Here is a 72,089-nt window from a genome sequence, read left to right on the forward strand (position 1 = left end):
TTTTAGTTATTTTGGATTAATTTGGTATTAGCCCAGGTAGCTCGATTCAAAATTTTAAATGATTCGAGAGCTTGAAATCTTAGCCCGGATAGATAACAAATCCTGGCTCCGCCATTGTCGGCAAGAGATCTGAGGCCAAACATGACTCGTCTCGTTGATAATACTCTCTCCACAAAAACGACGGGACATGAAAAGGTGGCTGTCCCATAACCCATTCGGATCATGGAAATGAGCCAAATGGAAATTTTGCAAGAACATATAATATATGCATGCACTTTACATTCTTCTTGGTCCTTGAACAAGGATAAATTATTACAGATGATTTCAGATAAGTTAAATTTCAATCATCACCTGAAATTGATAAGCAATTAATTTCTAGCCAGAAAATATTGGCTACTTAATTTTTTTTTACTTATTTGTATTTTTTTAAGGGGAGTTATATTTACAATCCAATTTTTGTTAAATATACTCCATCTTTAATTTTTATAGTATATATTGACAAAGATACCTTTTTATTGATTATTCTATTTTGAGTAAATTTATTAATGATCTTAATTCCCAAAATAAGTTACTTAAAACATGAAAAATGTATAAAAAAATATGTAAAAGTTTAAAAAGCAAAATTACATAATTCATTAAATTATCGTTACTTTTTTTTTTTTTGATTTTTTAAACCCGATTTGTTACTTTTTTTAATTTTAATATTTTTTCTTATTTTTAATTTTTCCAATAAAGTGATATTTCATTAGCATATTTTGATATCTTATTCCATAATAATATTTTTATTCTGAACTTTAAAAAATAAGATTTTCAAGTAATCACATTATCTTATAAAAATACATTTATATTTTAAAACTAAATAAAAATAGTTAATATATTTTTGTGCAAATATTTTTAACAATTAAAAATATCACGTCTAATGAATGAGTAAGTTTCTTGTGAGACGGTCTCACGAATCTTTATCCGTGAGACGAGACAACCCTGCCCATATTTACAATAGAAAGTAATATTTTTTCTTGGGTAACCCAAATAAGAGATCCGTCTCACAAAATTAATCCGTGAGACCGTCTCACAAGAGTTTTTGCCCAAATAAATAGTGTTCACAATATATTTTATTAAAAGTTATACATTTTATCGTTAGAAACTTCGCAAAAAGAAATTAAAATAATATAACATAAAAAATTAATGTCATATTTTACTCCAAAAATTTTTACCCCCAATACTTTGTGAAATCAATTAACTAATAATTAAAGTCTTATTTTACTCCAAATTTTTTTTTTTACTTATTTGTATTTTTTTTAATTTTTATCCTCTCAAAATTTTTTGCAATTTTAGACTTAATAACTTCCTTGTTTGTCCTACTTTTGGTGCGGCTAACGTTGGATTTGCACTTTACTCCGTCGCTAGAATTTTTCTTCGTTTTTTGTACGTAACTTGCATATTTTTCTTTTCTATTTTTGATTAAAAAAAATTTTGTTACCAAACACTAGAAAAAAAAAACGCATGTTTTGCTACGGTTTTTTTTTTAAAACCGTAACATAATTAACACATAATTAACTTACAAAATTTAGAAGCCAACCACTTGCATTTGGAGTCTAATGCCCTGGCCTGGCCACCCGGTGGTGGATTCGGCAGATTTAATCTAGAAGGGTTTTTTTTTTTTTTTGGCATGAGATGGTCTATCGTAATCTGGACGGCCGGCCTCTAGATCGATCGTTAACCGCCACCGGCAAGAGATCTGAGGCCAAACTTGACCAGTCTCGTTGATAATACTCTATCCACAAAAACGACGGGACATGAAAAGGTGGATGTCCCATTCGCATCAAGGAAATGAGCCAAATCTTTGATAGGAAATTTTGCAAAAACATATATATATATGCATGCACTTTACATTCTTCTTGGTCCTTGCACAAGGATAAATTATTACAGATGAATTCAGATAAGTTAAATTTCAATCATCACCTGAAATTGACTAAGCATGTAATTTCTAGCCAGAAAATATTGGCTAATTAATTTTTTTTTTTTACTTGTATTTTTTTTTTAATCCTCTAAAAAATTTTTGCAATTTTAGACTTAGTAACTTCCTTGTTTTTCCTACTTTTGGTGCCACTAACGTTGAATTTGCACTTTTACTCCGTCGCTTGCGGATTTGGATCCCCTGCTGTGGGATGCGGATTTGGATCCCCTGCTGTGAGGATCCCATAGCAGAGGATGTTGTGCATCGTTTCCTCCACAACCACATGCTTTTCCTTTTTTTTTTTTTTTTTTGTTTTCTCTTTTCTTTTTTTTTTCAACTTAATTTTTTAGCATTCTTTTAACGATTTTGTTTTTCTTCTTTCTTTAAAAAAACAAAATTGGTTTTATTTTTTATTTTCTAGTTCATCCAAATTTTCAATCTAATTTTATTTTTTAAAAAAAACAATTTTTTGCCTCCAATTTCTACATGTTCAATTCGTCTATTTTTTTTCTTCTCAATTCAAGTTTTTTTAAAATTTACAATAAATAAGAGAAAATTTCTGAAATTTTGGGACCTGAATATTCGGGAACGCGAACCCGACATATTTTGAAACTTGAATATTCTGAACCGCGAATATTCGGAATCTCTCTGGTAGGGAGAATAAATTCTGATTTTTTTTTCGTTTTCAGGATTTCGTTCGAAAAACACAAAAAAATGCTTATTTATTTAAAAAATGCTATTTCAAAATTTATATTAAATATAAAATAAATATTCGACTTAAAGCATATAATATTAAAATATTTATGATAATGTTTCAAGTTTTTTCGCAAAAAGAACATCATACGATATCATATAATTATTAATAAAATATTATGATAAAAATTAATGGATAAATTTTAGTAAATAGATTGCCAGCATCTTTTATTCTAAATATTTGATCTAATTAGATAATTATAAATATGAATTAATTAAAATTTTAATTTAATTTTTAAAAAAATCACCAAAATAAAATATCATTTCGCGATTCTATTGTACGATCGTTCCAACAATAAAAAATTACGTAAATTAAGTCGACGGTTAATTGTTATATGTGTTGAAACACAATAATATGTTGCTCAATCTATTATTAAAATTATTAATAAAATATATTACAATATTATTTCAGAAGGGATCGAGAATCCCCTCGGCATAAAGTTTTATTCCCGATCTTCTCTCGATATTAATCTAGACGAGAAAAATTGCAAAAACTCGATTCGAGAAACCCGAATATTTAGGTCCCAAAATTTCAAAATTTTCTTTTATTTATTGTAAATTTAAAAAAACTTGAATTGAAAAGAAAAAAGAATAGACGAGTTGAACATGTAGAAATTGGAGGCAAAAAATTGTTTTTTTTTAAAATAAAATAAAATTTAAAAATTGAAAAGGAAAATTGTTTTATTCACGACCAATTTTGTTTTTTAGTTTTTTTTTTAAATAAAGAAGAAAAACAAAATTTTTGAGTTAAAGAATTAAAAAAAATTACAAAATTTGAAAAAGAAAAAAAAAAGAAAAGAAAACCAACCGAAAAAAAAAAGTAAAAAGCATGTGGGCTGATGCCGTTTCCTCCACAGCATCCCTTTCTATGGGATTCCCCCACAACAGGGGATCCAAATCCGCGCTTGCATGTTTCTTCGTTTTTTAGTACGTAACTTTGCATATTTTTCTTTTCTATTTTTGGTTTAAAAAAATTGTTACCAAAAAATCATCGTGTTTTCTTCCAAATGATTCCAGTTTCTTTTCAAAAATCCATGTCAACATTCATGTCCAATGATGCCCCGGCAAGACAGGGGAGCAGGGCCACATATGCCCCGGGGAACAGGGACATAAAGAGTCAGGGATTACAGGGTTGTATTAAAGCAAGGGTGGCGGAACTGTAAGTCGGGACAGCGATTAAGACTCTAGCCCGACTATTTTTGGGATGAGTAGTGATGTCCCGGTAAGCCAGGAGGCCCGGGCCACGAATGACCCGGAGTGGTAGGGCTGTATTAAGGTAGCCAGTAGCCTCAGGAGCCCGGAAAACCAGGTCTGCAGGACTTATATAATGCCCGTGCTTTAGGGGCATGATCCCCACGATTATCACCAACCCAAGCTTTTCGGGTTCATCGTACGTGACAGGCAAACATGGGCAACTACCACACCCACGATCCAGATCGTGGCCACTACCCTGGAATTGCGGAGTGACACTCTCACTCCAAGGCCTTTAAATATCTGGTCACAGATATTTATGTTCACCTAAATTTCAAAAGCACTATACTCATTTTCTCTAAAAAGCCCACTCTATTTCTAAGTCTAACTAAGCATCGGAGTGGCCCCGCCGGAACTTCCTCCGGCGTCCCACTAACGCGCTTTTTATCCCCTTCTTTGGTGTGCAGTTCATCTTGATTAAGGAATGACAGCTCATATATTACTTCCATTAGCCCGGTCACCACGTCAGGCCCACAACACTATCCTGATAGCCCGGGCCCTGTTTTACAACCATCATCATTGGTGCCGTCTGTGGGAAGCTTGTTCTATAGACGTAGATATGGCTTCTCATGATCAAACATTACCTGGAGACCATCAGCCAGGACGGAATATTACCATTCCCTTGGAGCAGTTAGAATCATTTGTCCAAGATGTGGTACGGAAGTCGTTGATAGCTGCAAAGCAGCCACAATCAAAGGACATAACAGTGGAGGAAGAAGGAAATCAGGGTAATCCAAACCCTATTGCCCAGGTTCAAGAAGGAGAAGAAGAAGAAAGCTCTTGGATGAACTCAATACAGCCGTCCATGGCAGATGAGTTGCATGAGCTCAGGAGGAAGGTACAGAAGTTGGAGGAGGGGGGTTCCCAAATGGCTTGCCCTATCAAAATTCCGGGTTGCCCTTTTTCACAGGAGGTGATAGAGGAACCCTTGCCACTAAATTACAAGTCGGCTAAAATCCGGGAATACGATGGGAGCACAGACCCAGAGGAGCACCTGGCTCGGTTTGAAAATGTAGCCATGTTACATTGCTATGGAGATAAGATCAAATGCAAAGTCTTCCTAACCACTTTGGTGGATTCTGCCCAAAGATGGTTTGAGAAGTTGGAGCCCCAGAGTGTTCAATCATTTGCAAAATTCAAGCAAGTGTTTTTGCAGCACTTCGGCAGTAGCAAGAGGTATAGGAAAACTGCTTATAGCCTTTTTGAAGCAAAGCAGTCAGGAGAGGAGTCTTTACGAACCTATATCAAAAGGTTTAACAAAATTACTTTGGAGGTCCCGACTTGTGCCCAGGAGACCAAGATCACGGCTTTCACCCAAGGTCTTCGGGAAGGGGAATTTTTCAAATCACTGGTGAAAAAAGCACCCCGGACCTTCGAAGATTTGCTGGCTCGGGCTGAAAAATACATTAACAAGGAGGAAGCTCAGAGGCAGAAAAAGGAGGTGGCCTGGCGGGAGGGAGGCCGGGAACAAGGAAGAAGCAGAGAGAACCATGATCCCATGGGGCGATTGTCCCGGTATGCTTCGTACCAAGGGACCCGAGATAAGGCTGTTCATATGTGTGAAGAAAGGGTGGACACGCAGACCCCTGTTTCTAAGGAGAAGCTCTGGAAGTACTGTGCACTTCATCAAGAGTGCACTCATGACACCAGTGAGTGTCGAACTCTGCAGCAAAGACACCAACTGCCTTATGTTAGAGATGGTAGGCCGGTCCCAAAAAAGCCCCGAAGCGTGCCTTGGTTTCGGGGGTCACAGACGTCGATTCCTCCCCGGGATGCCACCAGCTCTCGGGAAAAAGGAAAACAAGAAATGGATCATGAAAAAAAAGACAAAACATCTGGGGATGGGCCGGCCAAAGGTATCATTAACATGATATCGGGAGGATCTACGGATGGAGATTCCAACCGGGCTAGGAAGGCCTGGATTCGGAGGGAAAGCTTAGGGGTGGAGGAAGGAAGGCAGGGGGCGGGGCCAATCATCACATTTGGACCCCAAGACCTGGAGGGAGTAAACTTACCCCATAATGACGCTTTGCTTATACAAGCTCGGATCGCCAATTATGATGTTCGAAGGGTGTTCGTTGACTCGGGAAGCTCAGTGAATGTCCTTTTTCAAGAAGCATTCGAGCAGATGGATTTGCAGGGATATGAGTTGAGCCCGGTAAAAACCGCCTTGTATGGCTTTGCCGGGCACACTGTCCAACCCCAAGGGGAAATGTTGCTGCCTATCACCTTGGGATCAGGAGATGAGAAGAGGACGGTCATGACAAGATTCACATTAGTGGAAACACCTTCTTCCTATAATGTCATCTTGGGTAGGCCGGCTATGAACTCTTTCAAAGCCGTAGCTTCAGCTTACCATCAAAATATCAAGTTCCCAGTGGGAGATAAGGTCGGAGAAGTTCAAGGAGATCAGCCTTCCTCTCGAAAATGCTATGCCGAGACAGTGAAGATAGACTACAAGAGGGCAAAACAGAATGGAAAGGTAGGAGCCTTGGGGGGAAGAGAGTATGAAGAGGTAGAGATGGAGCCCGGGCAAACAGGGAAGTCTGTTAAAATAGCTCGGGATTTAGACGCATGGTTGATTGAAGCATTGAGAGGCTGCCTCATTCAGAATAAGGATGTGTTCGCCTGGGCTCAGGGTGATTTGGTGGGAGTTTCATCTCGGGTGGCAGAACACAAACTAAACATCAGCCCAGGTTCCCGACCTGTCATACAAAAGAAGAGGCATTTTGGGGCCGAGAAGGATAAGGTGATAGCGGAGCAGGTTCACGAGCTACTGCGGGCCGGGCACATCAAGGAAATACAATTTCCTACTTGGTTGTCCAACGTAGTGCTAGTACCAAAGGCCACGGGGAAGTGGAGAATGTGTGTGGATCTCCGGGATTTAAATAAATCCTGTCCCAAAGATTGTTACCCTCTGCCCCGAATTGACCAGTTGGTGGACTCCACATCCGGTTGTGAGTTGCTGAGCTTCATGGATGCATACCAGGGCTATCATCAAATTCCTTTAGCCCTGGAAGATCAAGACAAAGTCAGCTTCGTCACCTCGGGAGGTACTTTCTGCTACGTAGTGATGCCATTTGGTTTGAAAAATGCGGGAGCTACGTATCAGCAGATGATGGACAGAGTGTTCCGGGAACAGGTGGGCCGAAATGTGGAGGTATATGTGGATGATATATTGGTGAAGTCCAGGACCCGGGATAGTTTCTTACCCGACTTGGAGGAAACTTTTGCGACATTTCGGCGATATGGGATCAAATTGAACCCGGCTAAGTGTATGTTTGGGGTGAAAAGTGGCAAGTTTCTGGGGTTCATGGTCACTGAACGGGGGATAGAAGTCAACCCTGAAAAAGTGAAGCTGTTACGGGAAATGCCTTCACCAACATCTATTAAGGAGGTACAGCGATTAACCGGCCGGATTATAGCCCTGGCCCGGTTTATAGCTCGATCAGCTCATCGCAGCTATCATTTTTTCCAAGTGTTGCGTAAAGCCCAGAGGTTCGGCTGGACTGAGCAATGCGAGCAGGCCTTTCAGGAGTTGAAGGAGCATCTGGCTAGCTTGCCTATCTTGGTTAAGCCGGAACCAGGGGAACGATTGTGGATATATCTATCCACTACAGAAAAGGCGGTCAGCACTGTCTTGATAAAAGAGGAAAAGGGAGATTAGAGGCCTGTGTACTACGTCAGCCATGCTTTGAAGGGGGCGGAAGTTAGATATACGGAAATTGAGAAGATGGCCTTGGCTCTAGTAATAACGGCCCAGAAATTGAGACCTTATTTCTTGTCTCACCCGGTAACTGTTCTTACTAATAGCCTCCTGGGGCGTATTATGACTCATCCAGATGCCTCGGGAAGACTCGTGAAATGGTCGGTGGACTTAGGAGAATATGATATTGAGTACCAGCCACGTAAGGCCATCAAAACCCAGGCTTTATCGGATTTTTTGACAGAGGTGGCCGTTTTTGTCCGAGAGGAAGTATGGAGGGTTTTTGTAGATGGAGCAAGTGGTGCTGGAGGCAGTGGTGTGGGGATCATCCTGATCTCACCTGCCCAAGAGAAGATTGAGATAGCCGTGAAGCTAGACTTCCAGGCCTCCAATAACGAAGCTGAATACAAGGCTGTGATAGCGGGGATGCAACGAGCCCGGGATGTCGGGGTAAGTCATATCATAATTTATTCGGACTCTCAGTTGGTTGTTCAACAAGTAAACAAAACCTTCTGTACTCGAGAGGAGAAATTGATAAAATATTGTAAGATGATTGAAGAGCTCGGGGCCAGTTTCAACACTTGGAGTATAGAGAAGATACCCCGGGAAGAAAATATGGAAGCAGACGCCTTGGCTAAAAGAGCGGCCGCGGGAGAAGGTGATAGTAGAGAATCCCTTCTGCAAAGGGAAACGGTGGCTGCCATAGAAGCCTGGGAGCCGGTCCTCCAAGTAAACACATGGAAAGCCCCGATTGTCAAGTACCTAACTCAGGGGAACCTCCCGGAGGACAAAGGACAAGCCCGGATCATACGAAGACAGGCAGACAGGTTTGCTATCTTGGGAGGAAGCCTGTATAGGCGTTCCTACCAGGGCCCTTTGCTCAAATGTTTGGGGGAAGGAGAAACCGAATATGTCTTGCGGGAAGTGCAAGAGGGATGTTGTGGAAACCATGGAGGGTCTATGAGTCTGGTCCGAAGGGTGTTGCTGTCAGGATATTGGTGGCCAACTATGCAGGCAGACGCATCCAAGATTTCCCGGTCTTGTGAAGGATGTCAGAGGTTCGGAAATATACAACATAGCCCGGCAAGCAACTTGAATCCGATATGGGCATCCTGCCCCTTTGATCAATGGGGTCTGGACATAGTGGGACCTTTTCCACTAGCCCGGGCGCAGAAGAAATTCTTGTTGGTAGCTGTTGATTATTTTTCCAAGTGGGTGGAGGCAGAGCCTTTGGCGAAAATAACAGAGGCCGAGGTGATGAAGTTTTTATGGAAAAGCATAGTATGTCGATTTGGGCTACCAAGAAAGCTGGTCTCGGATAATGGCAGGCAATTTTAGGGCCAAAAATTGGCAGACTGGTGTGCCGAGATGGGCATTAAGCAGGTTTTCACCTCGGTCGCCTATCCTCAAGCTAATGGCCAAACAGAGGTAACCAATCGTACTATTGTTCGATCTTTACAGGCGCGATTGCATGGAATGGGGAAAGATTGGGTTGAAGAGATCCCGAGTGTGTTATGGGCCTATCGCACCACTCCACACACTGCAACACAAGAATCACCTTTTAGCCTGGTATATGGGTCGGAGGCTATTTTGCCTGTAGAGATCGGACAGCCTTCAGCTCGGATTTAAGCATATGAGAACACAGACGAAGGAGCCCGGGCACAAGAATTGGATCTCATTGAAGAACGAAGAGAGAAGGCGGCTCGTAGAATGGAGGCCTACAGAGCTCGGGTGATGAGAGCCTATAATCAAAAGGTCAGGCCTCGGGAATTCCAAGAGGGAGAATTTGTGTTGAAAAGAGTTAATCCAGCAGGGGAAGTAGGGAAGCTAGATGCCCGATGGGAGGGACCATATAAGCTTATCAGAAAAGTCGGTGCTAATACTTGGTACCTACAAGATGGCCAGGGACGCCCCCTCAAGCGACCATGGAATGCTTTACATTTGAAGAAGTATTTTGTGTAATGATTTGTATTTCATGTTTTATTAATGAAGGAGTTTTATCATAAAAGAAGGATTGACATTATATAAGCCCGGGAGGTTCCAGGCCCCGGCATCCATCATAAGCCCAAGGCATATATAAGCCCTTGGCATTATATAAACCCGGGAGGTTCCAGGCCCCGGAACCCATCATAAGCCCAAGGCATATATAAGCCCTTGGCATTATATAAGCCCGAGAGGTTCCAGGCCCCGGCACCCATCATAAGCCCAAGGCATATATAAGCCCTTGGCATTATATAAGCTCGGGAGGTTCCAGGCCCCGACACCCATCATAAGCCCAAGGCATATATAAGCCCTTGGCATTATATAAGCCCGGGAGGTTCCAGGCCCCGGCACCCATCATAAGCCCAAGGCATATATAAGCCCTTGGCATTATATAAACCCGGGAGGTTCCAGGCCCCGGCACCCATCATAAGCCCAAGACATATATAAGCCCTTTGCATTATATAAGCCCGGGAGGTTTCAGGCCCCGGCACCCATCATAAGCCCAAGGCATATATAAGCCCGGGAGGTTCCAGGCCCCGGCACCCATCATAAGCCCAAGGCATATATAAGCCCTTGGCATTATATAAGCCCGGGAGGTTCCAGGCCCCGGCACCCATCATAAGTCCAAGGCATATATAATCCCTTGGCATTACCTACTCTTTTATTTATATATATCAGGCATTCAATAATGAATAACAAAAATGGAGGAGTTACATTGACAACAGATTATGAGAGGAGGGGCTCCTACGGCCCAATTACAAATAATAATTCAAAGTGCGGGGTTATTAGAGGGACCGGCTTCTGCAGTTGTCTGACTCGGGGCAGCCTTCGCATTTTCAGCTCCTTGGGTGGCGGGGAGGGAGTCGATGGCCTTATCCAAGTCGGGAAAATCTATCTTGTCAAAAGACCATAGGCCAGCTTCCTCGAATTGATCTCGGCATTTGTAAAATCCGACCTGGAAAAAGGTGTACGATCTATCCACCACTGCCTCTTGAAACTCAGCAGAAGATAGGAACGTTGCTTTGAGCTCTTCCTCTGACTTCAGGCGAGTTTCCAGAGCTGACACTGCTTTCTCCGCTTTATCCCTCGCACTGGCCGCTTCAGCTTGAGCCTCTGCAGCTCGGTTTTCAGTCGCCCTCAACTCACCCGTAGTGGTGGCTAGAGCATCTCGAGCCTGCCCTAGATCAGCCTCAGAGCGGGCACGGTCTAGCTGAGCAGAGTGAAGACTTTGCTCGGCTGCCTCCAGGGCTGAACGGAGACTAGACGCCACTTGATCATGACTTTGTTGTGCCATCATCAAGTCTTGTTCCAGTTTTTTGATCAACTCCGCGGCAGCCCGAGATTTCTCAGCCTCTACGTGTGCCCGATCAGTCTCAATCCGGCCAAATTTGGTCGCATCTTCATAGCTGTCCACCAGCATATGCAGTCCCTGAAAGCAGAGGTGTTAGAAATAGGAAACAGAACACGTTCGAGACTAGGAGAAGTAAACTTACGGATATAACCCGGTTGGTGCCCTCGAAATACTTCACGGTCGGGTTTTGGTTATACAGGTGGAGCTGCTCCGCAGAAGTCAAGAGGTCCTTCAGCATCCGCACTCCCCGGCCAGAGGCCCCGGCTTGGAATATATTTTCCCTCGCACCGAAGGGACTAGATCCCTGGGCAGCCTGGTAAAAGGGGGTCAATGGGGGGAAAGAGGGAGAGAAAGGAGCCGCCTCTTCTGGGTCACTAAGAATGACCATTTCTGGCTCCTCTATGGCTTTCCTCTTCCGCGTCAAAGGGGAGGAGGGACCGGCAGCAGAAGGAGCCGGCTCATTCGTCCACCCTGCCTCCACAAATGGAACTGGCAAGGGTACGGCAGAAGGTGAAGGAGCGGCGACCTCGGGGGTGACAACTGCAGTGGCAGCCTCCTCACCTAGGGCTTGTTGAGCCCTGCGTTCCTCCGCTAGTTGAAGGACTCGGGCCTTTCTCGCTGCCTCTGCAGCCCTGGCTTCTTCCTTTTCCCGGGCAGCTGCCTTCTCGGCTGCCCGTTTCTGAGCAAAGGCCTGCTTCATCCGTCGAGATTTTTTCTTCTTAGGCGGGGCTGGGGATGCTGCGCAAAAATGATAAGAATCGGTACATTAGAAACAGCATGTAAGAGAAGCAAATACATGGTAACAGTAAAGCATACCAGGGACTGGGGCCGACTCATCATATTCATCAATAATTCGGTCAACCGGATCAGTTACCCGGGCACCCAGCCCGTAATCATTCAAACTTTTTTCCTCCAGGAGAGGGGCTGAAGGAAACTTCTGGTTTTCCACTAGCTCTTGGGTTCGGAGGTAGGGTTCCTCCAACTTATAATTTTTAGGGAGCTCGGGTTGAAGAGGAAGGGCCGTCAAGAATTGGGTAGGCCTGGTTCGGGCACCAAGAAGTTGAATATAAAAGAATCTTTCTTTCCATCCCTTCCACGAGGACGGGGTATCATCTAGAAATCGGGCATTCTGCCGGGCATTCAAAGAGAAAGCCATCTCCGTGAAACGACAGACATAATAGTAGTGAAAGATGAGAGGGGTGATGGCTAAGTTGTTCGCTTTGAAAAGAACATAAGTGGCAGCCATCATGCGGAAGGCATTGGGATGAAATTGGTTCAAAGGAACCTTGTAAAAAGAAGCAATTTTGTAATAAAAAGGGATGAATAGGGAAACGAAGCCCATTCCGGAGCTGTTCCCTGAAGAAGGTATAGAACCCCTCGGGTGGTTGGTCAGCCCGGCCTAGGGGCCCCGGAATGAGAATCGAGTACGCCAGATGAATGTTACCCATAAGCTTAAGTTCCTCTATGGATTCTGGGCGGAGGGTACTGGTAAAGTGGGAGAACCAGGGACCTTCGGGGTTTGGTTTGGGCAAAGGAAGGAGAGGCCCAGAGTCGGATATTTTAGCCTTACCCTTGTCCTTAGAAGGCCCGATTTTAGCCTTCTTCGGACGAGAGGAGGAGGGAGCTACTATGGATTGGACATGGGAGGTGACAGGCGGGGGAGAATCGTGGCGTAAGGCCTCGGATTCTATATCAGAAGAGCCACGAACGTGGCCACCGGAAGTTGAAGATGTGGAATTCGACATGTTCAAAGGACAAGGAAACTTTAAGGTAAGATAGACAGAAAACTTACATAAGAAAGCAAGCTTGCTACGCGGAGTCGCCGGAGCCGGAGAAGTTTAGTAGCAGGGTGGGAATACGTGAATAGGGAAGGTAAAGAAAAAGTGAAGGAAGGGGGTTTTGTTTTTATAGGCGAAGAGCTTTAATGCTGGCCGTAGATGAAAAGATGATCGAAGGATAAGGATGATCTTGGGAAGTTGAACCGGGCAGCGTAATGATGACGCGGGCAGTCGAAAGGACAGATAACGTCTTCTGACACCTGCCCGTCTTTTCAAAATTCTAGGGTTAACGTCAGCCCTAGAATTTTTGGACATTACTGGACGATACACCCACAAGGCCGGGGTAGCAAGTCTTTGAACAGCCAGGGGCAAGACTGTAAGTCAGGACAACGAGTAAGACTCTAGCCCGACTATTTTTGGGTTGAGTAGTGATGCCCCGGCAAGACAGGGGAGCAGAGCCACATATGCCCCGGGGAACAGGGACATAAAGAGTCAGGGATTACAGGGTTGTATTAAAGCAAGGGTGGCGGAACTGTAAGTCGGGACAGCGATTAAGACTCTAGCCCGACTATTTTTGGGATGAGTAGTGATGTCCCGGTAAGCCAGGAGGCCCGGGCCACGAATGACCCGGAGTGGTAGGGCTGTATTAAGGTAGCCCAGTAGCCTCAGGAGCCCGGAAAACCAGGTCTGCAGGACTTATATAATGCCCGTGTTTTAGGGGCATGATCCCCACGATTATCACCAACCCAAGCTTTCCGGGTTCATCGTACGTGACAGGCAAACATGAGCAACTACCACACCCACGATCCAGATCGTGGCCACTACCCTGGAATTGCGGAGTGACACTCTCACTCCAAGACCTTTAAATATCTGGTCACAGATATTTGTAGAGGTATGTTCACCTAAGTTTCAAAAGCACTATACTCATTTTCTCTAAAAAGCCCACTCTATTTCTAAGTCTAACTTAAGCATCGGAGTGGCCCCGCCGGAACTTCCTCCGGCGTCCCACTAACGCGCTTTTTATCCCCTTCTTTGGTGTGCAGTTCATCTTGATTAAGGAAGGACAGCTCATATATTACTTCCATTAGCCCGGTCACCACGTCAGGCCCACAACACTATCCTGATAGCCCGGGCCCTGGTTTTACAACCATCATCATCCAACATAATCAATTTTTGGCAAACACCATAGACCCCGGTAAGAAAAAGGACCACTACTTGTGAAAACACATTCAAGTTGCAAAATTAAAGTACAAATTCGCCTCTAATAGACCAAAGATAAAAATAAAAAAAAGTGCAAGTTACGAGATAAAAATTGCAACTTCATCGTGAAGATCATAAAAAATGAAAAAAAAAAAAAATTAAGTCATATGACTAAAAATGCAAATTCACTTAACAAAACAAAAAAATAAAAAATGTGTAAATTACATGACAAGAAATATAATTTTCCCAAAAAATATTGACACTCAATATCAGAGTTTTCAAAATCAGACCGTACCGATCGATTCGACCGAAAACCGATCACTAGCTAGTCTGGTCCGAAATATTTCCAAAAACCGTTTTAACGGTTGAACCTCTCAAAACCGATCACAACCGGTCGAACCGACCCCAAGAACCGGCCAAAAACCCGGTTCAACCGGTTTTCGAATTTTTTTTATTTTTTTTAAAATTAGTTTTTTTAATTTAAAACTTTAATTTAATATTTTATTATATATAATAAATGATTACCTATTTGTGTAATTTGTACATCATTAAAAATATTATTTTAATATTATTAAAAATTTTTTAATTAATTTATTTACTTTTAAAAATATATATAACTATAATTAATATTTTGAATATATTTATATCGTTAGTTATTTTTCAAATTAGGATAAATATATTTTTTTGTCTATTTATATACATCTTTTACGTTTTAAAATTTAAAATATATTATTAATTATATTATATTATATAAATGGTTTTCTGGCCTGACCGTCTGGTTAAAACGATCCAACCAATTGAACCGTTTTCTCAAGATAGACCGATTCGATCATTGGTCCGGTTATGAAAATATTGCTCAATATTACTGTAATACGGATACAGGATGCTTCTTTTTCTGCCAGTGTGTAGTGGCAGTGTAACTTTTGTATGCTAATCAATGGAACCAGATCTCGTGCCAAAAATCATATATTCCCCGATAAGTATTAAATGAAATGGAACTAGTACATGATCTTTATATCCCTCAGTCGGCATTTACCTTCAAGATTAATCACCAGCAATCCGTTATCCAGGTTGTAAGTGAATTCTTCTTGCTTGCTGTCAACAGTGCATTGACTCGGTTTCTCGTTAGAATAAACACCGAAGCGCCCACAACCCCGTGCTTCAATACTCACAATAGGCTTCGAAGGTTCTGGGATGAAACTCATACTTTCGTTTGCACCTCCGGAGTTGTACATGTCAATCAATCCAAGTGGAGCGAAGTGAAGAGTTTCACTGAAAACCTGCTCCGACATCACTAATAAGGGCGACAGGCAACAATCAAACGCGACATAATTCTGTTTGTATGATAGCGTTTTACTTACCCTTATCGGGGAGATCGTAAATACTTCACACTCGAGTGTGCCTAGTGACACTTCAACTCTATCTTCTTTAGGCAATCTAGTAAGAGATCCTACAATGCAATAAAGTTTGTAATTTGAAGTATGGGCTTGCCATTGGATTAGATGCATGCAATAATAAGATTATCTGAGAACAATTACCAAGCTATCTCCAGTGTGACAGCCTATGGGCTATGTGGCCTATCACCCTTCACATTTAAGTTTCATAAGATTTTAAAAAATTTGAGTTGCACCATCATTTCTGATTATAAATTTAGGTACAGCGACGGACACTATCATGCAACAAGTAATAGTTACCTGTACGAAAATCAAACACAGCACAGTCTCCACAGCAATTTTCATCAGTATCTTCATAAAGATAATCAATATCCAGAGGGGACACATGGCCTGAAAGATTTAGAGATTTAGCTGATGTGATGGGGTTGTATTCCGGTCCACCTTTTAGCGACCAATTTCCAGCTCCTTGGCAATTAAAAACACCAACTACACCAGATAACTTATTCAAGTTCCATATCTTCATTAGACTGCCCATGTCAGTGTAATTACGTCAGTCTACATATTCAAACACAAAACTGAAATTTTCTATTTTTTACCTTTTACCGTCCATGACTGTGTCTACAAACAAGCAATCTCGTGTCGGTCGTCCAGTATACCTTGCCCTTAATATCGAGCCGTCTGGCAATACCAGCTTCTTAAGTATTTTAAAGTTGTGCCTTCCTGGTTTGTCACTACAATGGTGAAAAAAATTCTTATTATATGAATTTCTTATACATAATAAGAAACGAAATTTTCATACCAGAGAAAAAGGATTACAATACTGGCACACCAAGCTCTATGTTTGAAAGTATAACTCACCTTACATAGACTGGACATCCACCTAACGCTCTAGCCGCACCATGAAACTCAGCTGCGTAATGTTCGCTCTAAAACGACGCAATAGAAAAAATGATAATAGATTACAAATCATACACATAGCCACTCCCAGAATATCAAATGCAGGGGGAGGGGCGGAGTAATAGTGTAATACCAAGCTGCTAAGTCCGATCCTGGTTATATTAGCTTAAAAGTTTGTGGAAAAATAGTTCTCTGTTGGTTCCTGAATGAATTTACACCTTTTACAAGATCTTGGCTTTGTTGCAACCTTCTGGCCAAAAAACATATCCATGCAATCAAAATTGTTTTGCAGTAAAATCATATGTACCTGGAACATGTCCCAATCTGGAACCATGATCTCTCCGAGAAGAAGGCTGTTGAACGCTACAGAAGCCACATGTACTGTTTGAAAAGTCGGTTCTCGGGGCATGAAATCTTCTGATGCTCTTGCCGTTGCGCTTCTCCATGAACTTAAAGTTCGCTATGAATAAAAAGACTAAGCTCCAAAAGTTATACAAATTGCCTACAAAATTATGGAAGAGAGGTAAAACCTGTAAATAGAGTCAGTGTTCAGACTCATGCAGCAAATTAAGTTATTTTCTTTAAAATTTCTAGCAACTGACTCCTCCAAGGCTTGTTGGTATTGTCTGGTGAGGGAGACTCGTCCACCGAATCCTGTGCCTAGTGTCTCAACGAGATTCTGCACATCTACTTTTACTCCATCGATGCCACAACTTGACAAGTAACAATGGAAATCATTAAAAAAGTCATAAATTTTGTAAGGATCTATGAGCCCAACACCATATTTTTCCAAACTGTCCATGGCAATATCTCGAAAGTTTCCAACATTTCCAGGAGATTGGATCGGATACATCAATTTGGGATTGTACTTCTTCATTTTTTCTGAAGAAGGAAGGACGCCTCCCCAGTAACCAACGAGAGCATGCCAAACGTATACAAATCTAGACCAGATATTGGCTTGTTATTAGCATTTGTGCCATAATTACTGATACTTCGAGCTCAAAATAAGAAATTTTAGCACAGCCGCTTACTTCAAACCATATTTTTCTTTGAAGCATTTGACCATGTCATACAGATTATTGCATGAAATATCCACCGCCATGCTCATAAACTTGGAGCTTTCCCTGAAATCAACTAGTCTGCTGGCAAATCTGCAAATCACCAAATTATATCACATAATCAGGGTTAATGGCATCCGATCACCTGTGAAAATCCTAATTGTCATAAAACCCCTATAAAATTTTAATAGGCTAATATGTCCTTGAGCTTTTAAAAATTTTGCTCACAGCACCCCAGCGACCCATGTTGTAGATGCACGCCCTAAAGTGAAGATATTTATGGTATTTTGGTGTTTTTTGCACGTGATTTGACTCTATTGCCTTTTTTTTTAGAATAAATCAAATAAATGTAATGTATTTAGGGAAACAACTTACAAAATATGGACCAAATCCAATACAAAGTAAACAAAATCATTTTTAAAAAAATAAATTAATTAATTAAATGGGGGAAGATTTATGTAGTACATGTGCATGAATATTTAATTCTTAAACAGAGTTTATGACAAATATTCCTGTTAATTATAGACCAACCAAAAAAATCAAATATGAGGAATAATTTAAAATATTTTGAGACACAAATTTTAGATTTTTGAAAATTTATATATATAACATTAAAATATTTTTTTGCCCTTATAATATTTTGTATGCATTAGTACTATTAATAATACTCCACTGTGCCTAATTAATTTATTATGGACAATATGTTCTTTATAATATCACTTCTTATATAATAAATTTTAGCTTACCTAAAAAACTCAAATACAAACTTTTATTTGTTAGCAACTGAAGTTTAAAAAATTATAACAATCTCTTATATTATTATATATAAATAAATAAAAAATATTTTATTTTGACATCAAAATTTAGTATTATTTATATTGTATCGTAAGTTTTAGTATAGGAATACAAAGTATTCGTCAATTTTTTTTCACAAAAATATAAAAAAATATTGGGATGTAAAATTTTTTGATTTACCAATACGACTAAAGTTTGGGGAAAAAATAAAATATTTTTAATATTAAAAGTAACATTATTATGTTATTTTTTTATATTTTTTAAAAAAGTTAGAATATATCCTCTAGCAATTAATGACAATTTTTATAATATAAAATTTTTATGTAAACTCTACATATAATATATATAGGATTACACTGCTAAAAACTAAATATTAAAGCTAATTTTCATTTATTTTCTTTTTTTTATTTTGAAGAATGTTAATATACAACTATATTTATAACTATGATAAATAATATTTCACTTTTAAAAAACAATTTAGTGAGTAGGTATATCTCTTTTTTAAGATGATATGATTAATTAGAAAATTAGTTTTTTAACTTAAAAAAAAGATATGCAATAAAAAAAATTTAGAAGTTAAAAGAAAGCATAACTTGTTTTTTTTTTTTGAAGGAAAAGCATAACTTGTTTTGAAAAGTTGAAAATAAAATATAAATTAAGATGAAAATAGAACTAACGATAAATATTTGTTTCGATAATTTTTTTAATATTAACGATATTTATATATTATATTATAATTTTTTGCGTAAATAATATTTAGGATAATTAATTTAGAAATTGAAACTATTATTTACTAAATATAAATTAATCAATGAAAGGGTAACATATCAATTTTTAAGACAAAGTTAAATATTGATACAATATACGTATTAGAGCTGGGAAAGTTTTAACAGGTCTTTATTTTATATATGCTGTATTTAGTATTTGCATTTTATTTTTAATAATGTAATGGAAATTTGGACAACTAAGGTTCCATTTAGACTTGTACTCATATAACGTTTTTATGAAAATATTTTTAAAATTTTTTATAAAATGTTTTTAAAGTTGTTTTAAGAATAAATATGTGTTTAGACAACTATTTTATAAAAACATTATAACATCACAAAATTAATGTTGTTCATCTTTGTCTTCCATAGTTACATTATAAGAATATTTAAAAACACATTTCAAGTATTTTTTAAAAACTATACTTAGATAACACTTTTTAAAAAATATTTTCAAAAATATTTTACAAAAGTTTTATCCAAACATATACTTTAAGTTTTTTACTTATAAAACACCAAAAACGTTTTAAAAGTATATGTCCAAACGGAACATAAGTGATGATAAATCATTAAACATTGATAAAGGTGATACACTCAAAGTTGTCATCAATATTGATCCGTGGAATGGCGAGTCTGAACTCTCAAGTGTTGTAATTTTTTGAATAATGAAGATCAAATAAAGAATTAAGGATATATTTTTCGAAAAAATGCATCCAAACATATTCTAAAAAAGAAAAAGAATAATTTATTCTCAAAAAAGGGTTGTAACTGTAATTGAGTCAAATCATGTGCAAAAAAATCAAAATACGATAAATACTTGCATCACAGCGCATGCAATTACAATACTGGCAAGAGGGGTGCTCCGAGCAAAAATTTTAAAAGGTCAAGGACAAATTAGTCTATTAATTTTTATTGGGGGTTTTATGACAATCAGCATTTTCGCAGTGGGTACGGATGCTATTAGCCCCACATAATCATAAGGGTACAATCATATGCGCTACCTACATAGCATCAAGATCCAAAAAAGAAGCTTGTCTACTGTTTAAATAGGCTGATCATGCTACGGTTTAGGCGGTTTTTTCGCAAAATTCAAATTGAGCCGCCATGTACAGTTCTGTTTGAAATAATTATCTTTTATGTAAAATCAGTTTTTCAATAAAGCAAGAACCACCACCATTGAGTTATCAGTAAAATATAACCAAAAATATATATATATATTCAAATAAAAATAGTAAATAAAATGCCATTTAAATAGAAAAAACAGTCAAATTATATAAAAAAGTTCTATAATTAATTTTTAAATCTTCAAAATTTTTTACTAAATAAATATGTATTTTTAGGCGTTATTATTATCATTTTTATTAGATATACTAGTGTCTAATGAAAACCAAACTTTTGATTTTAAAATAAAATTATGTAGGGACCATATATGATTGTATAGTTTTTTATGGATGTTTTTTTCTATTTGACTAGAGTAAATATTTACATGTATCATTGAATAATTTTTTTACATTGTAGAAGAAAAGTGAAAATTAGGACTAGTGATAGGTACATAATTGAAATTTTACAGATTCAAATTAGAAAACAATCTCTCAACCCTAAAGTTGGAGCCTATTGCACCATAAAAAAAGTGAAAATCTTCTACTTAAAAAATTGTGTAAAATTATGTCAAAATTAAATTAAGTTTTTTTTATTACTTGCTTTAGGTTAAATAAAAATCAAGTGATATACAACTATATCACTAATAATAAAAAATAATTACTTTATTATGCAGCACGGTTAGTGCAGCTTTCTATTCAAATTACCACCGCATGGCTCTAGCTGTCAGATGGACCAACTTATGGTTGGGCGGGCCGACCCATCAAAAACCCACCAATTGGCGGGTCGAGGGTGGGCCGACACACCATCCCGACAAGCTTAGGGGGCCAACCCGTGAGTTGACTCACTACAAATAAAAATTAATAAATAAAAAAATCATTAAATTAATTATAAATTTTATTTCATAAATAAATATTAATAGACACATATTAATAAAAATTTTAATCATTGATTCACACGTATAAACTTTATATAAATTAATTAATACAAAAAAAATTCACAACTTTAATTAAAAAACATACATATATCACCATAAAGTTTTAAAAACAAAACTTAAATTTTTTTCTCAAGGCCCACAGGCCAACCCAAGCCCGGCTTAGGTTGGCCCGCCTTTAGTTGGGTGTGTGTAGGGCGGCCGACCCGGCGGAAGCAACCCAAATTGACGGCTGTGAGTCCGCACCATATTACATTGTACGGGGTGAATTTTTTTTCCCAATAGGGGTTTTCTTTAATATAATGAAAATGGCAGTGTGGTGCTGTTCGCTTCAGTCAGTTTTTAAAATAATTTGATCAGCCCCAAGACGGTTATAACTTTTGTTAAATCCTTTTTTTTAACTATCCACGATTCGAAAATAAGAACTTACTGTGTTCCTGAAGCCAAAGGCTCTCCGTCGTTCTCAAACTCGTTTAATGTATCTTGCCATCCATCATCAATTATCAAAAATTTGGGTGGGCAACCTCCCTCACTAAAACTGTTTGAGCCACAAAGATTTATTGCATATAAGGGGATGAACAAGGTAATACTTTTCATGAGACATTTAAATCTGAAAGTTTCGGTGTACCTCTCGAGCCCTTGTTTAATGCCCAGTGGATTGACATCTTTATAGAAAGCATCCCAAGTGCACCAACCAAACCAATCTAAATGTGCGGGTTTCTAACAATAAAAAAGCACGAGAATAGATACAAAACAAGATTTTAAGTGATCAGAAATCTGGTCAATTTTATTATTTGTACCTTCTTATGCTTAATATGAGTGAAGGTACCTTTGCGCCCCTCCAATATCCTGCACATGAAGCCATGAGATGATAAGTGAACATGAAGCAGTAACTAACAATCATATTAAATGCTGAAATGAATGACAATGGATTCGGTTAGATACTTGATGGAATCCTTGATGAGCTCAAAAGGGTTATCCCCTGAATTTATAAAGACAGCTTCTGATACATTGATGGTTTCGGTCCAAGCATCTCCTGAATAACAAGACACTACAAATTTCAAAACATAAACTGAAAAGTAGAAAACACTGAGTTATAAAATTTGCAAGCTCCATGAGAAATCAAATTATAAAATATGAATCAGAATTGACAATATTAAAAATTAGTGACACACCTTCTATATGATTCATTGTTAGCAAAGTTTTGTCTCATAATCGTCCCAATATTACTTCACTTATCTAAACAAGCGACCACAATATTCAAAACTAAGCAAGATTAATATAGTTTTAGTCATAGGGGTATAGCACGGTGGTCCATGGATGTAGACACTCGTGAACAATGTTGTAAATGGTGGGAGGCGGTGGTGGGGCGGTCAGTGACCGCCTACCGCCTCGGCCGCCTAGGCGGTTAAATTTTTTTAGCAATATTTTATTGGTAATTATATATAATCATGCAATGTAATTATAAATAGTCATAATTTTGTATGTAACATATGTACTTAAACAATGTTGATGCATAAAGAAGTTTTATACAATATAATACAATCTAAACAAAGTGCAAATAATTATATAAATGCAAACGAACAAGATAATTAAGGTAGTGGCTGATGGCGGCAGCGGACGGCTGGAGGCAGTTTGAGGTAGGTGGTGGCTGATGGTGGAGGACACTTGAAACCAAAAGTAAATACAAAAGAGAGTGAGATGTATTTTTATTATATCCAAAGTTTTTTAAATTGATTGAGTTTGACTGGTTTTTAAAATTATTACACTTAGATAGTTGACTGGGATTTTAAAATCATTCACTGCCTCGCCCGCCTCCGCCGCCTCGACCGCCTACTGAGACCGCTTTAGACAAAGGCGGGGCGGGTCGAGGGCCACCTAGCCGACCGCCTCGACCGCCATTTAGAACACTGCCCGTGAATCATGATTGATTACATAAATCCTAAATTATATTTTTGGTTCGTTATATTGTACTAATTCAAAATCCCACGAGCTTCAAAAAGGATAGTGTAAACGTAAACACTTGGAAATTATTTGAGCTTCAAAGGTTTCGAAATGGGCCAATGCGGCTACTTTACCACTTTCAACACAGAACTGGAGCTCATTTGCTGATGTCCCTTGCAGAGTTGAACGAAATTGTCCTTCCAATACTGGCAGAAACAACACGTAGAAACTATTTCTAACCAATCGTCTGGATGAATTACCACCAGAGACAGCAGGCTCTTCTGTCACTTCCAAAAGCAGCATTTGAGTTTCAATGGGGACATCACTTCCTGAACTTCCGAACCGAGGTATCATCCACCAAATTTTGTGTCTGAAGAGACACAAAAACTTGTATTCTCTGCAACATTTATGTGGCTGGCATCAATAGAAATCAAACATAGACTTTCACAAAACCGACAAAGCAGAACAAAGTGAATCACACGTTCATAGTCAAGAAGCCTGGATTATTAATAAAAGAAACACAAACTACTCAAAATTTGACTCAAGTTTCACTACACGCAGCTTACTTCTCATATAAACAAACTAATATTCTTCACAACATCAAGACTATAATTAATACGCAGGTACTCTGTTTTTTCTGGAACGAATTAGTATACTTAACAACGTCTGATACCCAGAGAGATGACACGCAGAATAGGCACAAATGACTGTCAAAGAAAGAAAAATATTTTCTTGCCAAAATCCGAGCTACCTCGGACAATTAACACAGAGGCCAAGGTAAAATAAACAAGAGATTGTGATATATGCTCCCCAGACACACAAATAATCCGAGCTACCTCGGACAATTAACACAGAGGCCAAGGTAAAATAAACAAGAGATTGTGATATATGCTCCCCAGACACACAAATATTTTTTAAACATGTAATAAACCTGAAAACTAGGAACCATAAACCGAATCAAACAAGGAAACTACCAAAGAGCAAGAAATCATAAATTTTTCATACACATTAAAAGAACTCAAAACAGAACTTACTGAAGAATTCCAATAGGAAAAACATGACGCGAGCTGGGCATACTAGAACTGGCACCAAGATACACAGCAGAAGTTGATGAAGTAGAAGAAGATAACTCATCAGTCACCGGATAAACGGCGACATTCGAGGGAACGCCCTTCAACAGGACCTTCCCATTTACTATCAGAGAACCTTCCTTTATGCGTGGCAGCGCCTTCACCTTCATTGGAGCCTCACCCTTTAAGGGTTCACTCATGGTCTCAGAAGAAGTAGCGTCCCTTTTGAAATCCCGGTTGCCATTTGCTCCACATGATGAAAATTTGGGAGCAGAAAACCTAAGTCTATAAATTGGGTTTCTTGAAATTGTGGGTTTGAAATGACGAGCCGAACTAAGAATAGAAAAACACACAGATGGAGAACTTAAGGTCTGTGATCTTAACAAACGCTTGCAGAGAGATCTGGTTCCGCCGCCATGAATGGCGGGATGTGCCATTGGAGGAGTATCGATATCGAGAGTTAGGCGTCGGCCTTTGACACGTTGAGGTGGAAAACATATGAACCAGGCGACCATGTTCCAGAACTCATCCGATCCTTCCAGTTCCAGACCTGGCCAAGAATAGGGTCTAATCCGGACCCGTCCGTGTTCAATGGGTTTGACCCGAAACCGTGATCGAACAGATCATTGAGTCTGTTTACGAATTACGGATTCGACCAATGAGTAAACCTTTTTAAAATTAAATTAATATATTTATATATAATGAAATATGAGTGAATGTGTTGGGATTGGTTGTGTCTAAAGGTTAATAAACACTTTAAAAATATTTGCTTTAAAAATTACCAACTCATGCGACCAGTCGAGTAGGTATTAACCAACTTGACCAAAAATAACAACACCTAAAAACTATCAAAAAACTTAGTAATGCATAAATAATTTGAATGTTTTTAGTGACTCTTTTTATACTCTATTCAATGATGAATTCAACAAGATAACTAAATATGAGATAAGGAACAGAAAATATATGCAAGTTCGAAGGAAAATTCCTTCTACGTCTCCACTACTTTCACTTAAGAAGGAATGCAATAGAAGACTTTGGTTTATACATTTTTGCATACAGCCCACTCCTATTTCAGGACTTATGCACCGCCTAAAAAACAACTCCTAGTAAACTCAATGATAAAACTTCAAATCCTATCAATACGCCACAAAATAATATACAAAGGTGTTTGAATCTTTCAATCCAAACGAGCAAACTCTTCTTCGAAGGCTCTTTCACTTGAATCGGTCTCAGAAGACCTTGAAAACCTTGAGTGATCCTTGATGATCAGATGTATATCTCTTAGGGTGGTTTGAGCATATGAGGATAGAACTTTGAGTGTGCTTAAGTGATCACTAAGATTTTTGAGAGATCGGATAGATAAACTCTTATTTAGAATGTTAGTGTGTTGGCTTCTCTCATTGTAGCATCCTCTATATATGGAGTATGTTGCAACATTCCTCTTTAACGTTCGAAATTAGGGACATTAACTGCCTCATAAATGCAAGAGTAGAGACGTCGTTGTCTTCCTTGATAGATAGTACACTTCAATTAATGCGCGATTTGGACTGCATCGAAATAACGAAACAAAGGTTGTAGATAGTTTTGCGTATACTCTGGGCATTGCACAATTCGGGTAAAATTCCGACTTCTTGATTCTTGATGTTGTGCATAGCTTATCAACCAAATTGTTTATGATAAACTTCTGAATTCTTTTGAAGTATGTGAAACTTGTATCAGAAGATATTCTCTCGACCGTTATGCAAGATCTCTTATATCGTAAGCGGTCGAGGAAAGCAATCCGGGCGAGGTAGATATCCGAGTGAGGCAATCATCCGAGCGAGGCAGATACTCATCTTGACCGGGCGAGACATCTTGAACTTCTTGATTCTTGAGTACCTGTTATTCAAGTAAACAACAGCTGATCTATAACAATGATATATTGTTTGTTATCACCAAAACTAAGATGTATCCGATCTAGAGATCGGACTATCCGATGAGATGGCGCGACATGTGTTGATAAGATTGTGACATGTGTCGGATCATGTAGATCGGACCGTCCGATCCAGGGAATGTAGCGTCCGATCTGATGCCTATAAATAGGGGTCCGAATTTCTCATTTTGAAATGCAATGTATCATCTCCTTGGCCCATGTTAACTCGATTTTAAGAGCTTTTGGGTACTCTTATTTTAAGAGTTGGAGTAGGTAGTAGTTTTTATATAACGGACAGTGTTCGTAGTAGCAACCAGGTGGCGGAGCTTTGGCGAGGTGTCTAGGGGTCATAGCTAGGATGCGCCCAGGCTCTGGGGCATGCGACATCAGCGGGCAGACGACGGACGAAGGTATGGTTCTGGCTCATTATAGGAAATAGTGAGTATGCTATAGTTTAATTAAGGTTTTTAGTGCATGATAGGTGATGTTTGGCATGCTAGATAATACATGGTATTTATGTGTTGTAGTGCTGCATGGTAGGCTTGGACCTAGAGTGGAGCTTCTAGGATCTGCCTTAGTAAGGTACGGAAGTATTATTCGAGATATCCAGATTGAGTATGCATGTATTATGTGTTTGCATGTATTATGTGATTGAATGATTTATATGATACAACATGTCATGACTGTATGTTGCATACGTGAGCATATTGATCACATATCTTTGAGATATCCTGTAGTAGGACGCTCACCCTACGAGTTGTGGGTGGTTGGATACATAAGTCTTGTGCCAGGTCATCATTATGGTTGGACACTTGTACTAGTACCAGGTCACCATTATCCACTTGGTATAGGAGCCACCTCCTAAGGCGACGGCGCAAAGTACTATATACCCTGCGCCCGGTCTATGAGCTATTTTCTTGACCTGAGTGTCTTGGTACCCAGTTCATTTGCATACATGCACACATTAGTGTATACTCATACTCTTGTACTGAGCATGTTAGGCTCACTTTCGGTTATTTTCTGTTGTCTGGATACCCCATTCAATGGGGCAGATGCAGGTAGTTCTCCTGAGGACAGGGAGGTTAGGTGGTGACCAAGGCTGGATGGCAGGGTTGACCACTAGGTTTTGCTTTTCTGGTATTTAGTTTATTTAAAGTTCCACATTTTCTCTGATTAAGATTATTGATTGATTAATTGCATGCTTAAGCTTATGATTAGTAGGTGATCACGGTGCGGGTCACTATATTTATGGTTGATCTAGTTAGTATTTGACGGATGTCATTGTAATGCCCCAAAAATATTTAATTTGAGAATTTGCGGAATTTTCGATTTAAATTCCAAGTTTAAGAAATTGAAGGACTGAATTGAAGTTTGAAAATTTATCAAGGATTGAATTGCAGTTTTGAGAATTTTCAGGGACTAAACCACAAATATTGGATTGACTTAATAATTGAGTAATTATAAGTGGGTGTATCTCTCTATGTTTGTATCATCTCCTTCCTCATTCATCCGAGAGGAGAGAAGGAAGATTCCCATCACCATTTTTGTTCTTCAAGATCCAATCCGACATAATCTGACCGGTAGATTTAAAAAATAAGCACGGTTTCGGAATCCTTGCGACGAAGTCTATGTTTCTACGTAAGTATTATGAAATTCTACCAAGTTCTAATTTTGGGATGATGTTAGATTCGAGAATTGAGTTGATAAACATGTTCTTGAGTTGATAAAGATGGTATATCTAAGATGGTTTGAGAAAATACCATCGTTTGAACATGTTTTTTATTTTTGAAACATTTTTGAAAATTCCAGAAATTATGGGTGATGAATTTCGAAAATTGGTGATGAGTTGATGATGGGATTGAGTCGAATATTGATGAATAATGATGTTGAGAATTTTTGAAAATATCCGACTTTTAACTGTTATGCCGTCGGTTTGAGTTTTGATGAGCTATTGGGTATTTGAATTGAACCAAGCATTGAAATGTAATTTTGGGGATGATACTGAGCATGTATATTATCCATTTCAGATTTGAATTGGAGTTTCAAAAATTCGAGTTGTTGAACAATCGATCAAGGTTTGAATTGATTATCGCCTTGAAATATTGATATTCGATTGAAATGAGATATGAGATTTGTATTGTTGTAGCCATTCAAGAGTTGAGCATTTCCAGATTTAGGAAATAAGGTATGAGCATACGAGGAAAGAATGAGATTGAACCTCGAGATGAGTTGAATTCTCGAGTCCCGAGAAAAAATCACACATTTTACTTATTACATGTTATTGCTTGGCTTATGTGATTCGATTCTCGTATTTTGATTGATGGCATAATTATATTTTGATGTTGCTCGGTGATTGCCGATATTTGTTGTTATGCCATTTACATGAATCGATTTACATGCATATGATTGAGATGGTTTTTGAAACGAGCATTAGCGAGAGCAAGCTATGTTGATATACGTATATTGCATCATCTCATTCATATTGAGCCAGCTTTATTTAGAAATTGATAGCATTGATGCCGAGATCGGATACGAATCTTGATGTTGAGGTCGGATACGAACCTTGATGTTGGGTCGGATACGAATCACGAGGAGTTGATATACCTATACCGAGATCGGATACGAATCTTGATGTCGGGGTTGGATACGAACCTCAATGATTGATGCCCGTTGTTGCAAGCCAGCATATTCTCGAACATGCATGTCATGAAAAGCATTATTATAAATAGCATCGACTGAGTCTTATCTTTGAAATGCATTTAAGTTGAAATATTTGATTATTATATGCTTCCGTTGTTCATACTAAGTTTTATATTTATCGGTTTTCCGGCTGTTACTTTGTCTCTGTGTGTGCATTGCAACAGGTAACCCAGGGCCGAGTCACCGAGAGCCATGAGAGCTTGGGTTGAGTGTAGAAGTGGAATTCCGAGTTATTTTTGGCGGGTTGTGTTGATTTTGCCTAGAGGAGTCAAATATTCGTATTTTGAGAAATGATGTATTTTAATTTCATTTTTATGGTTTTCAACTCCTTTTGGATTGTATGTTGTAATTATGTATCGAGTTTTTGATTTTCCGGGTTTTTAGAATTTTTGAGCAGATTTTGAGAAATCAGGCAGTAACTGCCATTTTTCAGGAAAAGCAAAAGCGCATGGTGTTGCGCTTCTGCTCATGGATTGGGCCCATGCGCATAAGCGCAAGGTAAGTTTTAATTTTAAAAAAAATAAAATTTTTGGCGACGTATGTAAGATTTTGCGTCGCCAAATGTCTTAAAAAAATTGTCCCGGAACCATTTTGCATCGTCGTTTCATATGTTGCGCCGGGGTCCCACAGTCATGAACCTGCTAAGTTACGGCTTGGATTCGACAGTATGAGAATTAACTTGGATAGTGAAAGTTGAGCACTTAGGTGTTCATTTTTGCTTTGAAATAGTCAGTTAGACTGGTGCAAGTTTAGTGCCCAGTGACTATTTGTGACAATCGTCTGAGGCAGTCAGAGATAGATGTAGTTGTTTCCAAGAAATATTCTAGTTCAGCTTTTGGATTTCCTTCTGCTTAAGAAGAGTTGATAAGAAGTTTTAGTTCTAATTTATCTGTGGCAGATACAGGTGTTGTAACCTCGTGATGGGGGAAGTAAATGTTCTTTTGTAGAAAGAACGATTGGAATTGTTCATTACTTGGTGATTTGGAACTGAACTGTAAGATTTCTAATCATTGGAAGAAACTGATAGGATGAGTACAATACTCAAATATTCAGTTCTCAGAAATGTTTCTGCAGCATTTCTAGGATTTTATTGTCAGAAATTGATCTAGCAAGTGTTTGAATTTCAATGGGTACTAACAGGATAACATCAAGTGTTTAGACGTGGAAAAAAGACAACAGCCGAGATCTAAAGTTACCAGGTCCAGCGGGATTGTTGTCTGATAAGTGCATTTTGTGTGCATTATTTTATGTCTATTTGGCATGCATTCATATGGTTTCATGTGTGTTTTTATATTTTTTATTTGTAATTAATCTCATGCATGTGCATTTCACTCTCCGGGTTAATTTTGTAGGAAAATGGGTTTTTGAAGAATGAATTACGGAGCAGCCTTGGTCAAAAATTCAAATTTAATTTTAGATATCTCCAAATCAAATCTTCACCGTCCAAATTAAAGTTCAAGATGTTTTGAAGATGTTGTCAAAATTTTAGCTCAATCCGACAGTTAGAACTTAAGTTATGAATTTTTCAAAACTTTCGCGCGCTAGGATAAAACAGGGGAGACCGAGCTGCAATTTATTGCAGACCGAGCGCCGCATCGTAAAAACAGGCAAAAAGCAGGAATAATTTTTAGCGCTCGGGCCATCATTTTTTATCGACCGAGCGCCCTCGCGAAGTTGGAAATTTATATTTTGCGGGTGTTTTACATGGAAAGAACTCTTGGGCACTATAAATAGGAAAAATTCTGACGTTTTAAGGGTTCCAAACATTAGATTGAAGGGAAGAGGCGGCCATCCAAGGAGAAGAACGTGAAGAGGGAGGAAACTTGAGAAACTCAAGAACCGCAATTACTAGTTTTCTATTTTCTTTTTCTTTTATTTGTTTGGATTTAGGGGATCCTACCCGCAAAATTATGTTTTGATTTCTTTTTGAAGATTGAATTTGGTTTTTAAGCGTTCTTGATTATATTATTGTGTTCATTGCAATTTTGAAGATTGATCAACTTCTTATTGATTTTATGTGTTATAATTGATACCGGGAGAAGATTTTATGACATGAAAGGGTAATATAATTCATGGATCTACAACTTGCATAGAGATATGAGGTTGGATACATGTTGATAATCATAGTCCACTAGGTCGAAAGCTAGAGGATTCCATAAATCATTAATGCAATTGCAATTGTTAAATAACGCAAGGAGACTTGGTTATTAAATTCGTTAATTAGATTAATATAGCTCGAGAGAGTATATTGATAGATTATGGAATTCAGTCAAAAGAATGACTTTAGACTTAAAATTCAATCATTAGAGAAGAAAAGAGGTAGGTGAACCGAGATCCTAACAATCGTTTATTTATTTTCTGAATTTAATTTATTGTTTTGCTTTTATTTCATCATTTTATTTTAGTTTCTTAATTTTTTTCTCCATCTTTAGTTTTAATTAACTAAAGAATTATACTTGAGGTGAATTTGTCAAACATCAATCTCAGTGAGACGATACTCGTACTTATGTACACTATATTATTACTTGACTCGTGCACTTGCGATTTATTCGAGCTTAATTGATAGACATATTTGAGTTGATTTTCTGTGGTAGTATTTGCTCGATCAAGTTTTTGGCGCCGTTTCCGGGGATCTAATAGACAATTTTTACTTATTGTTATCTTTAGTTAATTTTTTTTATTTCTTTGTCCTATTTTATTCCTGCGTGATCTACCATTTTCTATTTTATTTTATTTCAGGAATTCATCTGGTGTAATACTTTGAGATGTTCCATCGAAAAGTATTCAAAAGTTTTACCCAGCAACATGGAGAGCCATTCTACGCAGCATGGGAGAGATTCAATAATTTGGCGAACACATTCCGGTATCATGATTTCTCAAATTATTATCTTCTTAAATTTTTTCTTAATGGTTTGGATGCAGTGACAAGGAGATGAGTAATTAATGGAGCTTTGCAAACTGGTTGTCCACTATTTTGCCGAGATGATGACAGTGCATTATACATACTAGAGGATATGGCAAAATTTGACTACCACAGGTATTGGGATCTTACACCACAGATTTGGAGCCACCAAGACCCACAAGATGCTCATTACCCAGAATTTTCATACCAACCATTCGAGCTTCAAGAAAAGGAGGTAAGTTGTTCTCAATTTATGTTCCATTCACTGGAGGATATGGTGGACAAGTACGTGGCCATGAACGAGCGAGCTATAGAAGATCTAATCAATTCTAGATGCCACCTTGAGGAGAAGATAGAGAATATCAAAATATCAATTATCCATGAACACCAAGAACATGAAGTGAAGAAATATACTCAAACAGTGATCCCCAAATTTGGTTCGATGATGATGACTCAGAGAACCATGATTTGGAGTGCGAATCAATTCATGTTGAAGATATTTAGGTGTTTGAGTCTTCTCTTCCCATTGAACCTCAACCAAAAGGAGTTTTGAAGGAGAAAATATATACAGATACACCGCCAACACCGGTTTCACAAGAATTTGTTCTCCGAGAGCCCACAGAGATGTTCTCTTCCCATGTTTATCAGTTGCTATGGAGTGTTGTTGAGGTGACGAGCATAAACTGCATACATCTGGCCAAGCTTGAGGGCACATGGAACAAAGACCCATTGGTGGTGTCATATGACACTGTTGGAACACGGTCGTTCTCCGGATTGAAAAAGAAAGTGATACCCGGTGCAGCGGAAGTTTTAAAATTTTATATGGAACGATTCCATATGGGTATCAAATTCCTACTATTAAAATTGATAATATAAAATTTAAACAATATAAATTTTACCTTAAAATCTCGAAACGAGATTATGGACACCAACAGATTAAACTGCTCTTGTTGTATATCCCAGGAACTGATGAATGAACAATTCTTCAATCAGGTCCACGAACAGAAGTTTAATCCCTCTGATAGACTGCACTAGAAAGTCTATCAGAAGTTTCTACGAAGAGATAGAACAGATATGATCTGCTAATTCAGACTGCAAATTCGAAACTCGCAGACTGAAAATTCTCTAAGACAGAGAGAGAGGGGGGGGGGGGGGGGCGGCCGAAATTCCTAGACTGGAGGCTAGGGTTTTCGAAAATCTGAGTGTAAGTTGTGTGTAATTTCTGTACTGCAATAACTTATTTATAATATGGGCTGCTAACAGCTTAGGGCCCATTAGTCCTAAGTTCAAGCCTGACAAGCAAAGCCCGCATGTTCAGAAATTAATATAAAATTCATTGTGACTCAGATTGATAAACCAATTTCACCAATGTGCATAGAAACCATTTCTGCATCTTTTAAAGTCAAGATAAATTTTATGAATCCGAATTCAGTGGTTTCCAAAAATGTCCATCACTATGTCATTTTAGGAAATCTTACTCCCTCTACTCTTAAATAAGAAGTCCCACTTCTGAAAGAGTGGGTGCCCGGTGAGCCAACTTGTGGCTAAGGGCTTTGATGACTCTTTGTATAAACAATCTTTTGTTTAATATAATTTACACTTTTATTAATGGCAATGACTTTATCTTTCTTCATATTGTTATATTGTGATATACTATTGTTGTTTTGATAAAGACCTTGAATATACTATAGTGTATGTAAGATGTGGTAGAACATGGGGATGTCTATCATGAAACACATCTTATAGTCACTGTATATTCTAAATCGTTCCTAGTCGATTGAGCCGTCCGTTAATAAGGATAAGGATCGCTCGAGATTGAGACTAGCATTTGCGATGCAGAGTACCACGTTTCATTGGTAGGGAACATAGAGATGTTCAAAACATGCAAATGGATATTCATACGATGAATGATCGAACTACCCTATCCGGACTTTCCAAGTGGTTATCACTTATCGAGTGGATAAAGTCCGCGGTTTTGGTTGTACACCATTAGTCCTTACTACTTGAAACATCATTGAGACTCTATATGCTAGTACTGTACTTTGACTCGTTTACCGACTCTATTGGGGTCATCAGGTGTCGGGATTGGGTACAGTTACGACACATATAGGAGTCGATGCTTTGTTGTCAAGGATTCACCACATACTTGCGAGTGTGGATATCCTATGCGATCTGAGGAGATATTAGTGTGACGAATCTCTGGCCAGAGTACATGATGTGTTTTAAGAAATGGTTTCTTAGTAGCACATGCGATGTCACTATTTGATCTTCAAGATGCATTGCATAGTTATCGAATCTCGAACGACTCTCGATTTACCAATGGTTGTTGATTCGATCGGGATATATGGATGAAGGGACCGTACTGTACGCTAACCAAAATCTATTGGTTCTTGCAGGCAATATCAGTGATACCTAGGGAATCATGGGGCGATGTTGCTAGGAGCTCTTACCATGATTCGATGGGCAAGTCGGAAATTGTTGTTCCGAGTCACAAGGAGTTGTGAGCCCACGAATAGCTGTATCCCTGAACCATTGAGGGTCACACAGAGTAATGGATTTTTAATCCCCGTTGAGATAGTTAAATTTAAAGAGTTAAATTTAATGAACAAAGAAGTTGGACTTCTTATTTAAGAGTAGAGGAGTAAGATTTCCTAAAATGACATAGGGATGGGCATTTTTGGAAATCACTGAATTCGGATTCAGAAAAATTTATCTTGACTTTAAAAGATGCAGAAATGGTTTCTGTGCACATTGGTGAAATTGGTTTATCAATATGAGTCACGATGAATTTTATATTAATTTCTGAACATGCGGGCTTTGCTTGTCAGGCTTGAATTTATGACTAATGGGCCCTAAGCTGTTAGCAGCCCACATTATAAATAAGTTATTGCAGTACAGAAATTATATAACAGAGGTCACAAAATATTTTGAAAACCCTAGCCTTGTTTTCTCCAAGTGGCCGTCCCCCTCCCTCTCTCTGTCGGGAAAATCCAGCCCGTGAATTTTGAATTTGCAGTCTGGTTTAACGGATCAAATTCGTTAATTCTCATCATAGAAACTTCTGATAGATTTTCTAGTGCAATCTATCAGAGGGATTAAATATCCGTTCGTGGACCTGATTGAAGAATAGTTCGTCTATCAGCTCCAGAGATATACAACAATAGCAGAGTAATCTGTTGGTGTCCATAATCTCGATTCGAGATTGGAGGTAAAAATTTATAATTGTTATTTAATTTTTACACACACAATTTAATCGTAAAGTTTTGATACCCATTATGGAATCGTTCCATATAAAATTTTTAAACTTTCGCTGCACCGGGTAACAATTCTGATTGATCTGATCGGCGTTCTACAACAACTTCTTTATTCACTAAATTTAACTCTTTAAATTTAATTATCTCAACGGGGATTAAAAATCCATTACTTGTGTGACCCTCAATGGTTCAGGGATACAGCTAGCCGTGGGCTCACAACTCCTTGTGACTCGGAACAACAATTTCCGACTTGCCCATCCAATCATGGTAAGAGCGCCTAGCAACATCGCCCCATGATTCCCTAGGTATCACTGATAGTGTCTGCAAGAACAAATAGATTTTGGTTAGCGTACAGTACGGTCCCTTCATCCATATATCCCGATCGAATCAACAACCATTGGTAAATCGAGAGTCGTTCGAGATTCGATAACTATGCAATGCATCTTGAAGATCAAATAGTGACATCGCATGTGCTACTAAGAAACCATTTCTTAAAACACTTCATGTACTCTGGCCAGAGATTCGTCACACTAATATCTCCTCAGATTGCATAGGATATCCACACTCGCAAGTATGTGGTGAATCCTTGACAACAAAGCATCGACTCCTATATGTGTCGTAACTGTACCAAATCCCGACACCTGATGACCCCAATAGAGTCGTTAAACGAGTCAAAGTACAGTACTAGCATAAAGAGTCTCAATGATGTTTCAAGTAGTAAGGACTAATGGTGTACAACCAAAACCGCGGACTTTATCCACTCGATAAGTGATAACCACTTGGAAAGTCCGGATAGGGTAGTTCGATCATTCATCGTATGAATATCCATTTGCATGCTTTGAACATCTCTATGTTCCATACCAATGAAACGTGGTACTCGGCATCGCAAATGCTAGTCTCAATCTCGAGCGATCCTTATCCTTATTAACGGACGGCTCAATCGACTAGGAACTGTTTAGAATATACAGTGACTATAAGATGTGTTTCATGATAGTCATCCCCATGTGCCACCACATCTTACATACACTATAGTATATTCAAGGTCTTCATCTAAACATCTTATAGTATGTCACAACATAATAATATGATAAAAGATAAAGTAAATGCCATTATAAAAGTGTAAATTATATTAAACAAAAGATTGTTTATACATAGAGTCATAAAAGCCCTTAGCCACAAGTTGGCTCACCGGGCACCCACTCTTTCAATCTCCCACTTGCCCTAAAGCCAACTAGTCATACTACGTAGTCCCATTGCTTCGCGATATTTGTCAAATAATGGTCCTGGCAAGGGCTTATTAAGTGGATCAGCGATATTGTCTGCAGAGGCCACTCTCTCGATAGTGATGTCTCCTCTTTCCACGATCTCCCGGATGATGTGGTATTTCCTCAGTACGTGTTTGGATCTTTGATGAGACATTGGTTCCTTTGCCTGAGCAACGGCACCCGTGTTGTCACAGTACACCGGGACTGGACCAACAGCTTCAGGAATAACGCCCAACTCTTGGACGAAATTCCTCATCCAAATGGCCTCTTTAGCAGCAGCTGATGCCGCAATGTATTCTGCCTCAGTGGTGGAATCCGCTGTGGTGTCCTGCTTGGAACTCTTCCAAGAGACAGCACCGCCATTGAGCATGAACACAAATCCAGAGGTTGACTTAGAGTCATCCACGTCACTTTGGAAGCTAGAGTCGGTATAGCCTTCCAATTTCAATTCTCTTCCTCCATAAACCATGAATATATTCTTAGTTCTTCTCAAGTACTTAAGAATATCCTTCACGGCTTTCCAATGCATTTGACTGGGATTGGCTTGATATCTTCTTGTGACACTCAGAGCAAATGCCACATCCGGTCTGGTGGATATCATCCCATACATGATACTCCCTATGGCTGACGCATATGGTATGTGTGTCATTTTCTCTATCTCTTCGTCAGTCTTGGGAGACATAGACTTGGATAGAGAAACTCCATGGCACATAGGTAGATGTCCTCTCTTGGACTCATCCATAGAAAACCTTTTCAATATGGTGTCGATGTAGGTTGCTTGAGTGAGTTCTATCATTCTCTTAGATCTATCTCTATAGATCTATAATCCTAGAATATAGGACGCCTCACCCAAATCCTTCATCGAGAATCTACCTGATAACCATATCTTTGTTGACTGCAACATCCCTACATCATTCCCAATGAGTAAGATGTCATCAACATAAAGTACTAAGAATGTCACAGCATCCTTAACTACTTTCTTGTACACGCACGGTTCCTCCGGGTTCTTGATGAAACCAAAATCCTTTATTGTTTCATCAAATTTCTGGTTCCAACTTCTTGATGCTTGTTTGAGACCATAGATCGCTCTCTGAAGCTTGCATACCTTATGCTCGCTTCCCATGGATGTGAATCTCTCGGGCTGCATCATATAGATTTCTTCCTTAATGTTTCCATTAAGACATGCAGTCTTCACATCCATTTGTCATATCTCATAGTCATACCATGCTGCTATAGCAATAAGAATTCTTATGGACTTAAACATTGCGACTGGTGAAAAAGTTTCATCATAGTCAACTCCTTGTCTTTGAGTATAACCTTTTGCCACCAATCGTGCCTTGTAGGTCAGTACCTTTCCATCAGGCCCAAGTTTTCTCTTATAGATCCATTTACACCCTATTGGAACAATTCCATCGGGAGGATCTACTAAAGTCCAAACTTGGTTTGTATGCATCGAATCTATTTCCGACTGCATAGCTTCAAGCCATAAATTCGAATCTGCATCAGAAATTGCTTCCTTGAAGTTTTTTGGATCACATCCAATGTCGGGTTCACTTTGATCCCCTTCAAGAAGAAAACCATATCTAATAGGAGGCCTAGAAGTCCTCTCGGATCTTCTAGTAATAGGCGTGTCAATCAATGGTTCCTAAGGTGTAGGATCATTATTTTGTATCTTGGGTTATTCTCGAATTTCTTCGAGTTCCATCATCTTGCCTTTCTTATCCAATAAGAACTCCTTCTTCAAGAAGGTGGCATTCCTTGAAACAAACACTTTTGTTTCAGTAGGATGATAGAAATAATATCCGATTGAATTCTTCAGATACCCTACAAAATAACATAAGGTGGATCGACTATCCAACTTATCTTCCACTGTCTGCTTCACGTAAGCAGGACATCCCCAAATCCTCAAGTACGAATACTTAGGAGCTTTGCCATTCCATAACTCGTATGGTGTTTTGTTCACTGCTTTAGTGTGAACGTTGTTCAACAACAATACCGCCGTTTCAAGAACATAGCCCCAAAACGAAGGTGGAAGCTCAGTGAAACTCATCATGGATCGAACCATGTCCAACAAAGTTCGATTGCGATGCTCCGAAACACCATTAAGCTGAGGTGTCATAGGAGGAGTCCACTGAGAGAGAATCACATTCTCTTTTAGATAGCTCAAAAACTCGGTACTCAAGTATTCTCCACCTCGATCTGATCGAAGTGCTTTAATCCTCTTACCTAGTTTGTTTTCTACTTCAGCCTTGAATTCTTTGAACTTTTCAAATGATTCAGACTTATATTTCATCAAATATAAGTACCCATACCTAGAATAATCATCAGTAAAGGTAATGAAGTAGGTGTGACCAAATTTTGTACCAATACTAAATGGTCCGCAAACATCCGTATGGATCAAATCCAATAGATTTTGACTACGCTCAGGTTTTCCTTTGAAAGGAGATTTAGTCATTTTTCCTTTCAGGCAGGACTCACAAGTAGGTAGAGAATTAATATCAGACATATCAAACATGCCCTCTCCCACTAGCTTGTTCATCCTCCTTGAGGAAATATGACCTAGCCTAGCATGCCAAAGGTTTGCCGGGTTTTGACTATCGATTTTCCTTTTGTTCGTTGTTACCGGTTTATCAACATAATTTATTGGAACGTCTTTTAATTTTAAGTTATATAGATCGTTTTCAAGTTGTCCATTTCCAATCAAACATTCATTCTTGTAAATATTGCAAATCCCATTCACAAAATTGTAAGAAAAACCATCTCTATCAAGCATAGAAACAGAAATAATGTTTTTAATCAAGTCTGGAACAAATAAAACATCTCTCAAAAGTAACTTAAAATCGTTCTGCAAAATTAAATAAACATCTCCCACAGCTTTGGCTTCAACTCTAGAACCATTTCCGAGCCTCAGCTGGGTCTCACCCATTCTAAGCTTGCGACTTCTTGTCATCACCTGCAAATCATTGCAAATGTGAGATCCACATCCGGTATCCAATACCCAAGAAGTAGTATTAAGTGAAACATTTATTTCAATATAAAACATACCATTCGCAGTTCGCAACTGCTCTAGATATTCCTTGCAGTTACGTTTCCAATGACCGGGTTTCTTGCAGTGATGGCAAACATCCTTGGACTTTTCCATGTTTGAAGCCTTTGTCTTGTTCTTCTTCTCGGGTCCGGTTTTCTTGGATGGGGCAGAACGTTTCTTACCCTTTGTACTTGGCCCCTTCTTAGCAGAAGAAGAGGAGCCAACCAAGAGAACCGGTTTATCCTTCTTTAAAGTGGCTTCATAAGTTACAAGCATATTGACCATCTCTTCAAGGGAGGCCTCTATCTTGTTCATATTGAAATTCACCACAAAACCGTCAAACGATGAAGGAAGAGAGAGAAGTAATAAGTCCACATTGAGTTCATGCTCCAATACCAATTCAAGCATTACCAACTTCTGAATGAGCCAAATCACGCGTACCCCATGATCACGGACCGAAGTTCCTTCACGCATGCGACACGTCATTAACTCTTTTACAGTAGCGAACCTTTTCAGCTCTCGATTGAGCCCCAAAAAGTTCCTTGAGTTGTACGTGAATTTCAGCAGCATTCACGGTATCCTCAAATCACCTCTGGAGTTCATCAGACATCGAAGCTTGCATATAGCATTTGGCCTTGATATCATGATCCCACCATTTATCAAGTTTGGCCAACTCTTCCGGACTTATATCAGCTGGTGCTTCCTTCGGAGGAGATTTTTCTAACACGTAGAACATCTTCTCCGAGGTCAAGACAATCTTCAACTTACGGAACCATTTCGTATAGTTTGCGCCAGTTAGTTTATTTTGTTCGAGAATAGAGAATAGTGGATTGCGCGAATTCATCTTAATGAAATACTGAAAAGAAATAGACAATAATCAGTGATTGTTTAATTAATTTACTAAGACATAAAATAGGCGAATATTTATTTTATGAATCTCACTCCCACTATTTTAACGATTTCACTACCCTCTAGTGAAAATGAGAAACATTTTCTTTAGTGGGAACATGGAGTCCAATTGACAAACTATAGTCCCGAATAATATCAGCCAACCATAATTTTCAAAAGGTAGAGTCCAATTGCTTCCAAAGCAACCTCCATGTTTTTACCTCATGTCCAATAAGGGCCCAATAATATGACGCCGTTTATTGTGACATGTCAAGATGACCCATCAATATTAAGTTGTGATGGACGGTCGCCATGTGGATCCCCAATAATATGAGCCAATCCCATGGGAGTTCCATCCAACTTACAACATGTGTCGATCCAATGTACAGCTTTCCGACGAACGGGCCCCCCAATAATATGAGCCAGACCATATCCGCGGGTAGCATCTCATACATTGATCGTTGATGGAAGGTAGGAACATTTAAACAATATTTAAATTTCCTTTATTTATCTTGATATCAATTTTAAATCATATTTAAAATGAGGGATTTTTAATTTTGAAAATTTGTCTCATCATTTAAAATTTGTATGCTTGCGGGATTCATACAATTTAGTCTAAACATGCATACAACGATAATATCATATATTATATTTTAGGATGATCGATTCCATTATTAATCGACCCGTGGTTGCCAATCACGAGTCTAAGTCCAATCCTAGGTGATATGCAAGTATGCAATGCAATCCTATTACATTGTGCTTCCAATTTACATTTCTTCAGTCTTTATCATTGCTTGCTGGTCCCACCTCCATCTTCAAAAACTCCCACTATTTCTAGTGAATTTACAATAAATTACTATGACAAATAAAGGGATACATTGTAGGGGTGGGAACGGGCCATAAACCAGACCCACTTTTATTACAAATGATAAAATCAAATTTGAGCCATAAACCAGGCTCATTAATAAAACCCAACAATCAATAATAAAGTCAAATGTAAACAACCTAACATACACCTATAATATTGGTCATGGCAATCAATCATCCTTATCCAATAATATTTAATTCAAAAATTAATTTATTGGATATCATGCAATGACAATAAATATAAATAGATAAAATCATATTTCATACATAAAATCTTATTTTATATATAAAATCATATTTTATCTAGTTTATCCATAAAATCATATTTTACATATAAAATCCAATTTTATATATAAAATCATATTTTATTATCAATTGTACCAAAATTAATAATTAAAGATTTAATTTATGGGATTAAATTTATAAATTTCCAAAATTCAAAATTTATCCAAAAATTAATTTTCTTAAAAAATTTTGGGCTCAAACAATTTTGACCCATTGCCTCGTGGACCAACTGAAACAATTTTCAATCGGGCCAAAAATTGGGCCCAAAACCATTTTGGGCTAGAATTCATAATTCAAGAAAAAATTTAATTTTTAATAAAAAAAAATTTCTGGTCCCGGGCTGCCCGCCCGTCGCTGGGCTGGACTCGTCCGGCCCAGCTGCGCGGGCTAGGGCAACGCTTGGCCTAGCTCGCGCAGGGCTGCTGCGTGCAGCCCATCTGCGCACAGCCAAGCTGCGCGCAGGGCTGCACGCGGCGCTGCTCGCTGCCTTCGGGCAGCGGGCAGCCTCGAAAATATTTTTTTTTTCTTTTCCGTTTTATTTTTCTGAAAAATCGAGACTTTGTACAATCGATAAAATTTTAATCATAAAATCCGAGAACAGCCTGGCTCTGATACCACTGTTGGAACACGGTCGTTCTCCGGATTGAAAAAGAAAGTGATACGGGGTGCAACGGAAGTTTTAAAATTTCATATGGAACGATTCCATATGGGTATCAAATTCCTACGATTAAAATTGATAATATAAAATTTAAACAATATAAATTTTACCTTAAAATCTCGAAACGAGATTATGGACACCAACAGATTAAACTGCTCTTGTTGTATATCCCAGAAACTGATGAACGAACAATTCTTCAATCTGGTCCACGAACAGAAGTTTAATCCCTCTGATAGACTGCACTAGAAAGTCTATCAGAAGTTTCTACGAAGAGATAGAACAGATATGATCTGCTAATTCAGACTGCAAATTCGAAATTCGCAGACTGAAAATTCTCTAAGACAGAGAGAGAGGGGGGGGGGGGGCCGAAATTCCTAGACTGGAGGCTAGGGTTTTCAAAAATCTGAGTGTAAGTTGTGTGTAATTTCTGTACTGCAATAACTTATTTATAATGTGGGCTGCTAACAGCTTAGGGCCCATTAGTCCTAAGTTCAAGCCTGACAAGCAAAGCCCGCATGTTCAGAAATTAATATAAAATTCATCGTGACTCAGATTGATAAACCAATTTCACCAATGTGCATAGAAACCATTTCTGCATCTTTTAAAGTCAAGATAAATTTTCTGAATCCGAATTCAGTGGTTTCCAAAAATGTCCATCACTATGTCATTTTAGGAAATCTTACTCCCTCTACTCTTAAATAAGAAGTCCCACTTCTTTATTCACTAAATTTAACTCTTTAAATTTAATTATCTCAACGGGGATTAAAAATCCATTACTTGTGTGACCCTCAATGGTTCAGGGATACAGCTAGCCGTGGGCTCACAACTCCTTGTGACTCGGAACAACAATTTCCGACTTGCCCATCCAATCATGGTAAGAGCGCCTAGCAACATCGCCCCATGATTCCCTAGGTATCACTAATAGTGCCTGCAAGAACCAATAGATTTTGGTTAGCGTACAGTATGGTCCCTTCATCCATATATCCCGATCGAATCAACAACCATTGGTAAATCGAGAGTCGTTCGAGATTCGATAACTATGCAATGCATCTTGAAGATCAAATAGTGACATCGCATGTGCTACTAAGAAATCATTTCTTAAAACACATCATGTACTCTGGCCAGAGATTCGTCACACTAATATCTCCTCAGATTGCATAGGATATCCACACTCGCAAGTATGTGGTGAATCCTTGACAACAAAGCATCGACTCCTATATGTGTCGTAACTGTACCCAATCCCGACACCTGATGACCCCAATAGAGTCGGTAAACGAGTCAAAGTACAGTACTAGCATATAGAGTCTCAATGATGTTTCAAGTAGTAAGGACTAATGGTGTACAACCAAAACCGCGGACTTTATCCACTCGATAAGTGATAACCACTTGGAAAGTCCGGATAGGGTAGTTCGATCATTCATCGTATGAATATCCATTTGCATGCTTTGAACATCTCTATGTTCCATACCAATGAAACGTGGTACTCGGCATCGCAAATGCTAGTCTCAATCTCGAGCGATCCTTATCCTTATTAACGGACGGCTCAATCGACTAGGAACTGTTTAGAATATACAGTGACTATAAGATGTGTTTCATGATAGCCATCCCCATGTGCCACCACATCTTACATACACTATAATATATTCAAGGTCTTCATCTAAACATCTTATAGTATGTCACAACATAATAATATGATAAAAGATAAAGTAAATGCCATTATAAAAGTGTAAATTATATTAAACAAAAGATTGTTTATACATAGAGTCATAAAAGCCCTTAGCCACAAGTTGGCTCACCGGGCACCCACTCTTTCAGACACATACTTTGGCCGTCAACGGCTCTTTGATGAGTGCTTATGAGGGTCAAGCCGAAGACTGAAAATCAAGCACTACTTGGGAGGCAACCCAATATTTTTACTTCATTTTTTTAGTGTTAGTTTTTATTTAGTTGTTGCTTTATATTGAGTTGATCATGTTTAATCCCTCAAAATTTTTGATTTGCAAGGTGAATATATGGGAATATTGATGGCCTAAGAGATGTGGTGCAGCAGCGGCTGATGGATATACACCACGATGATTGACCAGGGGAGTGTTATTTTGTTTTCATTGTGTTTATTTTTGTTTTGCATTTGTTCGTTTCTCATTCAGTTCATTGTTCTAGAGCATTGAGGGCAATGCTTTGGATAAGCATGGGGGTGCTATTTAGTTTTGTTTCGTTCATCATTGTATTTTTCATTCATATAGTTTAGATTATTGCATTTAGTTCGTATTCATGCATAACATTATGTTTTGTGTTTTTGTTGTATGAATAAGTGGAATGATGAATATTGACCGATGATGATAGAGTTGTGAAAAAAAATTGTTTTTGAAAAAATGTTGCTTTTAATTGAACATGAGAAGCTGTTGGTTGACATAAGCAATATAATATCATAATCAGCATATCAGACACAATCAGCTACTATAACTCTCGATATACATGCTGGAAATCATAACAAACACACACGATAGCCGTTCGTCGATTCGGTTTTGAATATCCAAAGTATAAACATTCAAGAACATGCATAGAGAATAAAAATCTGATCTCTGCCATATTTCAATCTTCAAAACATGCCGAAATAATTAGAAACTTACATTAGATCAAAACCCTCATCGCAAGGATTCCAGAACAATTTTCGGAATCGAAATCGGACAATCGAATCAAAAGTTACGGCGATTTGAAAATCAAAATTTTAAAGAAAAGGAAAAGATCTCAGCTCCTCTGTTCGATTTTTCTGAATTCATATATCCTTCACACTTATACATGCTGATACATAATATTAAAATCGGATATGTATTCAGATAATTGTAATTTAACCCCTGAAACATCGAAAATTGCAATTTACTCCTCGACCCTCTTTTTAATTCAATTTCAATCCTAAATAATTTAAGAATATTAGAATTTAAATCAAAACTCTAAATATTTCCAAATTAAATATACTCGGATTAAATTAAATAATCCCGAGCCTTAAAATTTAAGTATGGAGGTGTTGATAAATGCATTTTGTGTGCATTATTTTATGTCTATTTGACATGCATTCATATGCTTTCATGTGTGTTTTTATATTTTTTATTTTTAATTAATCTCATACATGTGCATTTCACTCTTCGGGTTAATTTTGTAGGAAAATGGGTTTTTGAAAAATGAATTACGGAGCAGCCTTGGTCAAAAATTTAAATTTAATTTTAGAGAGCTCCAAATCAAATCTCCACTGTCCAAATTAAAGTTTAAGATGTTTTGAAGATGTTGTCAAAAGTTCAGCTCAATGCATGAGATTTTATGTGTTATAATTGATACCGGAAGGAGATTTTCTGACATGAAAGGTAATATAATCCATGAATCTACAACTTGCATAGAGATATGAGGTTGGATACATGTTGATAGTCATAGTCCACCAGGTCAAAAGCTATAGGATTCCATAAATCATTAATGCAATTGCAATTGTTAAATAACGCAAGGAGACTTGGTTATTACAATTCATTAATTAGATTAATATATCTCGAGAGAGTATATTGATAGATTAGAGAATTCCGTCAAAAGCATGACTTTAGAATTAATTTATTGTTTTGCTTTTATTTCATCATTTTATTTTAGTTTATTAATTTTTTCTCCATCTCTCGTTTTAATTAACTAAAGAATTATATTTGAGGTGAATTTGTCAAACATTAATCTCTGTGGGACGATACTCGTACTCATGTACACTATATTATTACTTGACTCATGCACTTGAGATTTATTCGAGCTTAATTGATAGACATATTTGAGTTGATTTTCTGTGGTAGTATTTTGAAACGACCCTGACTCAACATAAGTAATAATTAAATAAAATGCGGATTTTTTAGAAAATTTATAAAAATTTCGGCATGACCTATTTGTTTAAGTGAAAACCGCCTGTCTCAGACAACAAACAAAATAAAATGAAAGAAATAAACAACCGACGACACAGTAAACTAAACCGAGAAAAGAACGAGAACCCATGGAAGAGATTCGACATAACAAATATCCAAAAGTGTTTAAAAATCTAATGTTTACATGCCCAAAACAATTCTAAGTAAACATTACATATACATTTGACAAATAAGCAAAATAAATGCTTCATATCATATAAATTCTAGTAACTATGCGGAAGACGAGCATAGGTCGGAGGGATGTGTTGTGCCCGCATCGCAGTCCACTCGATAGTCTTTCCCCTCGATCTAAATGAAATGCTCCTCACCTGAAAACAATAAGTGTAGTGAGTCTAAAAGACTCAACAAGAATATGAGGGGATAACGAGTACTACGTAAATACAAGCACACGCGGATTTAAAGTAGCATATACTAAAAATAATTTTGTTTTGTGCCCTTACTTTAAACAAAATAGACTTCTAAAATGAGAGAACATAAATATAACATATGCATGGCTAAGTCATAAATAATCAATGTAACTGCATAAACTGTACTGAAACATAGTCATAAAAACTGTGAACTGTAATTGAATCTGTAACTGAATAAATTGTTCTGGAACATAGACATAAATATTTGAACTTAGATCCTTGAATTGTGACTTTGTGATTTCGATCATGATCATGGCTGCAGTGCACTATGCCGCAAGAAAGTCAGGATTTCTCCCAACCCGTCTTGCCCATACTTGGTAAGGGAAGCTAGGATTTCTCCCAGCCCGTCCAAACCCATACTTGGTAAGGGAAGCTAGGATTTCTTCCGGCCCGTCCAAACCCATAAATTTGGTAAGGGAAGCCAGAACGTCTCCCAACCCGTCCAAACTCATACTTTCTATAGTCACAATCATGTCACTTCGTTCCTAAAAATATTTATTTCTTTCATTCTTGATTCATGAACTTAGCATGCATATGTAGATGTAATGTATTTGAAAATATTTACTCAATGATCATGCAAAAGACTCAAATGTGGATGACCGGGATGAAAAACATGATTTAAAACGAGGAAAGTATGATGGTAAGTGGTTGCCCCTAAGCTAGTCTTAACCAAACAAACATTCCTCGAGCATTCGAACCCTAAAATCCATAACTTGATCATTCCTTATCTAAATTGATTTTTGTTTGAACCAACACCCTCTATACATCCTAAAGAAACCCAAGGACCAGGTTATAGCCTTCAAAGACCACCCGAACAATCCAATCAAAACGGATCTGAGCAGCCCTCAAACTTATCATAATTCTGCACTAGCCACGCTAACTTGAGAAATTTCTAACTTGGCCAAAACTAACCCGATTCTCTCCCAATTTGAACCGACACGACCACAACGTCCCAAAATTGACTTAGGACTAGACCAACCCTGTCCAGACCACCGAACCAGCCCCCCCTTAACCGATTCCTGACAGCCCATGACAAACACAAAAATTCTGCACCAAGACTCAACTTGAACTTTGACCTCTCCAACCATGAACCAATAAATTTATAGATTTCCAGCCTACCAACCAACACCATAAACATCAGTTAGACCACATTGAACCATCGAGTAGAGCCCTCTCACCCAAAGCTAGCTCGAAGACCAAAATCTTGACCGACTTACACCAAATGGGGTTCCCTTCTACACGAACACTCATCCCACCAATATGCCCACAACTCCAGCTCCTTATACCATTTCAACTTCACCCAATGCACCATTCAAACACCCCATACCTGGCTTAGGCATCCCCTAACACCATGCAATCCAATTTCAGAATCGAGCTCAAACGGCTCAAGAACACAAACTGAAATTTTTAAATTGATCAAGCAACCTCAAGAATTAACCAATACATGATACATTGCTCATTACAACTCCAAAACATCATCAAGATTTCAATATAAAACAGGGGCCATAGCATCACACATTGAAAATTTCGAAATTGAACCAAACCTTTCCAAGATTCATCTCCAACAACACATTCAACTCATTTTAGCAATAAATACGAGATGGATTTCGAAATACACAAGTCACCCCATTGTTTTCTACTGAAAAACCGAAACCATAGCTTAATCATCAAGAAAAATTCGAATGTAAGTCAAGAACACAACATAAAATACAATAGCTTTGCTTGGGACCAAAGAAATGGCATATACTTGCCTTGTCTCCAAAAACTCAAGAAAAGAGATTGAATGAGGGCTGAAAATCGAGCAACAAGCTGCTAAACCTTCTTGGACTTGAGCTCCGATGGTGTGGCGGAGAGGCGGCGACGCTGGTCGGAGAAGTGAGGAGGAAGAGAAGCTGATAGTTGAAGGAGATTTTGAGAGAAATGGGCGGCTCTTGCTTAGTTAGGGATTGGGTTTGTTTTTGTATTGTAAAATATATTAAATATATTTTAAGTGTATATGTGTGTATGTATAGGAAATATATTTTATGTGTATATGTGTGTATGTATAGGTAGGTAGGTGTGAGTGTGATTTAAAAGGTGCTACTTATAAAAAATGTCACCCAACTTTAGCAACTTTTGGTCATAAATTAACTTGCACCTTTAAAATATACAAGTTTGAAAATTCCAATTTAAAATATTAAATTGGATTTTTTCCTAGTCCGGGATTAAAAAATGCTAATTTTCGAAAAACTTAAAAATAAGCTCAAGAATGCGATAAAAGCGATTTTTGACACCCGGAAAAAATCTAAATTCAACATTCCATTTACTTTCCTCAATTCTCGAAAATATTAACTCTTGAAATAATATCTAGGAATTTACCGCCAAATTTCACCATCGCCGTAAGCCGGAACCGGAAGTCACTGAAATTAAAAATCTCAAGAATCATTAATTTGATTATTTGAGCAACTTAAACCTTAAAAGAATTTAAACAATAATTTAGAAATTAAAATCAACATTTTAAATATTTTGATGTCGCAGCGATAAATAAAATATTTAAACAATAAACAGAGCTATTAAAATAATTTAAACAAACTAGACTAGCGTTTAAAAATAATTTAAATAAATACACAAGCGGAATAAAAACCTTTAAAACAACTTGTACAATTAAAAGCATTTAAACATGTAGGCTAGAAATTTAAAATAATTTAAAATAACTAACCGCTAAACTTAAGTTATTTAAAATAAATAAGTTGGATAATCAAAATTAAACTGCACAATAAAATCATTTGAATAAATAAGTAATATTTTATTAACACATAATTCAAATAAAGAATTTAAATCAGATAAACAAATAATAATAATCCAAATATTTATTAAATTTAATGCATGCGATTTAGTAGATTGGATTTTAGGCGCCACAATTTTCTATGGCATGCCCAAACGATAAAACAAATTACCAATTTCCTCAACAATTGCATAAGGATCGACAAATTGAGTTAATTCCCTTATATTCCCAAATCGATAATATTACGAAACAATGATACCTTCCAGAACAACTTAATATCCATTTTGAAATTCTAAAGGTCTATGCCACGCATTAGTAGTGTTATGCTTCATGATCCTGGACTATGCTCAATCCCTTATTAGTTACTGCAACTCACAACACTTCTAAGGAAAAGTAAAAATTTCCTTAAGCAACAACTCTAGTTCAGTTACCCTTCAAGTGGAACAAATGACTCTCCTCAACTTAAAATTGATCGACATATTTCAATAAATAAATCTAATCTAATCCTTGAAAAGAAAACATAACCATAAAATCCAATGTTGTTCAGTCCCAAGGTATAAACCGATAACATATAGAATCCCAGATAGGTGACTAAACATATCTCAATTATCCATTCACCAATTTATACGCTCATCTCTGGCATCTTTGATTCTACCGAAAGTTCAATTTTTAATTAAAATTTTCCAACAGATTTATCCACTTTTCTCTATCTCAGATGCAGCGACTAAGTAATCCATATTTATCCTTGAAGCCAAAACATACCACGAAGTTATTATCCCTTTATTGGATTAGATCGTCTCTAAGTACCAAATAATTCTTATATATCGCTGAAGACATATCTCAAATCCCTAGTTCAACTTGACAGCAAGTCTGAAAATCCAAAAATTCCCAAATTATTATATGTACAACCTGAATTCATATTTTGAGAACTTAGTATACAATTGGACTCCTCGCAGAGTTTGTAACCTGATCGTAACTGCTTCCTCATTGTTCCTCTAGTACCTTAGTATTTCATCGATAAATAAATTTACAGCTTATCTAGGAAACTACCTGAATATTTCATTCGTCATCCGTACCCATAGTTGATGTATTAGTCTTACCGGTTGACATTCACAAAATCTTAGAACGCTAACATAAAGTACCCAAAAGTCTCTAGGGACAACTCTATTTTCTCTCTCGTAATTGTTCACCCATTCAGCTTACCAAAATCATCTGGTTACTCTTAACGATCCTATTAAAAATTTAAACAACCCATTCACTTAATTTACTACCTGGCAGTCTATTCGCTAGAACTAGATACAATTAGTAGTCATTCCTTAGAACACAATGATAACTTAGGATTTTATCTAACATTAACATTAATTCCCAACGGTCTAAATACTCACTATGCGGTTACGAGTCAAATTTCTACACGAGAAATCGAAATGATAGTTGAAACTATAATTCACCCAAGTCCCTGTCCTGGTGATCATGAAGAAAAAAAAAACAAACATACAAGTAATGCCCCTCAATACGAAATGAAATAGTGCAAGCATTACAAACAAACGAACTAAAAACAAAAATCTAGGTAAGTGAAAACAACTCACTCATAATTCAATTCTAGGGGTGAATGAATAATAATAGAGGCTCCATGAATAATGAATATGAGCCAACAAGATACAAATCTCGCGATCTTTCACCCATGGGTAATGAAATCATACCCAACAATCAAAGCACAATTAAGACAGTCAGTGTGACTTCAGTCGAGAGAAGTTCACACAAGTTAATAATCAGGGGAAACAACAGTCCTAAGACATATCCAGATGTCAACCACAACATAAGTAGATCACAAAAGAAAGTCGAGGTGAATCTTACTCACATCAACATCTGGCTCTAGAACCGAAGAAAAATTTCAAGAAGGGTAAGACATGAACAAGATTTTATTAAGAAGTTCAACCAATGCCAAAGTAGCTGAATAAAACGTTGACTGATGTCATACGAATTCATGAATGAACAATGGATGTGCAAAGAAATTTCGGATAATCTAAAGTATAAGTTGCAACGGATTTGAGCATAAAAGAAGAAAAGAAAATAACGATTAGAATAATAGTTCACATAATTGAAAGGCTCATAGTAACCAATTTCCTATTATCCAAAAATCATATTTGCCCAAATAAACGAAGAATATTCAACTATCCAAAATAATATAAAACCAAGTTTGTATCCCAAGTGTTTACATGAGTTCTATTCATAAACTTAACTGACTAAACACATGTCTAGAAATTTCTAAATAAACTATTCACTTAGTTGTACCCGATTAAAATCCAGTTATAAGAAAACAACTTACAATAATAGCACACAATTAATATCTCCAAATACGCAAGTTTAATGCTTCCCAACAAACTCCTACAATCTCATCAAAATTGTTAACACTACCTAATAGCTCAAACAACAACCACGTACTGCCCAAAACTGGAAGAAATATTGGTACACCAATTCCATTTAACTTGGAACCGCATGCTATAAAAATAAACAGTAAAATAGTACACTTTACACTATAAAAGAAGTTTTAAACAAAAATAAACACTAAACTACACACTTAAATAAATTAAACATCTAGCCTTGAAAATATTTTAAAAAGAAGATGACATCAAAACATTTAACGTATCAATTCAAGTATGACTAACATATAAAATTCTTTAAAAACTTACAGACTTTGAGGCGAGATTTCTCGAGTTTCTTGCAATTGGCAGTAGACACAACCCAAACCAGAACCATGCTCTGATACCAACTAAAACGACCCTGACTCAACATAAGTAATAATTAAATAAAATGCGGATTTTTTAAGAAAATTTATAAAAATTTCGGCATGACCTATTTGTTTAAGTGAAAACCCGTCTGTCACAGACAGCAAACAAAATAAAATGAAAGAAATAAACAACCGACGACACAGTAAACTAAACCGAGAAAAGAACGAGAACCCATGGAAGAGATTCGACATAACAAATATCCAAAAGTGTTTAAAAATCTAATGTTTACATGCCCAAAACAATTCTAAGTAAACATTACATATACATTTGACAAATAAGCAAAATAAATGCTTCATAACATATAAATTCTAGTAACTATGCGGAAGACGAGCATAGGTCGGAGGGATGTGTCGTGCCCGCATAGCAGTCCACTCGATAGTCTATCCCCTCGATCTAAATGAAATGCTCCTCACCTGAAAACAATAAGTGTAGTGAGTCTAAAAGACTCAACAAGAATATGAAAGGGATAACGAGTACTACGTAAATACAAGCACACGCGGATTTAAAGTAGCATATACTAAAAATATTTTTGTTTTGTGCCCTTATTTTAAACAAAATAGACTTCTAAATTGAGAGAACATAAATATAACATATGCATGGCTAAGTCATAAATAATCAATGTAACTGCATAAACTGTACTGAAACATAGTCATAAAAACTGTGAACTGTAACTGTATCTGTAACTGAATAAACTGTTCTGGAACATAGACATAAATATTTGAAATTAGATCCTTGAATTGTGACTTTGTGATTTCGATCATGATCATGGCTGCAGTGCACTATGCCGCAAGAAAGTCAGGATTTCTCAACCCGTCTTGCCCATACTTGGTAAGGGAAGCTAGGATTTCTCCCAGCCCGTCCAAACCCATACTTGGTAAGGGAAGCTAGAATTTCTCCCGGCCCGTCCAAACCCATAAATTTGGTAAGGGAAGCCAGAACGTCTCCCAGCCCGTCCAAACCCATACTTTCTATAGTCACAATCATCTCACTTCGTTCCTAAAAATATTTATTTCTTTCATTCTTGATTCATGAACTTAGCATGCATATGTAGATGTAATGTATTTGAAAATATTTACTCAATGATCATGCAAGAGACTCAAATGTGGATGACCGGGATGAAAAACATGATTTAAAACGAGGAAAGTATGATGGTAAGTGGCTGCCCCTAAGCTAGTCTTAACCAAACAAACATACCTCGAGCATTCGAACCCTAAAATCCATAACTTGACCATTCCTTATCTAAATTGACTTTTGTTTGAACCAACACACTCTATACATCCTAAAGAAACCCAAGGACCAGGTTATAGCCTTCAAAGACCACCCGAACAATCCGATCAAAACGGATTTCCGAGCAGCCCTCAAACTTATCAAAATTCTGCACTAGCCACGCCAACTTGAGAAATTTCTAACTTGGCCAAAACTAACCCGATTCACTCCCAATTTGAACCGACACGACCACAACGTCCCAAAATTGACTTAGGACCAGACCAACCCTGTCCAGACCACCGAACCAGCCCCCCCTGAACCGATTCCTGACAGCCCACGACAAACACAAAAATTCTGCCCCAAGACTCAACTTGAACTTTGACCTCTCCAACCATGAACCAATAAATTTATAGATTTCCAGCCTACCAACCAACACCATAAAAATCAGTTAGACCACATTGAACCATAGAGTAGAGCCCTCTCACCCAAAGCTAGCTCGAAGACCAAAATCTTGACCGACTTACACCAAATGGGGTTCCCTTCTACACGAACACTCATCCCACCAATATGCCCACAACTCCAGCTCCTTATACCATTTCAACTTCACCCAATACACCATTCAAACACCCCATACCTTTCTTAGGCAGCCCCTAACACCATACAATCCAATTTCAGAAATCGAGCTCAAACGGCTCAAGAACACAAGCTGAAATTTTTAAATTGATCAAGCAAACTCAAGAATTAACCGATACATGATACATTGCTCATTCCAACTCCAAAACATCAACAAGATTTCAAAATAAAACAGGGGCCATAGCATCACACACTGAAAATTTCGAAATTGAGCCAAACCTTGCCAAGATTCATCTCCAACAACACATTCAACTCATTTTAGCAATAAATACGAGATGGATTTCGAAATACACAAGTCACCCCACTGTTTTCTACTGAAAAACCGAAACCATAGCTTAATCATCAAGAAAAATTCGAATGTAAGTCAAGAACACAACATAAAATACAATAGCTTTTCTTGGGACCAAAGAAATGGCATATACTTGTCTTGTCTCCAAAAACTCAAGAAAAGAGATTGAATGAGGGCTGAAAATCGAGCAACAAGATGCTAAACCTTCTTGGGCTTGAGCTCCAGCGGTGTGACGGAGAGGCGGCGACGCTGGTCGGAGAAGTGAGGAGGAAGAGAAGCCGATGGTTGAAGGAGATTTTGAGAGAAATGGGCGGCTCTTGCTTAGTTAGGGATTGGGTTTGTTTTTGTATTGTAAAATATATTTTAAGTGTATATGTGTGTACGTATAGGTAGGTAGGTGTGAGTGTGATTTTAAAAGGTGCTACTTATAAAAAATGTCACCCCAACTTTAGCAACTTTTGGTCATAAATTAACTTGCACCTTTAAAATACACAATTTTGAAAATTCCAATTTAAAATATTAAATTGGATTTTTTCCTAGTCCGGGATTAAAAATGCTAATTTTCGAAAAACTTAAAAATAAGCTCAAGAATGCGATAAAAGCGATTTTCGACACCCGGAAAAAATCTAAAATCAACATTCCATTTACTTTCCTCAATTCTCGAAAATATTAACTCTTGAAATAATATCTAGGAATTTACCGCCAAATTTCACCATTGCCGTAAGCCGGAACCGGAAGTCACTGAACTTAAAAATCTCAAGAATCATTAATTTGATTATTTGAGCAACTTAAACCTTAAAAGAATTTAAACAATAATTTAGAAATTAAAATCAATACTTTAAATATTTTGATGTCGCAGCGATAAATAAAATATTTAAATAATAAACAGAGCTATTAAAATAATTTAAACAAACTAGACTAGCGTTTAAAAATAATTTAAATAAATACACAAGCGGAATAAAAACCTTTAAAACGACTTGTACAGTTAAAAGCATTTAAATATGTAGGCTAGGCATTTAAAATAATTTAAAATAACTAATTGCTAAACTTAAGTTATTTAAAATAAATAAGTTGGATAATCAAAATTATTTAAATAAATAAGCTAACCAGTTAAAATCATTTAAATGAATAAACTAAACAATTAAAATCATTTAAATATGCAAGTTTAAAACTTTAAAATCTTTAAAACAATTAAACTGCACAATAAAATCATTTGAATAAATAAATAATATTTTATTAACACATAATTCAAATAAAGAATTTAAATCAGATAAACAAATAATAATAATCCTAATATTTATTAAATTTAATGCATGTGATTTAGTAGATTGGATTTTAGGCGCCACATATTTGCTCGATCATTGTCACTAATTTTTTGGGATGTCTATTCGATGCGTTAGGCCATTGATATGTCTGATTCGATGAAATCAAGTCAGGGTTTAGCTAGATTGTATTGATTTAAGGACTTTGCCAAAGATGGATGAAACAGTTCTGATCATCTAGCAGCGCAAGTCAGAATTCAGCAAGGAATTATTACTATCAATGACAGGATAATCAGTATTCTCATTTTTCAGGTGTTATCTCAAGTTATGAGATAGATGTCATTATATTAGTACTAGGGATTGTACTAATCGAATTTTGAGTCAACATAATATATTTATTGATATTTCCAAGAAGAGAACCTAAAGGATTCAGGAAATCAGAAATTCTGGACAACGACGTTGTCTCATGTGTTGTGATAAGTGTTAGTCATTAGTATGAAAATCCTTTTGGTACAAAGACTTGTGTACTCAAATCTGGTGGAAAAGTGTGAAACGCTTTGTGTATCAATATGTTTCTTGTTATTTGGTTTGTCAACAGATTTAGATTGAACATCGACAATCTGAGAGTTTGTATCATAGTTATAGATTCTTGAGTAGAAATGAGAGTTATCACGATGGACTTTGTGACCCATTTGCTAGTATTCTCAAGGAATTATGATACTATCAGGGTTTGTGATGTATCGACTAACCGAGACAGCATGTTTCAATTTGTGTAATCGAGACTTCACTTGTGACAGTAGTGATAGATTACACATTTAGGAAATTGCGAGTTTTCATGGCATATCAGCAAGAATTTTCAGAGAATGAAATTTCATATTTGTTCCTGGATTCTAGGGGAGTTTTCAACATGGTAAGGCTACTACTCTTGACATGAGTACTGCTTATCATCAGGAGACTAATGATCAGTTGGAGCGCACGATCCATACTCTTGGAGATATGTTACGAGTGTGTCCTTTGGATTTTGATCCAGCTTGGCAAGATCAGTTGCCACTAATTGAATTCGCGTACAACAACTGCTATCACCGCAGTATCGGTATGGCACCTATTGAGGAATTTTATGGACTATGATGTTGTACTCCACTGTTTTGGAAAGAAGTGGGGAAACGATAGGTTGTAGGACTAGAATTAATTCAACCAGGGGTTGATATAGTTGATTTACCAGAAAGATATCTATAATGTATATTGGTCCAATTGGGATGTTGGACAGTAAATGAAACATAGTACAGACTAGCATTGCTGCTTTATGGGTCTAGTATTCACGATGTATTCCATGTATCACCGTGGTGATGATTTATGGTAGATGAGTCTTAAATCTTTCAATCACCTAAGGAACAGTGGATACATATTTGACATGTGTGGAGAAACCATATTGTTATTGAATCATAGGAAACGGTACTTTGGAATAAGATGTTTCTTTCGTGGTCCAGTTTCAGTATTGAGGCACTACTAATGAATCTTTGGATTTTAGTAGGATCTTGTAAAATGTTATGAGATAATAAGAACTTGTTGTTCTTATTCAAGTTTATTCGGTACTTAAGATATGATTTCGAGGACGAAATCTCTTAAGTGAGGGAGAATGTAGTAGCCCGGTTCCATTTTACAAGATTAAGAGACTTAAACATGACTAATAAATTTATTAAGGGAATAAATTAAAAAATGAACTCGGACATGATCGGAGCATCCGATCTCGGAACAGAGCGTCCGATATTCCCCTGTTAGGTGTCAAGTTGGATTCAACACATGGCAAAGATCGGACCGTCCAATCTATATATCGGACCATCTAATGAGGTGGTGGGACATGTGTTGATAGGATTGTGACACGTGTCGGATCATGCAGATCGGACCGTCCGATCCAGGGAACGGAGCATCCGATCTGATGCCTATAAATAGGGGTCCGAATTCCTCATTTTGAAATGCAATGTATCCTCTCCTAGGCCCATGTTAGCTAGATTTTAAGAGCTTTTGGGTACTCTTATTTTAAGAGTTGGAGTAGGTAGTAGTTTTTATATAACGAACATTGTCCGTAGTAGCAGCCAGGCGGAAGAGCTCTGGCGAGGTGTCCAGGGGTCATAGCTAGGCTATGCCCAGGCTCTGGGGCATGCGACATCAGCAGGTAGACGACGAACAAAGGTATGGTTCTGGCTCATTATAGGAAATAGGGAGTATGATATAGTTTAATTAAGGCTTTTAGAGCATGATATGTGATGTTTGACATGCTAGATAATACATGTTATTTATGTGTTGTAGTGCTGCATGATAGGCTTGGACCTAGAGAGGAGCTTCTAGGATCGGCCTTAGTAAGGTACGAAAGTATTATTCGAGATATCCAGATTGAGTATGCATGTATTATGTGTTTGCATGTATTATGTAATTGCATGATTTATATGATACAACATGTCATGACTGTATGTTGCATACATGAGCATATTGATCCCATATCTTTGAGATATCATGTAGTAAGACGCTCACCCTACGAGTTGTGGATGGTTGGATACGTAAGTTTTGTGTCAAGTCACCATTATGGTTGGACACTTGTACTAGTATCAGGTCACCATTATCCACTGGATATAGGAGCCACCTCCCGAGGCGACGACGCAGAGTGCTATATACCCTGAGCCCATTTTATGAGCTAGTTTCTTGACCTGAGTATCTTGGTACCCAGTTCATTTTCATACATTCACAATTAGTGTATACTCATACTCTCGTACTGAGCATGTTAGGCTCACTTCCGGTTATTTTCTGTTGTCTGGATACCTCATTCAATGGGGCAGATGCAGGTAGTTCTCCTGAGGAAAGTGAGGTTAGGTGGTGACCAAGACTGGATGGCATAGTTGACAACTAGGTTTTTATTTTCTCGTATTTAGTTTATTTAAAGTTCCGCATTTTATCTTATTAATATTATTGATTGATTAATTACATGATTAAGCTTCTGATTAGTAGGTGATCAAGGTGCGGGTCACTACACTAGGTACCGATGGATGCTTGTATATTGTCCATGCGTGCATTCATCCGTTGTTCTGATTGAGTCATTTGGATAGACAAGGTGAGAATGATGTTGATGGTGAACTTCTTGTCAGCCTTGAACACTTTTAAATTATCCAACACATCATCTGTCAATTTGGAAAATTTCACGAAGGTGAGCCTGAGAGACTCATTGGCTACTAAAGTGCAATAATCAACCCTTGTATTCATATATCCCAGCAAGTTCATGACATGCTGCAAATGGTCACAGATTTCTTCAAAAATTTGATGATCAGCCAATTTAGGTTGGGTGATGAGAAGAGCATCCTGATGTTGACCAATAGTTTCATTATCATCATTGTCATCAGTGGATTCTACTTGCTCATCATCCTAATTCATAGACTTTGCACATGTTGTTCCTTCAGTTGACGGGATGATAGGAGAAGCATCTTTGGTTGGATTGGGATCAATGGGTTTTCAGTGTCCATTTGTTGACTAATCATCAAATAAATCAAACTATGTCATGGAATTTCTAATTCATCGATGGAAGTCAATGGAATTTCAGGTAGAGCAACTTCCAACTCGATGGCAGATGAGTCTGGTTCTGCATTGGGAGAGAGAGGAGTGGAGAAATGTACTTGAAGTTGAGCACCAGAAGTTTCTGTGCCAGCAGTAGGGATGTACTCAATAATGGTGGACAGATTAGCAGTCGAGGTTCTCGTCGCAGCCTCGGGCGAGGACATTTTGGGAGTAGTCAAGGAAAGATCAGTCGAGATAGGTTCTACGACCAGCGAAACTATTGGATCTACTATGATAGGTGTAACATGTTTGGTAGACGAACCACCATCGTCTTTGAGTCCAAGAAAAGTCATTTCTTCTTCCTTAAATACATGATCTTCTTCTTTTCCATTGTCAATAGAACCCATGAGATCAAACAGACGAGGCCTCTGCAACATAAGGGTTCACATACGATTCGGAGGTCTGCTCATCCATGCCAAACTGGATTTTGAGGCTTCTGGGATGTATTGCAGCAATGCCAGCACTGTTCTCTAAACCTTGAATGACCATAAAGACATGGGAGACTGGTAAATTCCCTGAGTCTTATGTTGACAGATCTAAGTACTTGAGAGAGTGTGAGATTGATCTAAAGTTCTTCAGGAAAGAGAGGGTTGAAAGGTGTAACCATCTTTCCTTTACCTTTGTCTTCATCGTCCAAAAGGGGCACCCTAACAGTCAAGGAATGCACTTTATCTTCTTTGATAACAACACCTTTGGCTGGTTGTAGAACAGGAGTAGGTGGAGCAAAGGAGATAGATGATGTTGTCTCGAACGGTGGTGGGCGAGACACTTCTTCGGGTGAGGAGCATTAGTGGGCTCCTTGTCGATCGGTGCATGATCCAACTCAGCAAGAGTTTTCAATTTATTTTTCTTAGGATCAGCAGCCTCTTCTTTCTTGGATTTCTTTGATTTTCGGTCTTTCACCTTACCAGGCGAGGATGGCCAAAATACCTGATTAAGAGGAGCATTATCCAATGCTTCATCGGATTCAGACTGATACACATTCTTTCTTTTTACGGATGGATTTTTCATTGGCTTCTTGGATGCCGGAGCTTCAGTCTTAGCCTCTTGCTCCAGAGTGAGATCAGTCACAGTGTCTGTGACGCCCGGGGCTGAATAGGCAGGGAGTGATCGCCGGTGCCAAGAGGTTGCACGGACAATGAGCGGCTCCTGGTAGGCTTCTAGGCGGAGGGAGACATGAATGAACCGATCCCGTGCTGGAATGAGAGGGATTCTGAGACTGTGTAGGTATGGGACTACATGGTTGAGGAGGGCTTAAAAGATTTCATATGTACTATTCATATCAAGAAGGTGCATCTTCTTTTCGGGAGCTCATCACATAAGAACTCCAAAGTTAAGCATGCTTGAGTTGGGGCAATTATAGGATGGGTGACTCCTTGGGAAGTTTCTCAGGGTGCGTGTGAGTGAGGACATAAGCACGCTGGAAAGACCCGTCTTGATAAAGTGGATCGTTACAAATGGTATCAGAGCCGACCTATCTTAGTACGGTATGGTTCGGGGACGAACCAAGCGGAAGCTGGTGGGCATGTGACGCCCGGGGCTGAAGAGGCAGGGAGTGATCGCCGGGGCCAAGAGGTTGCACGGATAATGAGCGGCTCCTGGTAGGCTTTTAGGAGGAGGAAGACATGAATGAACCGATCCCGTGCCGGAATGAGAGAGATTCTGAGACTGTGTAAGTATGGGACTACATGGTTGAGGAGGGCTTAAAAAATTTCATATGTACTATTCATATCAAGAAGGTGCATCTTCTTTTCGGGAGCTCATCACATAAGAACTTCAAAGTTAAGCGTGCTTGACTTGGGGCAATTATAGGATGGGTGACCCCCTGGAAAGTTTCTCAGGGTGCGTGTGAGTGAGGACATAAGCACGCTGGAAAGACCCGTCTTGATACATTGGGGCGTTACAGTGTCAATATAAACCTCATTGACCTTAAGAAATTTTTGAATCATACCAACATTGATCCATTTTTTGGAGTGGTATAGTGGCTCAGCATCACTAAGATCTACCCCAAGTGTTTGCAAGAGATGGTAGATTTCAAGAGTGTACCCTTCAAACCAATTATTTCCTCGTGTCATGTCACACGGTGTGTCAAACAAGATATCCGACCAGTTTACTTGAATCTTGGAAGCAATGACAACCATATATTCAAATTTTTTAGGGTTACCTTATCGTAAGATCCTGCTCGGGCGAGAAGATTTCTAGTAACCCGTACCTTGTTTTAAAGTTAATTAAGCCAGATAATTAAAATTGTGTTTTAAAAATATGTATTAGTAAATATCGGGTTATAGGCGATATTAAAATGCATATGTGATTTTTATAGCACACAGGAGTTAAAATAATTCAAACCGGATCAATAAAATAGTATACACATTTAAACACGTGTACACGTATTATATATATATATATATATATATATATACCATCACTTTCTAGCTGTCTTAACTCCGCCACCGGTCATCAAAACTCAAAACCAAATATACGATTGGAATCCTCGAGACGAGAGCTATCTATTGACACCCATTTTTCACATTTTTAAGTGCATCCTGTAGAACCCGAATTCTGACAACAATCGCCTTTCATCATCGTTCGACCGTCTTCGATCGTCCAAACTCAAAACCAAATATATGGTTGGAAAGCTCTTGAAGAGAGCTATCTATAGGTACCAATTTTGCAAGGTTTTATTACGACTCTCAGAAATTCGCCGCCACTTCGCCTCCACGTTTCACCGACGTAAGTTGCCGGAAATGTGAAATTGATTGTTGGGTTTTGTTCCTTATGCATAAGCTTCGTTTTGATATAAATATATTACAGAAAACTCACAACTCCGACGACTGGCCGTGCTGCTGCCATGCCACCACCGCCGGCCACCGTTTAGCTTAGGGTTGATCTTGTTTAGCTGTTGGGACTTGTTTCGAAGCTTTGAGATATAATTTTGGAACATAGGTTTCGACATCAACGGGCTAATGACGGACGAAGGTATGGTCCGATAATCCTATTAAATTATAGGAGTATTTGTTAGCTTTGTTAAGGCTTGTAGAACATGTATAGTGATACAATGAAATCTTGACTGTAGGCTTGAAACCTAGACCTGCTACGCTTGATCTACTATTTGAGATACATAAGTACTGACCGAGATAGCCGGTGGGTTTGCATTCTTATGTGATTGCATATTATGTGATGCATGTTATTGCTTTGAGATATTATGCTGCATGTGCATATCTTTTAGAAAACGGTGTTTCAGATCAATCAGAATTGATACCCGGTGCAGCGGAAGTTTAAAAATTTTATATGAAACGATTCCATATCATGGGTATCAAAACTTTACGATTAAATTGTGCGTGTAAAAATTAAATAACAATTATAAATTTTTACCTCCAATCTCGAATCGAGATTATAAACACCAACAGATTACTCTGCTCTTGTTGTATATCCCAGGAACTGATGGACGAACAATTCTTCAATCAGGTCCACGAACGGAAATTTAATCCCTCTGATAGATTGCACTAAAAAATCTATCAGAAGTTTCTATGAAGAGAATTAACGAATTTGATCCGTTAAACCAGACTGCAAATTCAAAATTCACAGGCTGGATTTTCCCGAGCAGAGAGGGAAGGGGGCGGCCACTTTTAATAAAAACAACTAGGGTTTTTCGAAAATTGTGAGCCTCTGTTGTGTAATTTCTGTACTGCAATAACTTATTTATAATGTGGGCTGCTAACAGCTTAGGGCCCATTAGTCATAAGTTTAAGCCTGACAAGCAAAGCCCGCATGTTCAGAAATTAATATAAAATTCATCGTGACTCAGATTGATAAACCAATTTCACCAATGTGCACAAAAACCATTTCTGCACCTTTTAAAGTCAAGATAAATTTTCTGAATCCGAATTCAGTGATTTCCAAAAATGCCCATCCCTATGTCATTTTAGGAAATCTTACTCCTCTACTCTTAAATAAGAAGTCCAACTTCTTTGTTCATTAAATTTAACTCTTTAAATTTAACTATCTCAACGGGGATTAAAAATCCATTACTTGTGTGACCCTCAATGGTTCAGGGATACAGCTAGCCGTGGGCTCACAACTCCTTGTGACTCGGAACAACAATTTCCGACTTGCCCATCGAATCATGGTAAGAGCGCCTAGCAACATCGCCCCATGATTCCCTAGGTATCACTGATAGTGCCTGCAAGAACCAATAGATTTTGGTTAGCGTACAGTACGGTCCCTTCATCCATATATCCCGATCGAATCAACAACCATTGGTAAATCGAGAGTCGTTCGAGATTCGATAACTATGCAATACATCTTGAAGATCAAATAATGACATCGCATGTGCTACTAAGAAACCATTTCTTAAAACACATCATGTACTCTGGCCAGAGATTCGTCACACTAATATCTCCTCAGATTGCATAGGATATCCACACTCGCAAGTATGTGGTGAATCCTTGACAACAAAGCATCGACTCCTATATGTGTCGTAACTGTACCCAATCCCAACACCTGATGACCCCAATAGAGTCGGTAAACGAGTCAAAGCACAGTACTAGCATATAGAGTCTCAATGATGTTTCAAGTAGTAAGGACTAATGGTGTACAACCAAAACCGCGGACTTCATCCACTCGATAAGTGATAACCACTTGGAAAGTCCGGATAGGGTAGTTCGATCATTCATCGTATGAATATCCATTTGCATGCTTTGAACATCTCTATGTTCCATACCAATGAAACGTGGTACTCGGCATCGCAAATGCTAGTCTCAATCTCGAGCGATCCTTATCCTTATTAACGGACGGCTCAATCGACTAGGAACTATTTAGAATATACAGTGACTATAAGATGTGTTTCATGATAGTCATCCCCATGTACTACCACATCTTACATACACTATAGTATATTCAAGGTCTTTATCAAAACAACAATAGTATATCACAATATAACAATATGAAGAAAGATAAAGTCATTGCCATTAATAAAAGTGTAAATTATATTAAACAAAAGATTGTTTATACAAAGAGTCATCAAAGCCCTTAGCCACAAGTTGGCTCACCGGGCACCCACTCTTTCAATCTCCCACTTGCCCTAAAGCCAACTAGTCATACTACGTAGACCCATTGCTTCGCGATGTTTGTCAAATAATGGTCCTGGCAAGGGCTTAGTAAGTGGATCAGCGATATTGTCTGCAGAGGCCACTCTCTCGACAGTGATGTCTCCTCTTTCCACGATCTCCCGGATGATGTGGTATTTCCTCAGTACGTGTTTGGATCTTTGATGAGACCTTGGTTCCTTTGCCTGAGCAATGGCACCCGTGTTGTCACAGTATACCGGGACTGGACCAACAACTTCAGGAATGACGCCCAACTCTTGGACGAAATTCCTCATCCAAACGGCCTCTTTAGCAGCAGCTGATGCCGCAATGTATTCTGCCTCAGTTGTGGAATCCGCTGTGGTGTCCTGTTTGGAACTCTTCCAAGAGACAGCACCGCCATTGAGCATGAACACAAATCCAGAGGTTGACTTCGAGTCATCCACGTCACTTTGGAAGCTAGAGTCGGTATAGCCTTCCAATTTCAGTTCTCTTCCTCCATATACCATGAACATATTCTTAGTCCTTCGTAAGTACTTAAGAATGTCCTTCACGGCTTTCCAATGCATTTGACCGGGATTAGCTTGATATCTGCTCGTGACACTCAGAGCAAATGCTACATCCGGTCTGGTAGATATCATCCCATACATGATACTACCTATGGCTGACGCATATGGTACATGTGTCATTTTCTCTATCTCTTCATCAGTTTTGGGACACATAGACTTGGATAGAGAAACTCCATGACACATAGGTAGATGTCCTCTCTTGGACCCATCCATTGAAAACCTTTTCAATATGGTGTCGATGTAGGTTGCTTGAGTGAGTCCTATCATTCTCTTAGATCTATCTCTATAGATCTGTATCCCGAGAATATAGGATGCCTCACCCAAATCCTTCATCGAGAATCTACCTGATAACCATATCTTTGTTGACTGCAACATCCCTACGTCATTCCCAATGAGTAGGATGTCATCAACATAAAGTACTAAGAATGTCACAGCATCCTTAACTACTTTCTTGTACACGCACGGTTCCTCCGGGTTCTTGATGAAACCAAAATCCTTTATTGTTTCATCAAATTTCTGGTTCCAACTTCTTGATGCTTGTTTGAGACCATAGATCGATCTCTGAAGCTTGCATACCTTATGCTCGCTTCCCATGGATGTGTATCCCTCAGGCTGCGTCATATAGATCTCTTCCTTAATGTTTCCATTAAGAAATGCAGTCTTCACATCCATTTGCCATATCTCATAGTCATACCAAGCAGCTATGGTAATAAGGATTCTTATGGACTTGAACATTGCAACTGGTGAAAAGGTTTCATCATAGTCAACTCCTTGTCTTTGAGTATAACCTTTCGCCACCAATCGTGCCTTGTAGGTCAATACCTTACCATCAGGCCCAAGTTTTCTCTTGTAGATCCATTTACACCCTATTGGAACAATTCCATCGGGAGGATCTACTAAAGACCAAACCTGGTTTGTATGCATCGAATCTATTTCCGAGTGCATAGCTTCAAGCCATAAATTTGAATCCGCATCAGAAATTGCTTCCTTGAAGTTTCTTGGATCACATCCAACATCGGGTTCATCTTGATCCCCTTCAAGAAGAAGACCATATCGAATAGGAGGTCTAGAAGTCCTCTCGGATCTTCTAGGTATAGGCGTGTCCATCATTGGTTCCTAAGGTGTAGGATCATTATTTTGTATTTCGGGTTCTTCTCGAATTTCTTCGAGCTCCATCATCTCGCCTTTCTTATCCAATAAGAACTCCTTCTCCAAGAAGGTGGCATTCCTTGAAACAAACACTTTTGTTTCAGTAGGATGATAGAAATAATATCCGATTGAATTCTTCGGATACCCTACAAAATAACATAAGGTGGATCGACTATCCAACTTATCTCCCACTGTCTGCTTCACGTAAGCAGGACATCCCCAAATCCTCAAGTACGAATACTTAGGAGCTTTGCCATTCCATAACTCGTATGGTGTTTTATCCACTACTTTGGTGTGGACGTTGTTCAACAACAATACCACCGTTTTCAAGCGCGTAGCCCCAAAATGAAGGTGGAAGCTCAGTGAAGCTCATCATGGATCGAACCATGTCCAACAAAGTTCGATTACGACGCTCCAATGCACCATTCAGCTGAGGTGTCATAGGAGGAGTCCACTGAGAGAGAATCCCATTCTCTTTCAGATAGTCCAAAAACTCGGTACTTAAGTATTCTCCACCTCGATCCGATCGAAGTGCTTTAATACTTTTACCTAGCTTGTTTTCTACTTCAGCCTTGAATTCTTTGAACTTTTCAAATGCTTCAGACTTATATTTCATTAAATATAAATACCCATACCTTGAATAATCATCAGTAAAGGTAATGAAGTAGGTGTGGCCAAATTGAGTACCAATTCTAAATGGACCACAAACATCTGAATGGATCAAATCCAACAGATTTTGACTACGCTCAGGTTTCCCCTTGAAAGAAGATTTAGTCATTTTTCCTTTCAGGAAGGACTCACAAGTAGGTAGAGAGTTAATATCAGACATCTCAAACATGCCCTCTCCCACTAACTTGTTCATCCTCCTTGAGGAAATATGACCTAACCTAGCATGCCAAAGGTTTGCCGGGTTTTGACTATCGATTTTCCTTTTTGTTCGTTGTTACCGGTTTATCAACATAATTTATTGGAACGTCTTTTAATTTTAAGTTATATAGATCGTTTTTAAATTGTCCACTTCAAATCAAACATTCATTCTTGTAAATATTGCAAATCCCATTCACATAATTACAAGAAAACTCATCTCTATCAAGCATAGAAATAGAAATAATGTTTTAATGAAATCTTTGGCACAAATAAAAATATCTTTCTCATAATACAACTTAAAATTGGTTTGCAAAATTAAACAAATATTTCCCATAGCTATGGATTTAACTCTGGAACCATTCCCGAGCCTTGACTGGGTCTCAACCATCCTTAGCCTATTACTTCTTGTCATCATTTGCAACTCATTGCAAATATGAGATCTACATCTGGTATCCAATACCCAAGAAGTAGTATTAAGAAAAACATTTATTTTAATGTTAAGCATACCCTTTTCAGTTCGCAACTGCTCGAGGTATTCCTTGCAGTTACGTTTCCAATGACCGGGTTTCTTGCAGTGATGGCAAACTTGTTTAGACTTGTCCAATTTTGCATGTAACATTTGGCCTTGAGATTATGGTCCAACCATTTCTCTAGTTCGGCCAACCTTTTGGCAGTTACATCAGCCGGGGCTGTTTTCGGAGAAGCCTTTTCTAACACTTAGAAAATCTTTTCCGAACTTAGGACAATCTTAACTTATGGAATCATTTTGTATTGTTTGCGCCAGTGAGTTTGTTTTGTTCGAGAATTGAAACATGTGGATTACGCGAATTCATCTTTATGAAATACTGAAAAGAAACAGACAATTATCAGTGATTGTTTAATTAATTTACTAAGACATAAAATAGGCGAAATTTATTTTATGAATCTCACTCCCACTATTTTAATGATTTCACTACCCTCTAGTGAAAACGGAAAACTGTTTTTCTTAGTGGGAACATGGAGTCCAATTGACAAACTATGGTCCCGAATAATATCAGCCAACCATAGTTTTCAAAAGGTAGAGCCCAATTGCTTCCAAAGCAACCTCTACGTTTTTACCTCATGTCCAATAAGGGCCCAATAATATGACGCCGTTTATTGTGACATGTCAAGATGACCCATCAATATTAAGTTGTGATGGACGGTCGCCATGTGGATCCTCCAATAATATGAGCCGATCCCATGGGAGTTCCACCCAACTTACAACATGTGTCGATCCAATGTACAGCTTTTCGACGAACGGGCCCCCCCAATAATATGAGCCGGACCGTATCCGCGGGTAGCATCTCATACATTGATCGTTGATGGAAGGTAGGAACATTTAAACAATATTTAAATTTCCTTTATTTATCTTGATATCAATTTTAAATCATATTTAAAATGAGGGATTTTAATTTTAAAAATTTGTCTCATCATTTTAAAATTTGTATGCTTGCGGGATTCATACACTTTAGTCTAAAACATGCATACAACGATAATATCATATATTATATAGGATGATCGATTCCATTTCTAATCGACCCGTGGTTGCCAATCACGAGTCTAAGTCCAATCCTAGGTAATATGCAGGTATGCAATGCAATCCTATTACATTGAGCTTCCAATTTACATTTCTTCAGTCTTTATTGTCTGCTGGGCCCACCTCCGTCTTCAAATCTTCATCTCCCACTAAGTCTAATGTATTTACAATAAATAACTATGACAAGTAGGGGATACATTTTAAGGGGTGGGAACGGGCCATAAACCAGACCCACTTTTATTACATATGACAATTCATATTGGGCCATAAACCAGGCCCATTAATAAATCCAACAACAATAAAAACAAATGTAAATTCCTAACATACACCTACAAAATTGGTCATGGCAATCGATCATCCTTATCCAATAATATTTAATTCAAAATTAATTTATTGGATAACATGCAATGGCAATTTAAATTAAAAGGATAAAATCATATTCCATATATAAAATCTCATTTTACATACAAAATCATATTTTATCTTTTTATCAAATAAAATCATATTTTACATATAAAATCCAATTTTATACATAAAATCATATTTTACTCAATATTTCCATAAGATCATATCTTATCATCAATTGTACCAAAAATAATTAATTTCATAAAATCTGATTTAACGGATAAAATCTATAAATTTTCCAAAAATTCAAATTTATCCAAAAATCAATTTTAAAATTTTCGGACTCGAACAATTCGATCCGACGCCTCGTGGACCAATCAAAACAATTTTCGATCGGACCAAAAATAGAATTTTAACATATTAAAATTTTAATTTAAAATAAAAAAAAATTAATTTTTCCCGGGCCGCCCGGGACGCTCCCGGGCTGCCCGCGCCCCAAAGGGGCTCGGGCCGGGCAGCGATCCAATCGCTGCCCGTGTTTTGCCCGGAAAAAAATTTTATTTAAAAAAAATTTATTTTGTTTCAAGAACCGAGGCTTAAAAAATTTTTGTACAATCGATTAATTTAATCGCTTGATCTGAGCAACCTGGCTCTGATACCACTTTTAGAAAACGGTGTTTCAGATCAATCAGAATTGATACCCGGTGCAGCGGAAGTTTAAAAATTTTATATGGAACGATTCCATATCATGGGTATCAAAACTTTACGATTAAATTGTGCGTGTAAAAATTAAATAACAATTATAAATTTTTACCTCCAATCTCGAATCGAGATTATGGACACCAACAGATTACTCTGCTCTTGGTGTATATCCCAGGAACTGATGGACGAAAAATTCTTCAATCAGGTCCACGAACGGAAATTTAATCCCTCTGATAGATTGCACTAGAAAATCTATCAAAAGTTTCTACGAAGAGAATTAACGAATTTGATCCGTTAAACCAGACTGCAAATTCAAAATTCACAGGCTGGATTTTCCCGAGCAGAGAGGGAAGGGGGCTGCCACTTTTAATAAAAACAACTAGGGTTTTTCGAAAATTGTGAGCCTCTGTAGTGTAATTTCTGTACTGCAATAACTTATTTATAATGTGGGCTGCTAACAGCTTAGGGCCCATTAGTCATAAGTTCAAGCCTGACAAGCAAAGCCCGCATGTTCAGAAATTAATATAAAATTCATCGTGACTCAGATTGATAAACCAATTTCACCAATGTGCACAGAAACCATTTCTGCACCTTTTAAAGTCAAGATAAATTTTCTGAATCCGAATTCAGTGATTTCCAAAAATGCTCATCCCTATGTCATTTTAGGAAATCTTACTCCTCTACTCTTAAATAAGAAGTCCCACTTCTTTGTTCATTAAATTTAACTCTTTAAATTTAACTATCTCAACGGGGATTAAAAATTCATTACTTGTGTGACCCTCAATGGTTCAGGGATACAGCTAGCCGTGGGCTCACAACTCCTTGTGATTCGGAACAACAATTTCCGACTTGCCCATCGAATCATGGTAAGAGCGCCTAGCAACATCGCCCCATGATTCCCTAGGTATCACTGATAGTGCCTGCAAGAACCAATAGATTTTGGTTAGCGTACAGTACGGTCCCTTCATCCATATATCCCGATCGAATCAACAACCATTGGTAAATCGAGAATCGTTCAAGATTCGATAACTATGCAATACATCTTGAAGATCAAATAGTGACATCGCATGTGCTACTAAGAAACCATTTCTTAAAACACATCATGTACTCTGGCCAGAGATTCGTCACACTAATATCTCCTCAGATCGCATAGGATATCCACACTCGCAAGTATGTGGTGAATCCTTGACAACAAAGCATCGACTCCTATATGTGTCGTAACTGTACCCAATCCTGACACCTGATGACCCCAATAGAGTCGATAAACGAGTCAAAGCACAGTACTAGCATATAGAGTCTCAATGATGTTTCAAGTAGTAAGGACTAATGGTGTACAACCAAAACCGCGGACTTCATCCACTCGATAAGTGATAACCACTTGGAAAGTCCGGATAGGGTAGTTCGATCATTCATCGTATGAATATCCATTTGCATGCTTTGAACATCTCTATGTTTCATACCAATGAAACGTGGTACTCGGCATCGCAAATGCTAGTCTCAATCTCGAGCGATCCTTATCCTTATTAACGGACGGCTCAATCGACTAGGAACTATTTAGAATATACAGTGACTATAAGATGTGTTTCATGATAGTCATCCCCATGTACTACCACATCTTACATACACTATAGTATATTCAAGGTCTTTATCAAAACAACAATAGTATATCACAATATAACAATATGAAGAAAGATAAAGTCATTGCCATTAATAAAAGTGTAAATTATATTAAACAAAAGATTGTTTATACAAAGAGTCATCAAAGACCTTAGCCACAAGTTGGCTCACCGGGCACCCACTCTTTCAATATCATATTGAGCCTGTATCTTCTTCGAGATAAGATAGTATAGGGTTTCTCAGCTCTATTTGGACATTTGATGTTGAAGGCCATAGTGAACAACGTCTGGTTAGGAGTGAGTGGAAACTGACATCCAGGGACACCCAGGTCCACGTTCGGTTAAGAGTGAGTGGTTGGGCCCATTGGTTTGATTTCTCGAGGTTACAGCTCATGTCCTAGGTGCTAGTCTGAGCAAGTTAGATTAGTATATTCCCAGATACGGATACCCGGACATTTCATTATGCATGCATCATGTTTGTATGTTTACCCGTATTAGCATGCTGAGCTTTAATGCTCACGTCCTGTATTTTCTGTGTTTTCTGGACACCCTATTCGATGGGGCAGGTGCAGATGCAGGTAGATCACCCAGAGACTTGGAGTATTCAGTGACCAGGGCGAGGCAGCAGGGTTAGCTTCTAGGTTATATTTGTGAGACCTCGGTTCTAAACATCTAATCTCGGATTAGACAACAATTTAGCATACAAGATCCAAGAATTAAAAGAAATAATAAATATTTTTTTTGAAATGAAAAGTGTCTCGCTCGATCGGTAAGATTAAACCAATCGAGCGAGCAAGAAATTGCAAAATTACTGCCCGAAAGAATCCAGCGCCGCTCGATCGGTAAGATTCAACCGATCGAGCGGGCAACTTTTCTGCAAAACAGAAACATGGCCCAAAGTCCATCGCTCGATCGGTCAAACTCTACCGATCGGATGATGACAGTACAGAATTAAAAAAACAGCAGAATTCTTGCCAAAGCTCAAGTCCAATACATTCAAAACATAACAAGGTTCATAATACATGCAACGACAACATACAAATTCAATACCCGCAAAGTTGATACAACATAAACAATGAAGTTCGAGATCTAAACATGTTCCAATATAAACTAGATAGACATGCTGATACGACTTCTAAACCAAGTCCCACTTCTATCTCTCACTCTTGACGCTAACCAGGTCTTCGCTGACTTGATCCTGCCCCACCTGTTGCCAAGTATACATATAAAACAAAGCAATAGCCGGATAACTCTGGTAAGAATGATATTTCAACTAAAAGCAACATAACATGCAAACAAGTAATATAACCACAGCATGATTTCAAGACAACAACATATTCAATCTTAATACGAATAAAATGCATGTCTTTAAAATCGGGATATCAAATCTAATAAACAAGGGATTGATGCTATGCTTTTGGGATCCCAAGGATGAGATCACGTAATGACTCAACGACTCTCCCAATCGAGGTGGTGCCACGTATCCCAATCCCCTAGACTTTGGTGCGACTATAAGGAGTATGCTGACGCTAGGTGAACTTCTACAACCCAGGTTACTCGCAGTATAACCCCCAAAACGTCTAAATAAAAGGGCAGTTCTGCCCGCTAAAATC

The 72,089-nt window shown here is 38.0% G+C and overlaps 3 protein-coding genes and 1 long non-coding RNA gene across 5 annotated transcripts; 2 read left to right on the top strand and 2 right to left on the bottom strand.

Moving 5' to 3' along the window:
* The first annotated feature begins 4,520 nt into the window (after positions 1 to 4,520).
* On the top strand, positions 4,521 to 7,628 carry LOC140877417 (uncharacterized). The gene has a single exon (XM_073280952.1). It carries the CDS (start codon positions 4,521 to 4,523, stop codon positions 7,626 to 7,628), a length of 3,108 nt encoding a protein of 1,035 aa, XP_073137053.1.
* A 66-nt stretch (positions 7,629 to 7,694) lies between these two features.
* Positions 7,695 to 9,005, top strand: LOC140877418 (uncharacterized). The gene has a single exon (XM_073280953.1). The coding sequence runs from the start codon at positions 7,695 to 7,697 to the stop codon at positions 9,003 to 9,005; it is 1,311 nt and encodes a 436-aa protein (XP_073137054.1).
* Positions 9,006 to 14,820: 5,815 nt separating this feature from the next.
* On the bottom strand, positions 14,821 to 24,504 carry LOC140885502 (probable galactinol--sucrose galactosyltransferase 2). Of its 2 annotated transcripts, none has more exons than XM_073292485.1 (14): positions 23,898 to 24,504; positions 22,998 to 23,260; positions 21,865 to 21,970; positions 21,720 to 21,768; positions 21,548 to 21,639; positions 21,350 to 21,457; positions 17,302 to 17,421; positions 16,801 to 17,211; positions 16,578 to 16,719; positions 16,232 to 16,299; positions 15,970 to 16,104; positions 15,674 to 15,900; positions 15,341 to 15,429; positions 14,821 to 15,259 (listed from the first exon to the last, which is right to left on the bottom strand). In XM_073292485.1, the coding sequence occupies exons 1-14, from the start codon at positions 24,446 to 24,448 to the stop codon at positions 14,978 to 14,980; spliced, it is 2,643 nt and encodes an 880-aa protein (XP_073148586.1). In that variant the 5' UTR covers positions 24,449 to 24,504; the 3' UTR covers positions 14,821 to 14,977. The 2 variants fall into 2 exon arrangements, with proteins under 2 accessions (XP_073148586.1, XP_073148587.1); XM_073292486.1 differs by having other exon boundaries at positions 21,865 to 21,955; positions 23,898 to 24,502.
* Positions 24,505 to 45,693: 21,189 nt separating this feature from the next.
* On the bottom strand, positions 45,694 to 54,060 carry LOC140884730 (uncharacterized). Its single transcript, XR_012150706.1, has 4 exons — positions 53,929 to 54,060; positions 51,498 to 52,009; positions 47,795 to 48,442; positions 45,694 to 45,944 (listed from the first exon to the last, which is right to left on the bottom strand). It is a non-coding gene; the product is annotated as an uncharacterized lncRNA (long non-coding RNA).
* Between the last annotated feature and the right edge of the window lie 18,029 nt (positions 54,061 to 72,089).

The sequence above is a fragment of the Henckelia pumila genome, chromosome 2 (genome assembly GCF_033568475.1).
Source record: "Henckelia pumila isolate YLH828 chromosome 2, ASM3356847v2, whole genome shotgun sequence".
Lineage (NCBI taxonomy): Eukaryota > Viridiplantae > Streptophyta > Magnoliopsida > Lamiales > Gesneriaceae > Henckelia > Henckelia pumila.

What these genes read in the sequence shown, in the direction of transcription:
- LOC140877417 (XM_073280952.1), top strand. Translation starts at nt 4,521, where the DNA reads ATGGCTTCTCATGATCAAACATTACCTGGAGACCATCAGCCAGGACGG.
- LOC140877418 (XM_073280953.1), top strand. Translation starts at nt 7,695, where the DNA reads ATGGCCTTGGCTCTAGTAATAACGGCCCAGAAATTGAGACCTTATTTC.
- LOC140885502 (XM_073292485.1), bottom strand. Translation starts at nt 24,448, where the DNA reads ATGGTCGCCTGGTTCATATGTTTTCCACCTCAACGTGTCAAAGGCCGA. An exon ending in CTCATCAAGGATTCCATCAA is followed by an intron (nt 21,769 to 21,864) that starts GTATCTAACCGA and finishes CTTCATGTGCAG; the next exon opens with GATATTGGAGGGGCGCAAAG. An exon ending in AAAGAAAAATATGGTTTGAA is followed by an intron (nt 17,212 to 17,301) that starts GTAAGCGGCTGT and finishes TATCTGGTCTAG; the next exon opens with ATTTGTATACGTTTGGCATG.